We start from the raw sequence: 72,089 nt of genomic DNA, 5'->3' as shown, positions 1-72,089 counted from the left end.
GCTTGGTACTGACAATTATACGATCTGTGTGTCCTCGTCTTCATCTTAAGCAGCAAATGCTCATGTGAACGTGGCTTTTTCTGACAGGGGAAATGATGAGCAGAATTGTTTTCTTTGAAGAAAATCCTGTAAGAGCTCTACAGACCAAAATGCTGGGGAGCTTCTCCAAGGATGGGATCTGCACTGTGCGCTGTGCCCTGATCACAGCGCTCTGTCTGAGGCTGCACAACTTGTTCTTTCAGATGCTGGAAATCCCATAAGAGTATCCATCCTCTTTTCCTTTCTTCTCTTAGCTGCAAAAAAATGGTATTTTAATCAATACCTCATGGAATGCCTTTCTTATCGGAAACATAACAAACACTAGCCCTGGTGCTTTGTGCTGGTGCACCAAACCACCCCATTTAGTTCTGTGCCTTTTGGATCAGGTTCATAGGCCCTGATTCTAAAAATTAATTTCAATTAATTGAAAATGCTTAATGCATTTTTAAAACATCTTACTGCTCTTCAGGTTTAAGGATTCTAGCTTATAGCATGGTCTTCATTCAGGAAAGTATCTCTGCTGTGGAGATTAACTGAAGTTCAAAATAGGAAGGCAAAGTTAATCAGCTTCTTGAAAGTTTATCTCAACCAGAGACGTGCAATGTATCTGTAAGTTAAAAAGGAAAATCTTTGCTTCCCTATCACAGGATGGAAATGATCTCTTGATCCTGAAGAATTTTAAACAATTTAAAATTGTATCATTTTTACCTAGTGACCGTTCTGTTTTAAGTTTTGGCTCAAAGCTTTAATTAGTGAAAAATAATGTAGTAGCTGGAAACATAAGAGTAACAAATTGCTTCCTTGGACTTCTATTATAAATACATATTATAAATAGTACTTCTATTTCAATATCACCAAGAGAAGTAAGGTTTCATTATGCTTGCTGCTGTCCAAACACAAAATAAGAGCCAGCCTTGATCCTTAAGAGCCAGAAGTCTAAATAACCACCACATAGGTGAAGAGCCCTTTGTGGCAGTGAAGAGGAAGAGTTGTAGGAAGGCTGTTATGGATTATGGATTCCCCAGAATTGGGTTGCTTGAAACAAGGAATACTTAGTCTCCTTGTGCCATTTGGTAAAGGCTTATCTTTTATTAATGGAGGGAAAGAGAGTAAGAAAATGGAATGTGGGCAATGATTATTATTTAACCTGCAAAGAACAAGGCTGGGAAGCAGTTACTTCTGTCAAATAGGCAAATGTATTCCTGAGAGACAGTGCAGACAATGCTTTGCTAATACACATGGATTCTCTCTCAATTAGATCCTATGCTTAAAAAGAAACCAAAAACAAATGATAAATTTATTTTATACAGTTGAATTTACCCATGTGAAGCTTTGATGTTAAGTCATAAATAGACCTAGGGTCAAGCAATCACATCTGTGAATGCATTTAATGGCATATATTAATCTATGAATAAGATCTTGTTCTTTCATTGTGCATACAGAACAAAGAAGGTCAGAATGCATTCCTTTGCTGGTAAATGTTAATATAGCAGTGGAACAAGAAGAAGGTAAGGTTTATAACTACAAGCAAAATCTAAGGAGGAAAAAATAAGAAAAAAAAGAATGGCAGTACATATTTGTAGTTTTTTTTGGATGAGGATGGACACTTAAATTCTATTAACTGTATATGCTGCTACTGAAATATGCAGATGGTACAGATGTGTAAAGCATCTATTAGCAGAAAATGTGCACTCAGAAAGCCTTCTCTTCTTTATAAAAGTGGTGCAGTTCATCAGGGAGGCCCTCTATGAAAACTTGGCTGAAATTGCATTTAGTGATAAGTAATTTTTCTCCTGTAACTATAGAATTTATTTTATAGACAGCTAACCCCTGCCATGGCTGCTATTCTTGCTCATTTTACAGGATCATAGATGTTTAGATAAAGAAAAAAAAGAGGGGGTTCATAGTGCCCTTTCTTCAACATTTTTAGATTCATTTCCTGAAGTATATCCTCATAGGTTCTGAATTAATTGTATGTATAGTTAAAGTAATGGTTTTTGGTCTTTCTTTCACATCACCATAGTAATTTCTCATGGAATAATTTGACACTTCAATGGATGCTGAATATATTTAAATAATGTACCAAAATATCTTCTTGGTTTCCCTTAGCTTGCTGGCACTGCTTTGCTCTCCACATTGCTGACTATCAGAACTGTCTGAACTAAATGGTATTCCAGCAACAGCATTAGGTTGTCAAATGACAGCACATGAAGTTAGAAAGTGGCAGTAACAGATTTGTGCAGTGAGTAGACTTACCTACACAGCATGACTAATTTGAAGCTCAGCTAGTAGTGATGTGAGTAGCTGATGTGAACAGTGTGTCTATCCTTTCAGGCTTTTACATGCCACTTTTCCTGTTAGGAATATTCCAAATCTCTACAGCACAGCAGAAATTTTCTTATCTTCCCAGCCAAGAAAACCTGATACTAAAACAAAACAAAAAAAAAATTGCAGTTTGGGATAAGATCATAGAGGGCAAATATCTCTGCCATCATGTACATTGCCTCTTTTGCGAAGTGTAATTCAACCACAAACTTTTCTCTGCAAAAATTTTTGACCTCTTTCTTCTTATGACACTTCATAAATGACTCTTCATTTAACACTGGCTTATCAGAGCGAGACTGGAGTTCAGTGTATTGTTTTCAACTGTTCATACTTAGTATAGACTCAATGGTCTGTACTCTGTTTCTCAGGTTCTAAAAGAGGCCTGATTTTTTTCTTCTCTCTCCAAAGGTCATAATTTGGATTAATTTTTGTCTGCAAGTGGGCACTTCTGACAACAGGGCCTTCAGAGACTAAATTTGGGTATCCAAAAGTTGCCACCTATAATAGCTGGACACCTTTGAAAAGGTGAGGCCCAGGGGTGACTCGTTCTTGTTTTTTTTTCCAGTACATTTTACTTGTCATGGTAAATGGCTGAGGACCAGATGAAATTTTTGTTATATCGATCCACATAAAACACACATAAACCATGGTTTTGCTTCAGAGATCCTGCTGCTCAGAAGTTATTTCCTCATAGGCAGTTGGTATTGATGTATTGCTGATGAAGCAGCTATCAGTTTTGTCTGTAATCATGTTTCTTTATACTGCATATTGAAATGCCCTGCAAGTCATAAAAAAGGGCATTACTCACTGTCTCTGAATCCCCCAGTCAGCACTTATGCAATGTGTTTATTGATGGATTACAACTATTAGACTGGCCTTTTTGAGGTTGCCGGTGGCACATTGATCACTGAGGAGAGCTGTTCTCTCTCCAGTGGGCTTGCTTTCCAAATACACTGCAAAGCCTGTCAACTTAATCGGGCTCTGCAAGGAGGATAAGTTATGTGGAATTGGACAGTGTCTAGGATTAGAAGAGAAATACAAATTCTTCATGTTTCTTTACATCTTATCATGTCAAGTTCAAAACCAAATACGCAGATGAACATAAATTGCACAGAATGATGAGGACTGCTGCAAAATACTGTGTTGAAGAAGGAAGGAAGATAGTGCTGCTACTCAGGGAGCCTTCTATGCTCTGCCAGCTGCCTTGCCTGCTTGCAGGCCATACATGCACCTGGGTACTGAGGGCAGCTGGTGTCAGCAGTCGGCATGGGCTGCTGCCCACATTGCCTCCCACTGCGACTTCCAGCAGCTGTAGCCGGCATGTGCCATCCCTCCTGGTCTGTTCTCACCTTTTAGTGAGGAGAGCTGTCTTTGCGTGAGGCCTAGATGGGTAAAGGAGAGGTCTGTGCCTGGTTACCCACACTCTAAACCATGGACAAAACAAGATTTATATTTCTGTCGGTTTAGATATAAGTATGGTGCAGCACATAGCTGGACTTGTTGCCTGTTAATCCTCTCCATGCCTTGCTTGGTAGAGGCTCCTCTTGTGCCAGATCTTAGTTTGGAGGGGGGTGTGTGTGGGGGAAATCCATTCATATATATGAGCAACATCTTTTTGTGTGGTGGGATTTACTAGCAGTTTTTATTCTGCCAACAATTTTGCCAAATGCCTTACCTTCAAGCTGTATTTCCTACTATCTCTTGCTGTCTGTGTAGTAGATTGTCTAGGTGAGTTGCAACCACCACAAGCCAGAAGCAGATCTTGCTAGCAGATTATCTCTCTACTCAAGATGTGCGTACTTTCTGTAATTTTAGTTGGCTGTGAGGATTCTTGCCTCATTCTATGTGAACTTCTGTCTGTGACCATTTCCACTCATTTTCAGTAGTCCAGCATAAACTCCAAGGATGATATAATTATCCCTGAAAGTGTTCTTCAATGAAAATCTTCACTGAGATGATTTCTTGTCATACTCAGATCCAACTTTAATGTTTATTTAAAACAGCTGTTGGTAATTGCACAAATAACTTTCCATGATCAAAGACAAGAAGCAGGGTACCTCTTATGTTATGAGTACCTAGAAGGGGATAGCTTGGTCCCCAAAGAATTTCAACCATTAATTCTAGATACTTAAATTTATATGCTATGAGTAGTCCCATCAGAAAATGAATGAAACTACTCACTGGTCTTTTTTTCACCATCATAGTAAGACTTTAGATTAGAAACAGCAAATATCTGAAAGGAATAATAGGAGGAGGAACTGGTGTTGGAGAGAAGGAAAATAAGACACAGACATGCGGTTACAAAAGCTAATTGCTACACAGCTTAATTGTTCCAAGTGTCTGACCACTTCAGAAATAAATCACCTCTCCCAAAGAGCTGCTGGTTCTCAGCAGGAACAGAGCTTGAGAGATGGCTGTAAGGGAAAAAGGGAGCTGACTTCAGGAATTAAATTGTTGTAAACACTAGTAGTGAATTATGTCATCTAACTTCATCTGTCTTAAAATAAGAGGTGTTTAATCTAAGCTTGTGATTTAGAGTTTCTTCATGGACCTTGGAAAGAAAGCAAGACCTGCAAAGAGCAATTTCTTTTGTCCTAAACTAGGTGCCCAGAAGAAATGGGATTAATTGCCTGCTGGGGTGGCTCCTTTCCGTTCACTATCAAGGGAAGCAACATGAACAGCTTAGGGTAGAGCCTTCACTGTAAGATGTATGAAGTGCAATGACCTCTGGTAAAGGTGAAATAATTTTCAGCATCAGTCAAGATTCTGAAGTGCTCAGAAGCTGTCTGCAGTGTCAGGGCTATAAGCAGAGCTGTAATCCTGTGAAATGTTGGAGATCCTTCATCGCAGTGTTTCTGTGACATTGTCTTTGGGGCAGGGTCTAGACACGGCTAAGATGCAAAGGATTTGCAATTGCTAAGAATTATTGTGATTATAAAATAAGTAAACCATTATATATATATATATATTAATCTCACAGAGCAAGATGCATGTGTGTAATATAGACTAGGCATTTTTACAAAAAAAAAAAAAAAAAAGAAAAAAGAGATATTCTGTAGGAAGTCTTTTGCTCCAGAATTGTTCTCACAGGGATTGAGCATTAAATGTACTGCTCATTGCAATGCAAAAACTGAGGAGCTGACTGGAAGCAGCTGAAACTTCCTCTGCTCATCTCAGATAGGTTTGATATTGCCTGTGCTAGGAGAGGTCTTTATTTTGATGTGTGGTTAAACTGATTGTCTTTTCTTATGATCATATGTAAAAACATACCCCAAACTTCAACTATATCCATACAATGTAAGATATTCCCTATATTGTGCGTGTGCAATCAAATGAAATAATTGAATGATTCATTTACTATATGTATTTAGTTTGTACTAAATCACCAGTGATGGCCCCAGATCATCTTGCTGCACAGAAAAATATTTCACCAGCCTGTGTTATACCTTACAAATAGGGAACTGGGATGGCAAAGAGTTTGCAAACAACATCAGCAGAGAAGTAGACCTTGAAAGAGACTAAAAGGAAAATCTCTGCTGGTCTGCTAGAAATATCTGCAGGTCCCCCACCCCAAAAAAAGAAAAAATTGGAGAGGGCAAGGAGAAGAAATGCAGACTAAAAAAATGTAAGCTATCAGAGACATGTTGCCCAGCTACGTACTTGCCTGTTCTGAAAACTGTTTGATGGTCATCTGAGTTTTTATATGTAGGTGCATATAATGGGGCTCTTGTAACTTGGTGGCAACCTTCAAAATAGACTTCACTTAAATCAGATTGTAAATGAAATATTTAGTGGAGGATCTAAGGATGGGGCCAAGAACAATGTGATTTTTGGAATCATTACAAACATTATGCCCAGTCCACCTTTGAGGATTGGAAAAGAGAAGAAAATTATTACTAATCAGTAGAATTAAGTCTCCAAGGAAAAATCTAACTTGCCCCTTTTCTTTGCCTTTCAAAAAATATTGCTATAGAAAAAGTGATGCATAGCAGGAGAGACCTTCTGAAAGTTCCTGCTATCTAAAAGGTATCATTCTGGATGAATAAAACCTTATACCGGAAGGAAAAAGACCTATTCCTGATCTGTCACTAGCTTGCATGAACATAAGCAAACACTCTTTTGTGCCTCTTTTGCCAGTAAAGATACTGATGCTTGTTCTCTTGTACAAGCACCTTGAGAGTGACAGAGTTTACAGCTAATTCCAAGGCCCTTTTCCTTCGAGGGAGGTATGGGAGACCTTACTGGGATTTATTTTCAAAACTTACAGGAAGTAAGTTTTGTCTTGGGTATAAGTCTTAGATGGTATAAGGAGGCAAGGAGAAGTTTGAAAAGGGTCATCCTCTTGGTTCATTTGTCCTCCCTGGCCCTCATTCATTATTAATAGAACAGGGCTGTGGAGTTGAAAAACAATGTTTGCGGTGGCTGGCATTTTTGGATTTCATATTTAGAGAATGTTGAGCAAGCTTAAGGCAACGGACTATATGTGCAAGCTCCATTTATTTTCTCACTACCAACTAGATTTAACATTATCTTCCTCTCGATCAGCTACTGGCTCAATGCATCAGTTTTATCTATAGTTCAGTACTTTGAAAGCAGAAGGAACTTTATTGCAGTTGTATTGATTTAGGTCCCTATGTCCAGTGAAGTGTCCATAAAACACCCTAGCTAAGAAATAAATGCAAAACAATTAAACCAAATACTAAAATGTTATATGCTTCTTTGTATCTGGGGGAAAAGTTCTGTCATACCTACTAAGACACCAGTCTCTTATAGATCTTGAATTACATCAAAAGCAACCCTTGCTAGCAAGAGCGAATGAAGTGCTCTCAGTGAATTGCTTCCTTCTTGAGTTTCTCTTGCACAGAAGTGTGGGAGGTTTTGGGTGTACAGGACATGGTTGCAGCTGCACTGGGTAAGCTGAAGCTTCTGCAAGTAGTCTGAATTGTTCACCATCCTCCTGAGCATGGCAGCCCCGTTGCCTCCTCTTAGCCACCTGCCCAGCGGCTGCAGTATAGCTGTGTGTGCAACAGCCAGTGGGGAAGGCTCTTAGATACTATTCCTGTGCAAAAGGGCCAGCAGTTACAGCTAAAGGAAATATTCAGTCTGCTGGCTGTTAAATTAAGGAGTTAAATGCCCGTCTGGGAGGAACAGGAATGTGCTAAGAGCTGCAGCGCTTGGTTGTCTCGAAACCAACAGGAATAAAAAATACGAGGGAAGGAGGAAGAAGAAAAAAGCAAATATGCTAAAATAGCAATGAGGTCACATTATATAAAAATGTGAAATGTTTGTGCCAAAGAAGCAATTCTCTTAGGGCAATGCAGTGATGATTTTGAAGATAACATGAGGTTTTGGCCCTGTATCAGCCTAGTTTTACCTCTAATTTGAGAATAAAACATTCACAGTAGAGAGACAATGGTTTGTTCTGTTATATTGCCTTATTCAAGAGCTAAGAGACTGCAATTAAAATTCCAAATGACAGACCTGAACAAAAAAGGAGAAAGCATCCAATGTGCCACCTTCTACCACTAAATTTCTTCTGTGTGATTAGGCCTCTCACAACATACCTTAGCCTGTGACGTTTAATAAAAGACATGTACTCTTACTACCTTGGTGACTTATGTGTGGGCAATAAAACAATGGCAGTTGAGAGATCGCTCTTACTCTTACTGTTTAGGCTTCAATTCTGCTTTTAACTTTTTGTGATTCTTGTGTTTACTTTGGATTTCTATTTTAGGTTTTTGTTTTTTGTCTTGTGTTAACATAACTTTTCGGGCAAATACTTCAAAATTTTTAAACAAAAACATCCCATCATATGTAGTCACAGGGCCAGCTGTACCTTTCTGGATTCTGCAAGGGTCTCCAAGGGCTGCATGTCCTTGCTGTTGCCTGGGTGGCGTGCTGGGAGATGGACTTCTGTGGCAATGCTCCTGATAGCAAGCAGCTCACCAGGGATCGTACCCATACTCCTTCCCTCTGGGAGACTCTGAGCAATATTGACTTTTCAACTTGTAGGAGGAGTTTGTTTATACCAGTGGGATGAGCGTGTAGTAAAGGCAAAGAAAGGCTTTTGACATTGATGGAAAGTCTGCATGCAAACTATTTATGGCTGAACCTTAGTCTTTATGCCAACTTGGTTTTAATGCTATGTAATTCCTTTGAGTTCCTTCCTCTCACTTTTTTTTTTTTTTTTTTTTAAATACAGATAAGGTTCTTTGTCACCACTACCTGGGTAAATCATCCTGGTGTCTTGGCAAGGGGCAGACAGCAACATGAAGATAACTGGACCCAGAGCTAATGTTCTTCCTTCCTGGATGTGCTTTGCAATAACCCCTCCATTGAATTAATGCAATATATGCATATGGTGAATAGCATACTATTTCATCTTTAAATTAGTCACACATATCTTGGTAGTCCTTGTACTGTGATTAATGCCTTTGCACCATTGTTGGTGCATGAAAGACAACGAAAAGAGAATGGCATGAAATTAAAAGTTTGTGTATTCTCTTGTCCATCTCCCTTCCCCTGACCTTCCTTGACATCGCACAGTAATGGAACAGGAGGGAACTTCTCAACTACAGTCCTGCAATGTGTATTGTGATGGCCATTATTATGTTACCCTCAAGAATAGCAGGAGATGTCTTTCTGTAATTGGATAAAAATGTACCCAGCATACTGAGTGTGAAAAATTCAATAGCTAAATCACTCTGCACAGATAAACAAATGATGTTGCATTGAATATCTATTTAAAAAAGTTTTATGTATCAAAACATCCTGGCATTTATTAGTGGAAGGGAAATTTACTAATACAGTTTTTTTTATTAAAAGTAAATGCTTTAGAAACAATGACAATCAGTATATAAAGCCTTCAGTTTAGTGCAACTTAGTAGAAGCAGATTTTTGCTACAGAATTCACCTTCTTAAAACTTAATTTACTCATTTATGTTTTAACTTTCTTCTCTCACTTTTCTAAATAGGCATACAAAGAGAATGTAGAAATCTCTTCTCAGGTTTTTTCAGCCTTTTCTGCAGAGTAACATGGCAGATGTGACTTGAACTGATTGACAACTATAGCTGGGTACATAAATGGGGGAAAAAAAAGCCCTGTGTATAGAGCATTATAATCCCTTTATTATCATTCTTAACACCTGCAGAAAGTCTATGGCATTACATTAATTCAGGAACATTGTGGTATCAAGATGAGCTGCTCCACTGCTGCCTTCACCAGAATTAGAAGTGATACAATTAGTGTAGGAACAAATTTCAGTATCTTGCCAGTGCTTTATCAATGAAATGCGAGTTTACAAATGTCAGATATAGACTGATTTTACTGTGTCAAAACAAAGCAGCAAAAGCGCTAACCAACATTTTGCTAACTGTAAAACTGATACAGCAATTTTATAAAAGATCAGCAGACAAAAAAAACAAGGGAAGACTATATAGATGATTGACACTAACAAAAATTCAAAAAGAGTGAATATTTATTCACCTCTGGCTGTATCATGCTATTTCTATGCTCCATCATATAATGTAATTCATTTGATAAACTGATATCACACAAGAAAAGGGTATCAAGTCAATCAAACATTTAAGAAATGATTCTATATTGGTTCATAAATACAGACATTATTTGGCCTAACACGTAGAATTCCATTTCTAATATAGCGATTAGTTTGTCATTAGCATATGCCTTACAAAATAAGGGTGTTTTTTATTTGTTCATTTTTATTTTTTATTATAACTGAACTCCAACCCTAGCATTGTTCCTATTGCACTTGTCCAGGTCACTGTAATTTTAGGGAGAGTTTCCAGTATGTTTAAGGAACCCATTGCCAGAGTCATTCAACCTACTAAGGTAGATTGTGGAATATATTAACCTAATGACAGTCCAAGTTTTCAACCCATTATGCAATTTCTAGGTAAGATTCTAGGCTTTTGGGTGCCAAGAATTATTTTACATAAATAGTAAAAAGTAGGTATAACAAAAAAAAAAAAAAAAAAAATCAAAGCCCATGGTTAGAAATGAACTAAGAGCTTAGCCTAAACTATACAAGGACATACTCAAATTCATAGTCTTAATCTTAGCAAAAGGATTAATCTGATCCTTTCCTACTTGTCTAAACCAAAGACAAAATATTCAGCATATGCATAGCATGCTCAATCTTTTATGAATGAGTTACCTACCTTACAAATCATCCAATAATTTATTTTTCTTGATGTGTATGTATTTCCATCTGCATATAAAAGTCCTGTTATAATAAAGCATTTGAGTAGGTGGGCAATCTGAACTCAACATGACTACTCATGTGTTCAAATATTTTGTTAGATTACAATTTCAATAACCCCAATTTGAAAAAAAAAGTTTTTCAGATGTTTGCCTCTGCTCATTGCTCAAGATCATGTGCTTGTCCTATCAAAAATATACACACTGCAGAAGATAGAATTAAGATGTCTAGGGAGAACTTGCAATCAGAATTGCTGCTGAAAATTGGATTGTGCGAGTATGTCAGAATTTAATGCGACACTAACAGGTTATTACATTTCCTAATAAATACGTTTGTAGAAATGCTGACAGGATCCTACAGCTCAGATCCCCACGCTTGCTCCTTTTTCTGCCTTCCTTGATAATTTCAGCTCTGAGAATGTGTTGATGGTGCCAAGGCAGCTTACAGGACTGGGGCTCGAGCGGGTGTCGCTGGTGTCAATAGCAGACAGCAGTGACAGTTGCTGGTGGAAAGGTTCTATCTGAAAACACAGCAAATATCCAGGCACTTTATTTAGGAGTTATTGCATGTTTGGTCATCTCTTCCTCTTGTAAGATACCCGTGTGTCACTGGGATACTTGTGAATGGAAAAGGAAAAAAATATTCAAACTTGGCTGTGATCATTTTAAATACTCTAAATAATAAGAACTGGGCTTCCTGCTGCCGTTGTGAGATGACTTTAATGACGGCCATTTCTGATGACTTTCCTATATAGCACTAGGAGAATTTTCGCACATTAGCAATTCTAACTCTGATCCTCCTTGACTTTTACTGGTCTTTGATACTTAGGATTGTTGTATTCTTTTGAAATATTTGAAGCTTGATACAGATGCTTTGGGCACTTTTCTGAAATGTTTTCATTTGTCTGCCTCAGCAGTGCTGGTTTCTCACCATAGCATCAGAACTAAATGTCTTTTTTTTCTTTATCTTTGTCCATAGAAATTGCAGAACACCTTGTGTTTGGCACTACTGCTTATAGCTACAGATTTACTTAACTTTTTCTAATGTCAATATAATGTGGTATGTCCACTGTCTCTGGCAGGTCTTTCTCATATCTTTTCTGTAAGCTAGTTTGAATCAAGATGATGAAGGCTAAATGACTCTGAAGGGAATTATTTCACAATAAATGCCCATAAAACACATTTTTATTTACCTGTGCAATATAAACCTTTTCCCTTGTAGCTATCATGCAGGCTGTTTTATTGTTCCCAGTGCATTGCTTTAGATTCAGGCCTCTAATGTTTTGAATTGCTGGTGTTCTAATAGACTGCAATATTCTGAACCATGATAAATGTAACTTTTGTGGTGTTAGATTTCATTGTTATATAACAGTCAAGAACTATTTTACTGTTATACAGCTAATATTTATCATTTAGTTTAACAGTAATTTACATCACTGTAGTACTTACTGCCCCGTATGTGATCATGGCCTGTTATCATATGTGGATGGTTCGGTCCTAAAGGAATTTTGCTGAACCCTAAATATCTGGTAGCTCATGGTTGCTCTGTCTCCTGATCACACTAGGCACAAGAAGGTCTCTCAGGAATAACTGACTATTCCCTATGAATTACTTTGTTCCCACACAGAGCATCTTTCTCTGCTCCCTTCAGGTGGTCAGAAAAACCCAGTCAAAACACTGTAGGGAAGGGATCAGAACCAGAGCCCCAGCTACTCCTGCTTTTCCACACCCAGGCCTCAAAAGTAAATAGACCTCTAAAGGCTTTAACCTGAAATGGGTCCACCTCTGTAATACTGGCTGAGGCAGTCAGTGTGGGTATTCTGGCTGCTGAAGCATTTAACTTGGTGAAACGCTGACTTTGCCAGTGTGTTTAGGAGCGTTGCATCTACATGCTGCCAGTTCTTCAGTTGTGCCATTGTGTTCTCAGTGTTTCTGGAATCACATTGCAAACCAGATTAAAATGATCTGGATTAAAAATGATCTCAGTGATAGACTCTTACTTGTGCTATTGCAGAATGACTTGAAAAAATATTTTTCAGCATGATATAACTAAGTGATCTCAAATCAATTCTATTGGAATGGATGAATTCTAGCCACAGTAGCAACATTTCCTTTTCAAAACAAATATTCCAAGCACATTTCTTCTAATTTGCTGGAAAGGTTGCATTGCTTTTCTGTTAAACAGCATTTTGGTAAGACCACTTAGTGGTAGAAGAACACTTTGTAGTTCTGGACCTTTATGTTTTGAATGACCTTGGTATTGCTGTGTTGTGTGAAGGAGTCTGCTGACACTCACTTTTCTGGTGAGAACTACCTATCACCTCTGGTCATGGTTTTAGGACTTTCAGATGTTGTGCCTCCTGTTACAGAATTTTTTTGACAGAGTTCATAATGTCAAATCTGTTAATGCTTTCAGAGTAAGGATTTTTATTCAGTTTAGCTTTTAGCTACTTTGAATGTTTTTTCTCTCTGTGTCAGGATAGTTCAGGAAGAGGTGAGTGGCAGGTTTACTGAATTTCTCTAGAAAAAGAGGAGAACAGGAGGAGTGATGTCAAGGCCTGGTGGCCTTGGTGGCCTGGTATTGATGATACAATTAAGAATTATAAGATTTTCTAGAAAATATAGGAAACAGAACTTTGTAGTAGCTGAAGGTGTTTTAGCTCCCTAGACATCTGTTTGAAAAAATGGATGCAGGGAGTCCATCAATATTTTGAAATGTATGGATTATCAGTCCTTTCAGAAGAACATTTCTTGAAGAGTAGCTGCTTTAACATTGGGTTTTAACTAACAAGAAAAAAAAAGGAGAATTTAAAAGTGGAAGATACAAACAGTGTGGAAAGTACAAACAATGACATTAACTCTTTTAAGGAAAGAAATTGTGAGAGCTATAGAATAAGGATTAAAGACTTAAAGATCTGATGAGTAGGGTCTCTTGAAAAGTAAAAAGAAAGCATAAAGTTCTCAGGAGAGCAATCTGTTACATAAGATTATATTAATTATCCAATAGCAATTCTCAAATCTCCTCTTTAAAAATACATGGGAAACATAAAACACTTGTGCATCAGGACATCTTTATTCAACTGAAATTCAAAAAAGAACAACAGCAAGGGAAACAAGCATGCATACAGAGGAGTTTAAAGAATGGCACATGCATGTGAAAATAAAAGCAGGAAGGTAAGACATAATGACTTTTAGTTATGGAGAAACAGAAAAAGGCAATGAAAAACTGCTGCAAAAAGAGAAAAGGGAAAAGGAAGTCAGAAAGAGTTTAAGATCAAGTACCTAAAAGTGAAGAAAACCAGATTTTGGCTGATCCAAACACAAAGGAGTGCCTTTTATTTATTTATTACAAAAATGGCTAATATTAAGCAGATCTTTAAATAAAATAATATTAAAGAAAGAGAGAGCACAGGTTAGAGTAAGGGAAATTAGGCTCAAGAATACATACAAAAGGCAGAGGTGTTCCACTAGTGGCCTGTGGTGAAAATGCCTTTAGAGTACTGGAATTGGAAAGGTGTAGCTCTTCAGAAAAGTAGATTAACAAGCCTAGCTCCAATAACCAAAAACAGTCTGATACAAATTAGAAATGAACAGTTTTTAGGTGTCTAGCAAGTCATTAAAAATCCCCAGATGTGTTGTTCTGAATGGATTCCTTTAAATCAGTCTATTTTCCTTCTTTCACAGGATAGCTGGCCTAATGAACAAAAAGGAACAGTAGTTTTGAAATAAATTACGTAATGTTTTGATAAGGGCAATGATATTTGGCAATGATAAGGAAAAAGAAACGTGATCTAGAGATGTAATAACATAAAGCAGGTGAACAGTTGGTTGAAAAACTGCCCTTATGGAATGAGAGTCCTAGCTGAATTGGGGGTAGTGGATTTCAAGCAGGGACCTAAGCCTGCTTCTAATTCCACTAGCAAATCTGATGGCAGAATAAGCAATGTATTTTTATAAAACTTTAGTAGGTGATGCAATGGGGGAAGGTTGCAAAATTTGAGGCAAATGTCAAAAATCTGAAAGACTTTGACACAGAGGGATGGCTGGTCAAGCTTAAATTCAGTAGACATTATTCTCAAGAACAGGAAATCAAATGCACAAACACTAAACGAGGAAGGAGTGGAAATAATATAAAAGAATATAGGAATAGAATATAATAGAATAATATAAAAGAATCTAAGAGCAAAAATAAATGTGTCAAAAGCATGATTGTGCTGAAGAAGCAGCAAATATTATTTTGGCAATGTAGCAAGAAAAATGTTATTCAAGACACGAGAGAGTTCTGTTATGTAGAGTATTGTGTTGAGAAGGTTTCAGAGAAACTGGAGACAGTCTAGATCAGTGTAACGAGATAACAAGCTTTGAGAATTTCATGTTCAATCAAGTATCTCTTGTGTTTCTCTAAGTAAAAATAAGTTGACCTTTCTGTGTGAACAGTGTTCATTCGTATATGACTGGTGAATAGTAGTGGTAGTTTTTGATAATATAAACTTGTGTGTCCTAACCTACTTGACACTTAATCAGTGGTCAGCTCTTGTCACATGAAGTTATCACAAGTGAACACAGATCAGCTGAGTTTTAATGTATTACAAGCATTGCTACCTCTGTTTAAAATGAATGACTTCAATAGATACATTTACATTTGAAAAAAACACACCTCTCCCATTCTCCTACAACAAAACATGGTTTCAAGCTAGGTATCATATAATTACAGGTAAATAAACACGAGGCATTCAATGAGAGTGTTTACAGAATGTCTCTTTTCTATGGCCTACATACAGTCTTTTATAAGGTCAGGCTCTCTAACCTAAACCAAGTATTAGACTGTGCTGCTCGTATTCCTATCATATTTTTTTATACAGTCCACATAATTTTTCCAGGAATTTACTAATGGTATTAAAGTTATTTTTGTTAGTCATTATTGATTTTAGTGTTCTGCATCCTCCCTCTCCTCAGCCTATGGACTGTCTGTTCAGTTCTAATCTTCCATCCCACTCTTTACTAGTAAGCTTAGTTCAAATCAACTTTGTAGCCATGCTCTAGTCATGCTACTCAGTCAGCTGGGAAATTACCCCGGAGAATTATGTTTGCACAGCAAGATTTTTGCTAGAGGTTTTTGAAATTATGAAGAATTATGGCATCTCTATTTCAGTTATCACTGTTTCATCTTCTAAATAAATTGGTTTAGTACGAAGCTGCATTCAAGAAAGCCAAGAAAATCCAGTTAAATGGAACGGTTTTCACATATACTTGTTTCACTTATGTTTTTCAGGCCGTTATCCTTCCTTGCTTAGTATATCTGATGGCTTTTTCTCTATGCCTTTAGTCATATGTTTGGCTGTGTAAGCCACAGATCTAGCCTTATTTTGCACTGTTCCTGTTCACCCTGCCCTGATGAAGCCTGTTCAGTTGCTGGAGCAAATTCAGGTTTCTTTTTTTATGTGTCCAGAGACTGGCAGTCAACTTGTTTTCTCATTACTGGTCTGAAAACCACATCGACAGAGCTTTCAAGGTCAGCGATCCTGAAGGCGCTCTTAAGTCTCTCCCACTTCCCAAATATCTCTGGATCTCTGTGTACACTCCTGGGGGTCTCTACCTTGTGCAACCTCCTGGGCAATGATGAAGTTAAGTACGCCAGGCTCTTGAAGCAAATGACATTTGTGTGCTCCTTTGCATCAGGGCAGGAGAACTCTCTATGCTTCCATGCCACGGTTAAAGCACAGACTCATCTTTGTCATAAACTTTCCTATCATACCTTTCTCACTTCTGCTGTAACTGGACTTAATCTGTGACAGTTGCCCTCTGCCCTTTTAAGCTTCACGGGGTAGTAGTGTTCACCTGCCAATGAAAGATTTGACATAGGCTTATAGAGAATTGTTCAAAACCTCTCCAAAAGGATGGAAGTAGCTTATGCTAGAATACCCTCCAGACCTGGTATCTCCTCTCATAACTTCTAGAGGTAAGTAGCGGACAAATTTTTAGAATGACAAGTTAACATGGAGTAAATGATGCCTCATGGCAATTCTGTCACTTCAGTAGATCTGAGACCTACCCTGTTTCCCTCGGTCAATCTTTGTGCCTTTCGAGCTTCTTTTCAGAAAGAGATAAGCTCTACAAGTAAGTAATAAGGTACATTGACTTGTCTGTAGAAGCCAAATGTTATGTTGTACATGTTAAGAGTTTGAAAAAAAATCTTTTTTTAATTCATATACTCTAATGCTATCTCTAATGCTTGTCCATATATTCCTCATGGCTTTTCTGACTACAGCTAAGCAACGCAGCTCACTGTGAATGCCTAGTATTCAGAAACATTTTGCAGTGACTCTTCAGCGCTGAACAAAACTCCTCAAAGAGAACTCTGAAAGCGTAATGGGCAAAGTAAATTCATCTGACTAATAGCCAATCTGAGAAAACTGGATATGCCACAAACCGGAGGAAAAAACAAAATCTTCCAGAGGAGAGTTTAAAAAAGACCAAAATACCCAGAAGAACAACCAAAGAAAACCCCCAAAACTTCCATTGAGCACTTCTATAAACTGCCTAGAAAGAGGAGTGCTAGAAGGCCAGCAGGGATGACTTAAACGTGGCTGTCTCCCCTCTATCGATGATGCTAGCATGCGTGATAAATGTGCTCTCATGCACAGGCATGCACAATCCCCTCAGCAACCTAGTTACTACAGGCGCATCCCCACCTTCTTCGTTAAACCTGTGCACTGTGGCTAGTGTCAAATACAGAACCGTGAAAGACAGCCTCTGCAAGTAACAAAGTACAAAAACTCGGTCCTTTTAATCAGAATTATGTAATAGCAACTTTTGTGGTTTAGATGCATAATTTATGAGTAAACACTGAAAGTGCTGCTGCTAAACTTATAGGTAAACAACAACATGATCTCATTGTCAAAGACCATTTCTTCATCTCTGCATCCTGCATTTTTACTTGTACCTCAGGTTCTAAAAAGACTCCATTGGCATTTTGGATAATTACATTTCAAGCTATCTTCTTTATTATTTACTTTTTGGTGGGTCATTAGTGGTTCTCTGAAAAGCAACTAACTTGTTCTTTTGATCTTTTAGCATGTGGCATATAAATCAATGTTTTGCTGCTTGTTATCATATAAAATGAATGACAAAAAGGATGAAGTGGTTGAAGGGAAATGAAGTGATAAAGCAGTAAGGTTTTATCTGTTTTAGAGCCATGTATAGCCATCTTTCATGGTCCCTTTTTCAGGTTTTCATTACTAAGTTCAGTATTGTAAATAGTCTGTGTTTGCATCACAGCTATGGGAAATGGTAAAGTTTCAAGGCATTTGGAGACCCACCGACATACCACAGAAGACCATATGGAATAATTTATCCTGGTTATTTTAAAGTCAGTGATTATGAAGCCTTTCTCTTCTGTATGATCTTTAGGCGTGTACTCCAGTATATTTATATAAGGATTATATTAATTATTTGCTCACATAGTAAAGACACACACAAAATTCAAGCTCTGTGGCTGGTTATTTTAGCTGCATGCAATGTTCTTCTGTTTTCTGACTGGGAGGTGTGCGAAGAACCTTCCATAAAGATACTATAGTAAATAAATTTAACATTTCATACAAACACCTTCCACAGAGCCTTTGCAGTGACCATCTACTTCTGGTAGATGGGTCTTTGGCAAAACTTGATTATTTCAATGTTCACTGACTGCGAGGCTGAAAAGGACACAAATCAGATGAAGAAAAAAAAATTTTCTTTAAATGAATACCTGTCAAGGTACCAGAAGTTATAGGTAAAGCACTTTGTGATGAACCAGGAGTATGGAAAATGTAAGCAGGTTTTTCTGAGCTGGTGTTCTCATTAGGTGGCGATTCAGTAATAGGCTTATCAAAAATCTTTATTCATAACATTTCAAGTAGGGTGCAACATGTTATTATTTTATGTCATTAGTTAATTGTAAAGCCAGAGACTTACACTTTTTAAAATACATACTTATGAACAGTAATATATTCTGTGCTATATTAACTATTCTGTTTTATTCTTTGGAACCCTATTTGCTCTAATCATCTAGTCTGATTTCCAGAAAAATTAGTCTGGACATTATTTCTTTGGTTTTCTTTAAACTGTTCAGAAATAGAAAGCCGGGGAAAAAAATCTGCACTCCTGAAAGCCACTAACTGTAGCATTAAAGCAGAAAGATATCTGTAATCAGCATAGCATGCATGATAGAATAAAGAACCTCAGACTGATGGTTCATATTTCTGATGATGTATTTTGTCTACATCTTGCCTCAAAAATATTTAAAATATTCACACAGGTGAAAATCCAAACAGTAAAGATCTTTTACAACTGCTAAAGAGTTTCTTTAGACCATTCTGACATTGACAATATAACTTTTACTGTGGTCAGGCTTTGAAAGAGAATGAACACCTTGCATCTTAAACTGATGAGTACTTGCAGTTGTGTTAAAAACAAATACTCAATGTGCTGTCTCTTTAAGGCATATTGGATGTGTGGTTAATGCTCCCTGCATGAGCTATCCATGTTGTAAGCTGTCCAGATTTATCTCATTTTGATGCATCCAGGCAGACTGGAGATGAGGCTGCAACAAAAGAAAATGGGACATTGCAAAATGAAAACAAGTGGCAAGTAGCTCTTCTCTGCCTCTTTTGTATGTTGTGGTCCTACCAAAAACAAACAAACCTCATTTGTTGCTGGTAGGTCATATTTAATTCTTCCAGGTTCTCTTATTGACTTTTACTAATTCAAATATTAAAAGGAACAAGGAATGTTGAGGGGAAAAAAAAAAAAAGGACTGAGTTGACAGCGGTAGTCTGGGCCAAATTATCTAGTTGTATAACTTTACTGAAACCAGTGGTGTAATGCTAGGAGACAACTGATAGTATGTCTTACTGCCTCTGTTGAAATTTCCTTATTTGTATGACAATGAAGCTGAGAAGCTCTTGCAAGCTCTTGAATGCAGATAACATATTAAGTCAGAAAAAAATTATTTGTCAGCAACTGCACATGCCAAGATGGGAGTGATGTTATCACATGTACAAATGTAAAACATAAAAAAAAAAAAAATTACAGCCTCATGTTGGTAAGGAAATGCTGACTTAAAAATTAGGTTTTAATAAAAAGAAGATTGACAAAAAGGTCTAAAATTAAACCAAATTAAACAGCAGAATTACCAAGGGTTACTGTCAGAGAAGAAGCATTCTTACAAGGATGTGCCAACACAAGAATTCATCCAAGCTGAGTACTAGGGATCTGCATTTAGTTTGGGCTGTTCTTGAGATATGTCTCTGAATCATACCTTCACAGTAAGACCTACTCACAACAAAATCTTGAAAGGGATTTTGACTGGACTGAGATAAAATTAACAGTATTTAGAAATTCAAGGAATAATTGTACTTTGACATCAGTGTTTCCATTTTTATTGGATCATAATGATTTCTCAATGATTTTCTCCCTCTTCAGCCCTGGTGTCCACCTTCTCATATGACTAAAAGCCCAGCACATAGGAATTAGGATAAAGCAAGTATGTGGGATCTGAAACCATATCAGAATCAGTAAGGAGGTCCCCTCCAGTAAAAATTATTTCTCGCTCAGTTCCAGGTTATCGCAGGGCCAGATACTACCAAGGTGGGGGAAAGGGGCTAGTGTAAGGGATTAGAAAAACTTTTTATCTAGAACCAGCCTGCAGTAGCTGATGGGCATGGAAGTTTTAGCCCCAGATGGCAACCTGGCAAAATGCTAAACAGTAATAAGCAAGTTATTTAAAAGAAAATGGCCATTAATAAAGGCAAGAATAAAAGTGGTAGCAATAAACAAGCAATGTTTTAAGCCTGCCGTAAGTCAGCATACAGTTCTGTCATATTTGGAAAAATAAGATTTGATTAGCAATTACTGAAATGGCTAGGTCAGGGTGTAATAGCTCTATGAATGCATTATCCTGGGTGTTTTATAAAATTCACTGAATTCCATACACCACAAATTTAAGGAGGGGCAGAGGGTCCTTTTCCTCTACTTTATATTAATTATATTAGAGCTCAAACTGTCTTGTTTGAAGGTGCAGTGAAGTAATTGCTGACCACTGAGTTTTTTCAAATTCCAGTTGACCAATTTCTGCAAAACATTAAAACACACAGCTTTACTGCCTTGTCTCATATTTTGGAAGAACACTATAGGATTTTTTTGTGGTTGTCACTGGCTATCCCACCAGAGAAGGGCACCTTCTTGTCCTTACATACAGTAAAAGAGATCTACAGTTCTAGTAAAGTTTTGATTTTCCTCTTCATAAATATTGCTCAGATTGTTGCCTTCCCTGTGAGCAGACTCACAAACTGTTTCTTAGTAATTCAGGTAATGTCTGTAAACCGTTAAGAAAACACTTGGCTACACTTCAATAACGGTAGCAAATGAGCAAAAGAGAAGTGTATTTTGTATGAAATGTATTTTGCAAAATACTTTCTAAAATATAACTAAAGGTCATTTGCATAACTTGTTCCATCAGATTTACCACACTATGCATCACCATGAAGTTAATGCTGAATTGATTTAAACATTTTAAAGCATCAGAGAAGCTCTTATGATATTTGCTTCCTAGTTTTTTCCAGTTAATGTTTCTGTTAAAAGAGCATGAATGCCCTAGAACAAACTTTAAAAAAATTTCTAGGAGTCTATCTCTGAAAATATCTATAGCCTCCGCAGAAGCCAAGTGAAAAAATATTTTACAGAGTTACAGATATGAAATTTCTTTTTGTAGCAGCAAAATGGAATCAGAAGTTAAGCTTGGATTCAGCCAGATAGAGCTGAGCGTGTCTTTCTCTCTCTGTCTTTTTTTTTCTTGGTAATAGTTCAAGAAGTGCTGTGGAAAGAGCCCTGTTTTTGTGCATCTTATGATTGGGAGATATATTTTATCTTTGGTCCTTTGGCTTTTTCATTTACTTACTCATGTAATTTTATTATGAATAGATTTTGTAGACTGAGCATTCTAGATCTTCTGTAAATAAAGTATGATTTTTGCATAACATTTTGAAGAACTGAATTATTCAAGTATGTTTATTATTGTCTCTTGTCACACTTGCCTGGCTTTTTGGTCTGAGTCTTTCAGCCCTTTTCTCTGAGTCTGAACTTAAAGGCCAATCTGATTTAAGTAGTATCAGAAAAGGATCCTGGGCACTTGATCACCTCTCCCTGGAGCTGTTAAGACTGGCCCTGGCTGAGCCCTGGCCCCTGCCAGCTCCTGCTCTTCCTAGCAATACCCAAGCACAGTTTGGGAGTCACGCGGGCCAGGAACCGGTCGCTGAGACAGCTTGAGGGTGACCCTGTGTTATAGAGGGTAAGAGATTTTAATAATACAAATAGAGGCTCTTCCATGCCTGCAGGTCTTAGTGCTCCAAAGCAGTCCTGGGCAAGTAAATTTTAACTAATGATACTTTGCCACTGGCCAGGTATTAAGCCAGGTGTGTCCATCTCTGGCTTAAATGTCCCCATTTCTCTCTCGTGATTGCTGGCTGCTTGCTCCCTCCTGGGTACTGCTGTCTGCAGGGTCTTTCCAGGAAGTGGGCCAGGGACTGATAGGATGGGAGCATCCCTTTCCCATCTTTCCCCTTTTCTGTCCATCTTGTTCTTCAGCCATATTAATCTTAGTGGTGACAGACCATGGGGTCCTGAAAAGAGCTGTGTGGGAGAAGACAAAAGGCAGAGGAGGTAAGCCTGTTCTAAGCTAGGATTGCTACCAGTTGTGGACCATTACCCTGAGACTTGAGACCAAGGAAGTAGCCTTGGAACATGTCCAACCTTCTTAAGCTTTTACTGAATTTGTCATACAGGTACTTGACTGTGTCTAGGGATGGAGAATGTAGAGCCAGGTTTTCAAATGTCCACTAAGACTTAGGTGTTAGTCTTGAGAGAGCTGTTCCTGTTTACAGTGTTAAATATCCATGGTTTTGGTCTCAGCTAATGGCAACTGCAGAAAGTCACCGAAGGTTGAAAGCAGATGGTATTGCAAGTTTGGCAGCAAAAAAGAGGCACAGAAAATGAGTGAATAATTTTAAAAAAGAGTAATGACTCAACACTTGCTATTCTTGTGAATGATGAATAAAACAGTGCCCTTGACTTTGAGAGTTATTTTTATATTATTTTAAAACAACAGATCCTCTAGCAGCATATATTTCCCCTTTTCATAAAACAGTGATCATGCAGTGCCCAAAACATAGTCTAATGTTACTGGTATTCTGTTCTTTATTTCTTTTAAGCACTAAATATTTTTTTTTAAAGGAAAGAAGAAGACTGTGCCAAAGTTATTTCTTGAAAGAGAATAATGTGAAAATTAAACTCTACCTTGCTCCATGTTGTCTCAAGTCTGAGAGAAGATAAATACTATTTATAACATGCTCACATCATACCTTATAGAAATGTATTTCAGTTGCTTATGTTAATGATCCTTGCAGTATTAGTACTATATTAAAAAAGTGCTCAGAAGTCTACACAACTTTTATTGCTTTTGTGACAAAGTTTTGAGTACCTAATTCTTCAAAGAGAAAATTAAAACTACTTTTTAATACAGTGCTGAGGTACACAGCTATAAAAATGTTTTCTTCATCTCATGTATGCGACTACAAAATAATATCTAGTCATGTTTTTTAAATGCCTTTGAATTTTTTCAGGTTTACTGACAGGGCCTCAAATAGCTCAAATCTACTTGAAGGAGAAAGCTTTTCTTTTTTGTTTCCTAACCTAATGCTCAGAAAGCCTATTAAAGCAAACTTTAAGTGATGCCTGAGATTACCCAGGGGATTATTACAGATAAACATCAAGAGGGAGGTTTTTAAGGACTAATTCCATTGAGAGCTCTACACTGGCATTAAATTCTTTATTGAGGTTTTGGGGATCTTGGGATTCTGTTAAGTCTGAACAGCTAACACTGTTACAGTTGGTTAAGAAGGATATTGATCTGTTTTTGAATTTCCAGAAACAACTGGCTACTATGAGAGACAGATTTTGAGGCTATCAGTGAATGGATTTTTTTTTTTTTTTTTTTTTTTTTTTTTGCTTCTCCAACATCAAGCAGTGGGACAGGGTGTGGTGATGCTTTGACATCTCAAGGTTTATTCTGTTTTTGTCTCTGCTGGTACTGATTTTGCTGGGGCTCTAGAAAGACAGTAGAGACTGGTGAAAGGCAGGGTTTAAGTAGGGATATAACTTGTCTTCTCCCAGCTGATTGAAGCTACAAAGGCCCTGGATGATTTGAGTTGTAGCTTGAATTGATTTATTCTGGTTTTGGGATTTGGGGGGGAAATAAAGCAAGACCTGAGTAAAAATGTGTGCAGTGACCTGTATCTGAAATTTTTATTTTTTCTTCTCTGGTCACTGATTTTGCACGGTGGCTTTAGAAAGAGACTGGAAATTGTGCATACAGAATGTTTAAATCATTCTCTCAGTATTAATAGTATGTATGTATATAAAACCATAACTACTAATCTTGATCTCAAGTTCTTGGATGAAATTTATAAAATAAATGAAACTTTGCACCTTTATCTAAGAATATTCTCTTTTTGCAAGTCCTTGTAGGGATTAATACAACCCAGGAATCAATATAGCCTAACTCTAGAAGTTAGATTTAAAATTGAGATCTACTAGCTGGTATGATTTCTTGGTCTTCAGAGAATGCAGAAAACACACTTAATCTGGCAAAGACAAGGTTCTTACTGTAACTCATTGCTTATTATGCTAACCAATTCTTGTCCTGAAAAAACACATAATCAAACTTGTTAATAAGAAAGAAAGAAAGAAAAGCCCTGGGTTTCTTCTCATTTCTTCTGGCAAAAGTCTTATAAAACTGGGAACACACAGTAAACAGAACAGCAGTACAGCCCATACTTCCAAACCATGTATTTCTCTCCTTATAATTAAATGGGAGGTCACAAAACTGGCCAAAACAAAGATCCATTTAGCCTAGGCACCGATCTACAATAGTGGCCACAAGGAGATCCAGAAGAGCAGGTCAAGTTAAACATCCATGACATGCTCCAAACCTCCAACTATTTTCAGCTCAGGGGATTTCCTCCGCTAGATGTACGTTCTGTCTACTTAACAACCAGGAGCAGATTACTTTTCCAAGAACTTATCCAATCTCTCATAAACATTAGCATCTGTAATATTCTTTCATGATGTATAATTACACAGTTGCTGTGTGAAGCACAGTTTCCTTTTGCTTGTTTTGAACCTGAATTCCTGTTGACTTCCCTTAATGCTCACAGTTCTTCTGTGGACTGATTGTCACCATGACCCTTGAGTTAAGCAACATATTCACACACCTTTTCTGTTCAGCTATAATTAAAAAAAAGTCCAATTTAAGCAATCCTCAATCTACCTTTCTTTATTTCTTTCAATGACAAGGTAAAAAAAAAAAAAAATTGGCACAATGAAACAGCCTGGGAATCCAGCTTATGCCTCACACAAGAAGAAGACTTCAAGTGCCAAGTTTATCTAATTGGAAAAAAATACAGCACAGGAGGTAGCATGTCCTCTGACTTAAAATATTCTTCCACTGTAGTTATGGACTGAGGACATTAAAAAATTGCTTCATGATTTCAGAAGCAGCATTTTAAATTTAACCATAAAAATTTCAATTGTTGTTCTCTGATAGTGGAACCATGATTTTATCATACTACATACTTTTTATCATCATACTTGTAGTCTTATTATCTTCTTCTTTAAAAGAGTTTTTGAAGGTAATATTTTTTCAGTGTAACCAGCTGAAAATTATGTTCTGAGATGATCATAAACTTGGGTTGATAGACAATTGAAGACCTCAGCAGTTTGTTTTATAGTCTTATAAACTCACAACACTTTTTGCCATTCTAAATTGCTGGAGTAATCCAAAAGCCTGCTATCAGATTTTTTCCTACAAGTGAATCTGTAATGAGCAAAAAGCTGCACTCTGGGCACTCTTCGGAGACAATGCATGCTATCCGTAACATGCACATGCTGAGGTACTAATTTTTTTTTTTTTTTTTTTGGTTTTACTTTGAGTTTATCTTTAAATTTTTTTCAGGTTTTGGGGAAGTGAGGAGAGGTGCTTAATCCAATTTTGCAACTGTAGTACTTCAGATACTTGCTCATTTTCAAGATTACCAGAAGCATATACCTGTCTAGACTGTAATTTTGCCTCCTTTTTCCTTTTCCTGTTAAGTGCATAACTAATATGCCCTCTAAAGCTGGTTAAAATCAGAATTTCTACTCCATGGAAAATGTCATTATTTGACAGATTTGAGGGGGAGGCTTTTGGCAATTTTGGCAAGTGGCTAATGTACCTAACTTTTAACAATAAGGACTCTATCAGTCTCAGTTTGAGCCAGTTTGGCTATGTATCTCTGAGACCCCATAGAGTCTTTTGAGAGTGGTAGTTTGAATGACCTTTTTCCTTTATGGTTTGGACTCACCATCTGGAATGTGTTTCTCATGATGCACTAATGCACCAGTGATGATTATTTGGAGTGGAGAGCATAACGCCTCAGAATTAAGTAACCCAGTCAGAAAAGGAGAACGTAGGGCCAGTGATGCTAGGACACAATAAAGGTACATCTGGCCCAGTATCCTGTCTCTGAAAGTGGCAAAGTTGATGCTGATAGCAAAATACAGAGATATAGCAAATGTACAATAATATATCCCTGGAAACTCTTCAGCACTATGAACAATTTGTGACTTTCGGACTCTTGGTGCCCGAGGTGATTTCTCTGTAGTCTCTAGCAGTCCTTTATGGATCTCTTCCACAAATGTTTCTAGTTTGCCCTTGATCTCAGAAAATGAACTCTACAACTTAACTTAAATGTGTGAAGCTACGGACATCTCATGGACTTCATCCTGGGACATTAGGCAGCCTTGTTATTAGCTCACTGACCAAAGCAAAAACCTGGTACTTCATTTTTCTTGCCTGGTACTTAAAAAATGTTGGCAAAATTGCAATTTTCCTCTGGGAGATTCTGAATGATTGGAAACTATATTTTACCATAAAAAGCATACTCCAGAAACGCTTGGCCAGTTCTAGTTATGTGATTATTGACAATACAGTCATTGTTTTCCTGCTCTCCTGCGGTGAGATTTCTAATTAGATAGAAATCATACTGTTTGCACTAAAGATTTCTTATATCTTTCTCATTTTATTTTAATGATCATCCATGTTTCACATGATGCATATTATGAAGGGAATGTGAAGGGACCCTGAAAGTTCTTTGGAAAAAACATGATCATTTTAATTTTTCCAACTTCTTTTCCTCTTTCTGTAAGTTGTGTTACTTCATATTTACATGTTACCACATTTTCTGATAACTATAGATACAGTGACACTGACAGTTTTTCTCATTACTCTAGACACTAAATTATGCCTTTTTAAAAGTATTTGGTGACAGTAGAACATCTACTCTCATCAAATCCAGCAGAAGTTTTACCACTAAAGGCAGTGAAACCATCAGTATGCCATTCACACTTCTGTTGACAGTCTGGCTCTACATGCCTTATTTTGCTTAACAGAGTAGATAACTTTTTATTTCCAACAACTATACACTCCTACATGAGAAGTGAATCTTAAAAAAGTACATATGTTTCAGACCTGCCTAGGGAGAAACTTTTCTGACTCGTAAGTAGTCACAATTGTTGCACTGTCCATAACTTCCGCACTACTACTTCTTTTCAGGAAATGTAACACATCTGAATTGGCTTTTCCCAAGAGGTATCAAAGGCAATTGGAAAAAGTGGCCAAAAAAGCAGCTTGCAGTCTACATTCACACCATGTATACACAGTTGAGCAATGCAGATTGCTTTGGTGGGTTTTTGTCTGCCCATGGTAGCTCTTATGGGATTAGAGTGCTGCTGATGTGATGTAAGTTCAATGATTATCTGATATACACCTGATGTTCCCCTGGGAGCACCCTACTGTGGATAATGATTTTCTGTATTACTTGTTTGTTTTCGGAAAGTTGCCAAAGAGCATCTCAAAATGCTATTTGTATAACAGCGTGATATATAGTCTGTAAGTACCTCCATTGTAGCACATATCATTAATAATAAATAGAAATACTCAAGGAAAATCTATCTTTTATGGGTCTTTTTAGGTTAGAAATTACATACTCCATTTGTAGTTCTGCAGGAATGCATGAGTTTAGGAATAAATAAAGGGTGGCTAATCAGGCCTTTCATTTGCAGTGCAGAAGGGATGCACCTTAAATACTCACTAACAAGCTCCCTTGCTTGCTATCTCCTTTGCTGCTACCTGTTTCCATGGGTGTGCAGCAGTCTGAGTCTAGATGTGATCAGTACAACACTGGGATGTAAACCTTCTCTTCTCTCTAGAAACAGAAATCAAGCTACGAATAGTCAACTTTGGCCAAATAATAACAAATGTATATAGTATTATATCATTTTGTTGCTCCAAGATGGAAGAAATTAAAATGCTCAGCTGCCTTCATCTTTGCATTCTTTCAAAGACAGCTACAAAAACTACTGAAACTGATTTGTAACTGCAGTACTTTTCACTGATATTCTAATTTGCTATTCACAGTCCAGCACACAAGCTATACACAGCCTTCACTCAAAGTTGTCTTTTTGCCTGACATTGAATGGTATCTTTACTCAAGGCACAGTCTTGAAAAGAAACTTAATTATACTTTGACTTTTATTTTTTATTAATCACCAGCATCTGCTAGAACTGATACTTTTTTATTTACTGCCTCAGTCTTGTATTAAGAATCCTCTCAGTAAATAATTAATCATTTTAAACTGCATTAATATTTTCAGGATGGATCTAGTTTGAACTTGGTAGTGATTACCTCGATTATTATTTGTATCTTGTGGACTAAGGAAATGATATATTCACAGAAGCAGAATGTTTACCAGTGGATATGCCTAAGTTTCTTTTAGTTCAAACTGGTTCCTTAACCAATGCAGCTGTCCTAGCGCGAATACAGATAAAAGCTAGGCCTTCAGATAGTGTTCAAGCTGATCTTTTATCTGCAAATCTAAGTAGACCAAAGCAAAGTATTCTCTATCCCGGTAGAGAAACTGTTGATTTTTGAGTGCATATTTTATCTGTACTTTGGATATAGGAAACAAAGGGACATTGGGTTTACTTATTTTTGTTACTATATATGAAAGGCTGTGCTGTCTCTGTTTCCAATAGTGTTCAGTATCCAAAGTTCAGGAAAGGGATTAAAAACAATGAAAGTATGAAGTGACTTGTTTTACAAATTGTTTTTATATAAAAATGTGATTTTATGCTAGACAGTTACAGATCTTATTAAAAACATAATGATAAAAAGAAAGATGCTTCTTTTTCATCTTTATATAATGTGCAAGATACTCCTCACCAGCTCATTCTGTTGATATATTCTCAGCTCCAAGCAATGGCTTTTCGGAGTCAATGGTTACATCCAGACTGTTGTGTTTGATAACGAACAAGAAATCCATGCTCTGAGATTTAGTTTAGTCCCTTTCTGATCCATGATTTAATGCTGGCCTCCATATCAGTCTGTGCCAGAGGTTTGCAGTTCAATTTCAAATTGCAAAGCATGTCACTACAGAATAGTTGAAACTGCTAGACAGCACTCATCAAAAGTTTTGCTCTGAGCTGCTGTCAGGTAGCCTTTAGTAGAAGTGTAAATGGCATGGATTATCAGTTGTGTCCAGCAGAGAACAAAAAGAAGGAATCCCAAAGTGCTGAGTGTGATTCCTTGTCTCATGCTTGTGTTTTATGCTGGTTCCAGTCCTGCTTTGTTTAGATTACCACTGTTAAGTTAAGTATGCTCTAGAAATATATTAGCGGATAAAACTACGTCACTTATAAGAGCCCATAGATAGAGATGGAACACACATGTCAGGTATAAAACAATGGATTCTTAAACTTGGGACATTCAGTATTTCCTGGCTCCTTTAGACTGAAAACTGCAGTCAAAAGATCAGTCTCTAGTCCAGAAGAACTATATTGCAAGGTCTTAAAGATTAGATTTTAGGTATTCACCTGTCTTTGCAAACTTAACAGAAATGAGTATTCCCAGTACAATTTGACTAAACCCCCCCCCCCCCCCCGCCAAGCCCCAAACCACAATTAAAAAAAAAAGAAAATGGTTTAGAAAATGACCAGGTTCAGGAGGCAGAGATCCTCACTCGCGCATGTAGATGTTATTGAATACATCCAAATTCTGAAGACTTGGGATACAGGAAGTTCTGAACACTGGCAGATTGTGACTGTAATTAGAAAGAAGAAAAATCTTCAGAAGCTGTACATTAAAGCAACGTGTTCTGTATTGCGTCCTATTTTCAGGAGATTAAGAATTGATCCTTACAGAGATTCAGAGGCTAGATCTGCTGGAGTCATGCGTGCTTACTGTGTGAATTAATACGTAGACCTCATACTTCTAGGTTTATACCTGTATAAAATTTGGGACAGTACAAGGAAAAGTATCTGACCTTTAGGATCTATTTTATTTCCTTGACATTAACAGTTAAGATGTAGCACTGTGAATGTTTTGTCATGTGCATAGTAGTATGGTGCAAAGTATGGTGCAAATGGGAGTGAGGGAGGAAAAAATCCAAAGCTCTAAAGCTAGGAATGAAACCATAAACTGATAACAGGAAAATATAGTATTTTAGATGTATGTTATTTAAATAACCCCTATTATCAGGCTTTTATAAAAGTTTCTAATGTAATAGATTATTATGCAGACTGACAGTCATTTAGGACATGCGCTCCCTTAGAAGTCTGTCAAAGAAAGCCGAATGTGCTTTTAGAATTAGTGCTCAGAGCTGACAGGACTTAGTGAAACCCTTAATCATTTGCTTACATAACCCCGCAGGATTATCACATGGACAGACTAACTATTACATTCACTTGAGTCCTCCTCTGTCATGTAAGGGCTTAAAAGGAAATGTGGTTACCTAAATGTACAAGATTATACTGTAAACTCTGAGTTTAAGTAATCCCCTTGCTACAGTGTTGCCAGTGAAAGCTGTTGAATAGCTAGCTTGAATTATTTTATCTGATAGTCAGGACTGAAAAATATGAATTACTATATGCTTGGTTGGTGGTTGCATGATCTTGTCAATTATATAGCTCTCAAAAGAGCTGTTGGCCAGTCATCAGGGAATTTATAGTATTTTTTGATATGCTTAAAATTTATTTTTAAAATCTTAGCAACTGAAAGAGAATGATGGAAAAAGCATGGAGGAAAAGTAGTCTTGCAAATAGAGGACCACTTTGCTGTTTTTTACTGAAAAAGAAAGGAAAAATAGAACACAAAGGTCTATGAAGTCTGTGGGGGATGGCCTCTAAAGATCTCTGGCTAACTTTACCCTACTTTAAGGCCTGGAGGTTTCCAGAGGTGAGGGGAGATAAAGAACACATGGGGGGACTACTGGCACTCCCAGAGCAGATCTTGGTCATTTTATTTTGCTGCCATTGCACGTATGTGTTTTCAATAGGCCTTTTGTACTAATACTACAACTCGGAATGTCAGAAATTTAGGTACATGCAGCAGATAGACATTCTACTACAGTGAGTGTCTAAAATACAGTGCAGCATCTTTTTCATGATGCATTCATTTCCTTTCTTTCCTCTCTAAAGCTTTCCTGTCTTTTAACTAACCAAATAAATCAGGTATTTATGAAGATTTTTCTGGGCAGCCTGTCAGAGTGCAGTTTCTGTCCCTGATATGATGAGAGGATTTGGGAAGCGTTCAGGTTGTAAATTCATGAATTATATGCTCATACCTTCAAGACTCTGGGGAAGAGGAAGAAGGAAATGATAAATGAGATGTTGCAACAAGGAAAGCTTTGTTTGCAAAACAGAAACAGTGTTATGCTTAGCAATGTTTATATACAATGTCCAAGAGTGTGACTTTTCCATTTAGCCTATATTTGTGAGCAAGTTTTGTGGATTCTGAGTTAAGTTTATTCTCCCTGCACCATTTTGGAGAATAGGGTGAGAAAAACTGTTCTGTCTTCTTTCCTTACCAGGGAAAGTACGTGGGGTACATGCTTCTCATGTTTTTCACGGATAACAACTCTTCATCCTCATTAGAGTGAACGAAGCACCCGTGGGAAGCATGAGATTATTTGGCTAGCGCTACAGATAAGCAAAAAGAGAGGATATAAACTGCTAAAGCCAAACAAGATGCAGTCTCAGTACATGCATTATATCTCTCCAGCACTGGAATCCCTGTGTAGCTTTAAATAAATCCACTTTGAAAAAGGCACGCTGAAGCAAGCAAACATGGCCCAAGCACTGCTACACTTGGTTGATCCCCGGCTTTATCTTGCTTTGGTAGCTGAACGCTTCCCTGGCAGCCCAGGGGCTGGGGAGCGAGAAGCTCAGCGGTGCTTTGATGCCTCCTCTCAAGCCCTCCTCTGCCTGGCCAGGCGGGGTTCCTCGCCACAGCGAAACCAAACCTGTAGCACCTCCAGGAACAGACGATCTGTTAAGTAATCACAGTAACTAACCTCACAAAAAGGTAAAACTGAGGAGCGAGTCCCTCGGATAGGCGACTCGGGGCAATCAGGCGCTTGGCTAAACATCGACTCTGACACCGGTGCGTGTTGCGGGTCAGCACATCTGCTCGCCTTGACACTGGAAAAATACGCAAGGGTGGTTTTGCCCTGCCCTCACGGAAAAAATGTTTTCGGGTTTCAGTGTAAGGCTCCAGCTACCTTTTAACTGCTGCCTTCTCTTTTGATAACACAGGCTTTGCCCGATGCCGCATCGCGCCTTCGGAGCACCCTGTCCCACAGACAGACACGACCTCCCCGCGCGCCCCACGCCTCGGCCCCGGCAGCAGCGAAGGCAGGGGACGCTGCCCCAGCCCCTCCGGCACCCCCGGTACCTCAGCAGTTCCCTGCCCCCTCCCCGGCCCCCACCGGCGACAGCGGCCCGGGCAGGGTGGCGGGGTCCCCTCCCCTCCCCCACCACCCTGACGCCGTGGTGCGGCCGTTCCGGGGCCGCCTCAGCGCTGCCGTGGGGCCGTGAGGCCTTGGCACGGGCGCTGCGCACGAGCACGGGGGCTCCGTGCGGTTTTGAGGAGTTGAAAAGAATGAATTCCTCACTCAGTGCCTCAGGTAGTATTTACAACCTGTAGTAAGCGCATGGAACCAGGGGGAAAAAAAAAGAAATACAGCATCCATTGGGCGTATTTCCGTTTCGCAGTAAAGCGTACAGTATGTCCTCAGGGGCTTGTTCTGTGCAGTTAACGTACAGCCCTCATCGCTGTGATACCTGAGTGCCCCAGGCTAGACTGAACCAAATTAAATTTGGGGATACCCCAAGACAAAATATTTTTTCACTTGTGGAGTGAATACTGTTGAAAACTCGTTTCTGGGCTTTATCATTAGAGTTTTGTTCAGAATTAGCCCATTATTCACATTTAAAACCTTCTGACTGCCCAAAATAATTTCCCCTGTCCTTCAGCTTAGCCCTTCAGTTATTTAATCAGGTTGTGCACAGCTGTGACTTAATTAAGGCATATATTCTGTTATTGTAACTCTCCTCGTAAATCCTCGTGTCCTTCTTGGTTTTCCTCTCATGGAATTTCTGTTTTCCTCAGCACAGAAATACCAAGAGAAGCTTAAATACTGCCTTTGAGTACTTTAATACTGTATTTTAAGCAAAAGTTCTTGCTCAAACTCTTTCAGCCTCTGACTTCTTTCAGTTCAGGCCTACATTTCAGAGATAGCAGTGGGCAGGTTTAGACTGAGAAAGTTTGGATTTAGATTTAGTCCTTAAGCTGGGCTAAAACACAAGCAGATTAACCACGTACGCATGAGTTTGTCCGTGCCGGTCCGCCCAGCTCCTTTACTGTGCAGCGCGTGGTTCTTCGTGTCGCTTGCCCAGCAAGCGGTTCAGACGTGCCGTCAATTCAGCCCGTTGTCTTTTGGGAAGAATTTGCGGTTCCAGGCCACCAGGCTGTACGATGTCTGTGGAGGGCCTCCCGCATGCCGGGCACACAGCCACACTAAGCTTGTTGTTGGTTATCAGTCTCCTGGCCCTTACAAACCAACCCAGGTAACGGTCACTGTGCCCTTTGCCTGTCTGTGGTTTGCCAGCTGCCTCACTTTATAACCCGAAACTGCAACAACTACATAGGTTTTGTTTTATTTTGAGTCTGTCTTAGCTATACAGGGATGCAAAATCATACTTTATTTCAAATATATCTGTCTGCTTTCAAAGAAAGATGTTAAATAAAACTGAATCTAATACAGATACTTGATGATTCATTCACCTCCTTCTGCAAACTGCTGTTAGAAGTTAGAGAGCATCTGCAGATCAGATGTATACTTCTGAATGGATAAAAACATCTTCATGCTTGAACTTTGACAAATTAACCCAATTTTTCTTTCCTCATCTCATCTGCTGGCTTTTTGGAAACTTCACAGTCTGAAAGTCCTCTAGTTAAAGACTTATCTAAGTCTAGTCTCCAGCAGCTAGAACCACCAGAGTAGGTACCCAGATACTAGAAAACCAATATTTTTCTTTCCACCATATCCCTGATAAGTTATCTTTTGGCTGAGAGAAAAGCCAAACAGATCTCAGGTGTGGTCCCCAAGGCTCTAAATACATGGGAAAGCATGGGAGGTGTGAGGAAATAGCCATTGCAGCTCAGCTGGAGAAAATTATTGAGATTGCATGGGGAAGGGTCTAATCTACAGGTCGCTCACTAAAAACATCCTATTTCTTTCCCTCAACAGAGCAAGTTTTCCTTTTTTCTGACTGGTCTTTCCTCTGCTGATATGAAGAGAACTGCTGACTATCATCATCTTAGCTCATGTAAGTGCAATAGTAGTTATACAGCACTTCTGGATAAGGTGGTATAGTTTACTTGTGTAAATTCATCTTTGGTTTGGTTAAAGGAGATATTTCTGGCCTTACTTTCTTATGTGTTTGAAGTGCCAAATGCTAGTTTATAGAACTGGCATTTAAAACCCATCATGTAGTTGCTCACTGTGGATCCATAAAGTGAAGGAATAAAGGAATATATAGGCTCTTCTATACTTATCAACTTTCTTTTTCTACTTTTCCTCATCCAAGGTTGGGGGGGGGGGGGGGAAGATTTCAGATCATTTTTTGCTAGAGACTTTGTTCTTCCAGAGGAAGTTGTGTGGATGCAGCTTTATGTTTGTTTGGAGTGAATATCCTCTCATTTGCTGCCAGGGGAGTAAAAATATTCTCCAAGAATGAATCTCAAGGGCAGATTCTCCTGAGCAGTTTGGACCCTGCTGAGTGGTTTCAGTGTCGTATTCAATCTTGGGCACCAATATCCAGAACTGCATCAGAATATTTCTAAAATTCACTGGGTTTGAATTCTGATTTCTGGCTTGAGTCCCATTTTTATAGGTAAGTCACTTCCTGCTCTGCATTTCTTCTTCTGTTAATATGATTCTGGGTTTGTTAGCGAGTTAAACTATGAAAAGTGCTAAGCAGCAAAAGCAAACACTAAACTTAATAAATGCGGTCACTTGTCTCTCCTAAAAGACACTAAAACATTCACAATCCTGATCTAAGGCTTCACTGAAATTGCTAGAAAGACATGCATATTGAATCACTGGGTTAGGTATCAAGGCCTTGCAGGGCCTAGTTGTAAGAGGAAGAAGCATGCTGCAAAAGAAACAGATTTAAAGTTACATTCCTCTTTACTATGCAGTTTCTCTCAACCTAAAAGATGAACTGCAGTTGGGATTCAAGAGCTGAAGTGTTTGTATTAACTAAGAACTAAGAAGTTCCTGTTGGCTTTATTACATACCAATTAAAAAGCTAAATATCCTTTCAAGCAACAATGAGAGTTCATTCAAACTATAAGAATGTAATTATACATGTATTTCAGAGTTAATTTTGTTTAAATGACTTAGCAACTTTCCCTATCTCTTGTATTCCTGCTAAATTTCAATAAATGTTCTTTGAACAATCAATATTTAATTAACTGGCAATCAAGCTGCTTTTTAAAATGCAAATTAAAGACGTATTTGAGACTTAATTTGATGCTGGAAAGGGGATGGACCAAATTAAAAAGTATATATATCTTCCAACTAATTTTTGAGGCTCAGGCTGTACTGGGTTAGTAGGACTGTTTTGCTTATCAGTGTTAGCAGCTGATGTATAGACATCATTGACATTATTTTAATCATTGCAGCCTTTAGAAGGGTACTCTGCTGGCCTTTGAACTGTCAGCCCTAAGCATTTCAAACTGCCAGGTCCAAAGCAGGAAAATGACATTGGCATCTGTGTGGTATGCTTTCAAACTTTCCATAGTGTAGCAATGTTTGCAAAATATATGTATATGTGTTTTTACTTGAATTATAAATACATAAGTTTAAGTGTGAAAATTTCTTATTTCTGATAAGATACTGCAAAAGGCATTCTGCTTCTGTGTTGACCTTTAGGATTTTAATTTTAAGATGTTTCACTATAAATTAAGACTGCTGTAATTAGTATTATTAAATGCTTATCCAAGGAGGCTGACAGTTTGTTAATCCAAATTCAGAGATGTTAACACTTCTGCGTTAACTACATTACATTTGTTAATTTCTTTCAGTTTGGGATTGAGTAAGAACCCTTTTTAGGACCCACTCGATAAATGTTTGGATAATACCTAGCAGTACGATGACAAAGAAATTAATTTGAATAAATACTGTAAATGTAATTGGATGTTCACTCAGCAATTTCTAAATTTCTGAGTCTAAAAGTTTTCCAAAAAATTCAAAATGTTTCAGATCATCCTCAAACAAAATTTTCTGCGACTTCATTGCTATAGGATCATAACTTTGGATTTAGTCTTGTGGTTTAAAATCATAGCTCAAAATCATAGATGAAGTTATTTGAATGATACACATTTGATACTTCCGATAATAAACGGGAAGTGTTTTTCTCATTAACTGCTTTAGTGTATGCTTGCTTGTCTCTGTCAGCTGATATAACAATTAACGTTTTATTAAGGAAGTAAACTCTGGAGCTGAGACACTGTTTTGTTTCTTACACTTGATAAGCATGATTAGCAGATACACTGAACATTCTTTTCAGTTATCTGTATCTGCAGAAAAATCACAGAAATTCTTGTAGAGACAATTAATCACAAGATACATAGAGCGATTTGGCTGAGACTTAAAGAGAGGAAGTGCTTTAGAAGATGAAAGGAAGATGTTAAAGAGTAGCAAGTAGATGAAGTCAGTAAAAGAGCGAAGTGAGGCTCTCAGTGATTGAAACTAAGAGAGAGAATGAGACCAAAGGATCACGAAGAGTAGCAGCTGATGCCAAATAGTCATTACAGTGACAGGTTAGAAATCTGTTCTGCACCTGTAAAGTGAAACAGTTTTGCTGGTTTCTGTTTTTCTTCTACCACTAAAACACACACATACTTCTACTGGAAAAGGTAAGTTTTAATAGCCCATAGCCACCTGTTATGACTTTGTGCAGTTGAGGTTTTTTTAATCATTTGATTAAAAAAGCTTCTTTAATAAAAATTGTGAGATAGATAAAAGTTACTTGGAAGTTTAGTATAGTAAATTTCATACTGAATATACGAAGGTACTTCAAGAGTGTCTGGTTTGTTGTTGTATGTATGTGGGGGGGGTGGCATTTTTTCAAAAAAAAAAAAAAAAAGGACTCCTTAAAATATTACAAAGTACTTCCTATCTGGATGCTCGAGATATCAATGTATGAACGGAATAAGAATGACTAGATTGACAGCTTCTAGCATAGGATGTTTTGGTCAGGAATAGTATAATCTAATACAACTGTCCTATATGGGATATCTGTTTCTTAAATAATTCTGGTTATCAAACAGATGTCCTAGTTTTGTAGCATCTAGAAGTTGAGGATTAACAAATGAAATGGAAGATTTTTAAAAACTGAGACTACATGGTTAGCTATGACTTGCCCTGGCTCTGAAGAGGAAAATTATTTGGCATACCTAAACTACAAAATACCATTTATTTGCACATATACCTCTTTGCAGCTGAAGGAGATAGCATTCTCTCTTCTGTGTGTGTGATTCCTCCCTTCTCTGTCTCCCCCTGATTGCTGTTGGGGGGGTTCTCTATTTTTTTATGTTTCATTTCAAATATAGCATGGTTCTTTCTCTCTAATGGGTTTTTTGAAGCAGGCTTTATGCTATACTCCTCCTTCCGCCCTGCTTTGGGTGGAATGCACTGTTCAAAGGACCCAAATATAATTTCAATATCCTCAAGCCATCCCTAGGTTTTCTAGGATGTTTTCTAGGTTCTTCAGCCTTGGGGTAATTTCTCTGACTATCCATACTTCTGTTTCTATAATGAGTGTGTGCATACACCAAATCAGAGCCATGTGACTTTCCCATGTTGAATGGCCTTTTCATTGACAACTATTTAGCCAGTTTGGGCCAGTGCAAAAAGGAACAGATTGCAAGAGAAAAAAATCCATTATTTTCTGCTATTTTGTAGCATATTTTTGGAGTAACTTCATGAAGACTTTCCCTTCATAAACTAACACATACTTATTTGTATACCTCATTCCACAAAGAAATTTGGATATGAAAGTTTAGATTTCTAATAGGAAATCTATTCGTCTTTCTTTCTGAAAGATGTCTGTATATATGGTTCAAGTTGTAAGATGTGACTTGCTAGCATGTATTAACCCATTTGGACTCTCCTTTGTATGGCATGTCAGTTAAAATACACTCTTACTTAAATGGAAACTTTTGGTGTAAAAATAAGAAAATATTTTAATGGATTGTACTCTGCTGCTGTCTCTGTTGGGACACCAAAGAGCTGTACAAAAGAGCCAGTGAAGGGGAGAAGTTTCAAAGCAGAAAGGAGAAGGAACAGATTGTGCCCTTGGAGGAACCTCTTTATTCCCTTTTCAGCTTCTGTGGGGCTTTAACAGAATCTTCTCGAGTCCTCCATGTCCTGTTCTCCCCATTTCTACATAAATTTAGTGGCAGATATGTTTCTCCTGATGACAATCTGCAATGTGCTGACCCTTTGCTTGCTTTTAGCTATTTCTCGGTGGAAATCATCCAGCCGTCGGCTTGAGCTTAAGTAAACTTTTTAGCCATTCTCCAAGGCCTAACCCTCCTATTTTTTCAGCATGATTAGATCATAACGTTACGCTCCCTCACCTGTCAGTCAGCTGTGCTTTCTGGGTGTCATTTCTGCTCACAATCCTTTGCATGTCCTATATCCTGATACAGCTAAATCATTCCGTTTCTGTTGAAAATACCTAAAATAGTGCCCTTTCTGTCCCTTGCACAGGCACAATGCATGTCAAAATTCACAGCATCTTTTGTCTTGATCCTTTTCTCTGGGCAAGACAAGTGCAAAATTCTCCTGCACTCTTCTGTATCACATCAAATATAAGATGCTTGTAATCACTTTCAGACATTTTATAGCTGATCCTCGCCCTATTTGTCATCTTTCTCTCCGTATCAGTCTCCTTCTCCTGTGTTACATTTTCAGAGAGTCATCTTCATTTTTTCTCCCAAGTAGCCTGTCATTCTTGGGAGGAACTCCATGCAAACATCTGTAAAAGTACTTCATTATTTCTTTTCAGGCTGCTGCAGAGCTTATAAAAGACTTGATGAGCTGTAATGTGCTGAGACCACTATCTATTATGTTGACAAATGTGATTTCCCTGCTGTTTCTGCATTTAGATCAGGCTGCATCTACCTGTTGTTTCTCATCTCACACTTGAATTGTCATCTCAGTAGGAAAAAGCCTGTGAAGTTTTTTCTCTCATAGAAGAATACCTGCTATAGTGTGCTTCTGGTTCCTGAATGTTATGGTAAATATAATGATTATGTATAATAATGAACACTTTACTGAGTTAAGCAAAACACCTTAAAAGCAACGAGTTTGCCCTGCTGATTAGGTAAATATTTTAATCTGGGGTAAGAAGCTTGTGAAAGAGTCATTTAGGGAATGACAGACAGCTATGGTCACATGCAAGTGAAAGGAGTAGTGACCTAAAGGATTCTTGAGTAAAATATCTAGTTCTTGCATCAAAACACAGCAGCAACTGGCAGGAAATGTATGCCAGATCACTCAGTTAATATGTTGGCTCCTGCAGCACCCATTTCAAAGACACTGAGCCACAGGTAGGTGGGTAACTTCAGCTCTAGTATCATATACAGACATTTTTAAAGCAGTGTCTGATAGCAGTATACTAGTGAGTTGTGATATAATGTAACCAGTGGTGCACTTAGAGCCTTCTGCTAGCTCGGCATTGTGAGCTCTTATTAACTAAATCTATCACCTCGCAGCAGCTGCCTGTTGAGGCACTCATTGGAGGATTTATAACCATGCACATTCTCTTATCTTACAATTCAAAGTGGCAGAGGTAGATCTATCTTTTTGGATAGGAAAGGGGGGGGGGGGAAGTTCTTTTTCTCTCTAATTCTCAGGAACTGTCTGGTTCCCATGTCCTTATCCTCCCCCCCCACCAAAATTTATTTTGAGAGGTTTTGGTGTTGTTTTTTTTTTTTTTTTTTTCCAAATAGGGAAAGTCCATTGCTTCCACTGTCAAAGGTTGTGCGTGTTATCTCCTTTTACTCTGAGCTCTGGGTTGAAGAACAGACAATTTCTTTCTCCTTTATCCATCTTTTTTTCAGAAGCAGTGCTTCTTAATTGAGATTATTTCTCACCTCTGTTCCTTTGGCAGAGTTCCTCATATTTAACATACCATCTTTTACAGAGCTGTACAGAGTTAAATAAAAGACTCTTTTCTTTTTTTTCTGCTGTTTTTTAAAGTCAGAATTCTAAATGATTTTTTCCTTAATTTTTATCTTTTTGTCTGGTTTTCTTTTTTTTGCTCTATGTATTCCTTATCATAGTGTCCAACAATGTGAAAGTCAACATGATAACATTTCCTGAGACAATGGTTATTTCCTAAGTAGGAAGTTCAGTTTCCAGTCCAGAAAGAACAAGGGGAAGCCTTTTGATTGTAGGAGCTGATATAATGAAGTCGGGTGTAAACTTTTATTTTAAGACCAGAGAAAATGTGAGTTAGACAATATCAAGTGTTCAAACTGGACTCCAGCAGACATAAATGAATATTCAGTAAAACAAAATATAGTCATCCATTCATAACATGATACCATGGCAATGTATGTGCTACTTCTGCGTTAGTGTTTTTCTCTGGCGGGATCCCAGGTCTTTTGTCATGAAACAGTGAGTGCCCTCTGAATTTTGTTATGGACATACTTGTGCTGTACGTTAGCACCAAAGATGTCTCACAAGATGTTCAGACCTTCAGCGGTCTGGAGAACCCTTGTGCCTGTACGCTGACTGCCCTTGTGGGGCTCAGTGCGGTGAGGAACGCTCTCCTAACCGCTGAGCTCCAAGATACAGAGCACAGCAGGATTTCTGCAGCCTGTACCCGTCCCCCGCCTAGCAGCAGCTGTGAGTGGGACATGCAGGCTGCCTCAGGAGAGCCCTCTGACAGAGCAGAGGCTCAGCGCTGACGTCAGGGTTGGATATTCTTGGGCTGAATCTTGGGTTTGATCTGCCCCATGCCTGTTGCCAACATCCATTGCTTCCTAGTTGCATTTTGGAAAACATTCTACTTTTCTACATACTTTAGTGTATGGGATCCCTTAGGCTTGGGAGCAGCTCCATGTAAATATCCTGTTAATTTCTTCCTTTAAGCTCTTCTTTGCTGGAATACCTATGAAAATTTGATGTCAAATATCTCAGTGAACACACATCAGTGACTAATGTTACCTACTGTTTCCATCTTTCTACAGCACTGACATTGCAGGTGGTCTGGGGCTGAGGCTGCCTCTTTGTTTTCCATATGAAGAGGGCTTAGTCTAGGGATGGTCTTGTTTGCATGAATGTGTGCTTTGACAATACAGCTAATAAAACCGGCAACAGGCAGTCTCAATTTAACAGGAAGGAGGTATTTGTTGCTGCTTCCAGGAAATAGTAATAACATTCATATAGTCTTGTGTTTTTTTTTTTTTTAATGAGAGAAACAGCTTTTGCATAATTTCTTAGATCATTAAACTGATAAATTCCCTCCTTTAATTTTCATACAAGAAAATGTCTAGCTAAATGTACACTAAGCAATGTTAACATTAAGTATTTTGATAAAAATGATGTGTTAATAAAGAGTGTAATTAGTCTGTCTATCCTATTGGGCCACAAGGTTTCTTATAGTAGAAGGACTTAAAAACCCCATAAAAATGGGCATTATTGCAAAGAAAAAAGGGCCAATGCAGTTTGAATTTCCTTGATATGTTTGTCAGGAAAGCAGCAGGAGTCAAATGACATATTGTTTCCATTGCAACCCAGCTAATACTTGTTAGTGATGGTTGTTACAGCAAGTCAGTCTGTTTCATATTAGCAATCATAGCTGTTTTACTGTGATAAAAATCTAAAACATGAAAACACAAAAGGTTAAATCTTCCCAAAGTTCTTTAGGGATCTTTATTTCCCTTACCATAATTCACCAAAACAAAGCAAAAACCCAAATGAATTTAGTACTCTGAGGAGACTGTACCCCCTCCCCCCACCCTTTGGAATGGAGAAAAGACTTGCAGGTTTGCAGGTACCACCTAAAATATAGCTTGGGAACTATCATCTGGCAAATGCCCCCCCCCCCCCCCCCAAGGTTTCAGACCAAACTATTTAGAAAAGAATGGCTAATCTGGGGCAGCACATACTTTCATACAGAATGAGTCCCAGATGAGATGAATATGCTCAGACTGCTGTACCCAGACTGCTAGAAATGTTTCTGGCAATGGACCATTGCAGGTAATTCCTCCAGTTGCTGGTTGTTGTCCTATGTGTTGTTTTATCACAGGTATACCTGTGTCTTTGGTCCCAGTTGCATACTTTTCTTAATAGCATGCTCAAATTCAATTTCGTTTTCAATGCAGATAGGTCTGAACGGGAAATTTGTATGTCATTTTTGTTTTCCATGTAAACCTACAGAGGTCTATGACTGATAAATAATTGTAAATCAGTATTGAGCTATCCTGGCTTTCCTGTAACAAGCTATGGCCCTCTTAATTAATAACTGACTCATTACACAAATGCATCCCTTGAAGAGCTAGGGTTCTTCAAGATATGAATATAAAGATATCTCTCCCTTCCCCCCCCCCCCCCGCCCCCCAATAAAATTACCTTTAGAGGACTTTCTGCTGCTGAAGAGCTTGGTCAGGCACTGCTTGTAAACGCCTCTTTGGTGACAGGTGTTGAATTTGTCAGTATTTAGATATCTATTTTGACACATTATAGAGTTCAACTGTCCTAACTTTTCTTCTTTTTTCACAAATCAGTAAGAGAAATCTAACCTAGAACAGTTTGCACTGAGTTCAGCAATACTTGCAAGTCTTACCCTGCCTATGGATTATGGATGGGTGAACTGGAACAGATAAAATGATAAAAAATCTGCAGCTGTGCAGCTTTTCTGGCATTCAGACCTTCAGTTTGCTACTTTCCATTTTATTCTCTAGAAACTTTACTCTTTTTCAGGCCAGAACTAGAAATGGAATTATTTTGTTACTCAGGTTCAAGAAGGGACTGCTTGCCCCTTTTTGTCAGTCTGCTAAGCAAACTGTTTCCAAATATCTCCCTATAAAAAGACTGACTGCATTGCTGGAGCTTTGTAAGCCTCTGTCAGCATCCACCAAAGAGTTATCTGTTGGTCCTCCTCAACTCCCTTGTCTCCCCAACAACGAATTTTTGGAGGGTGAGCTAGCTGTCCATTAGGAATATCATGGGTTGTTGTGCCAAGCTAGCATTTAAGGGGATTCTACCAGGTGTGTGTTGCAGAGATACCTGAGGCTTGTGATCTGCCCCGTCCACCTTTTCTCTTTCCTCTGTCGCTGCCTATTTGCTGCCCTACTTCAGCCTCTTTTCCTGCCTAGATTCTTGTTCTGAACTCTGCTGTGGTATTTGACTCCTTGCATGATCTGGCCTCCTTGCAGACTACAAATTTTGCCTGCAGCTTCCTGTGGCTTGAACCCAGTGATGCCCCTACCTACCTCCTTAAACTAGTATGTTTCTTGTACTACTTCAGGTTATTGATATATCAATATATTCTGTCATACTGTATTACCCTTGGCTGGCTCTAAGTACTAGAAGTGATTGCCCACAGCCTAGGTGGGACTCTCCGCTAAGTGTTTTTCCTTCAACTTAAGCAAGAATTAGTTGTCAGCTGTTAGTGCATAAAACCTAGAGAAAACAAAATGCATGTAGGAGAACATCTGTTCCAAGAAAGCCACTTAAAACAATCATACAGCACAGTAGGATGAACATCTGTTCCTTGCGCAGTAGACTCTAGTAATACATATGAAAACAGAATAGAGAAGGAGATATCAAACAAGGCTTTGCTGTAGGTCAGGTGCCAGTCAAAGCACTTCTGGGTGACACATCTGCAGTGCTATCTCTTTGCTAGAGTGTATGGGGTGGGGGGGAAGTGCCTGTAAGATGATAGCAGAATATCCTATGAACAGTTCAGCCTTTTTTTGGAGTGAAGGACAAGAAAAAACACTTACCAGTCTTTGGGGGGAAAACAGGAAAAACTAAAAATGGCACACATGTAGCAGTGTATGCTTTTTCCAGTAAAGACTGGAATGCATGCACAGCTGCATGCATTCCTCCTCAGTGAGACTTAGTTGTATACAGTAATGCTTCAGAAATCACATCAGGGGAAGGAGTTGTCTTTCTTCCTCCATACCTCTGTCATTTAACAATTAACCTTGTGCCATGCAAATCTGAGAAATAGGTTATGTGCTAGAAAACGTTTTGTAACAGTAGCAACATTCCCTGAAAAATGTTGTTTATTTTATTTTTTGCAAAGAATTTGACCTTATCGCATGTAACTTAGCACTGAGTGTTGTTGCAAACAGCATTTAAATCTGAATGAATGCATCAGAGACAATACCCATGAACACACATTCAAATAAACAAAATGCACAGAATGCTTTTTCCCCTAGGTAGACTAGCAGTAATGATAATAGTGTGTCTATTATGTAAACATTTTGCATTTTCCTCCTTGTCCATACAGATTATGTCAGCATAAACCACATGCCTATGTTGTCATGTGGGACTTTTGCTCCACTTGGGTATAGTGATAAGAGAAAGGACTTTTTTTTTTTTTTTTTTCTAGAGATAGACCAAATCAAGTAAGGGAGAAGCCTAGTCCCTAAACCTTTGACATACCCCCCCTAATTTCCATTGTCCAAGGTATCATGCTCCCTTTGTGAACAGGGCTGGATGGTAGTTGCCCATGCAGAAGCTTGACCTTTTTTCTGCAATAAATATGTGAGTCTACACAACTGCCTCAGATTACCAAATGCACTGCTTACATTTATTCAATTTCATAAATGTTCAAGAAAAAGTCCTTATAAAACAAAACAGATCAGCATGATCGAAACTGCTCATTTGTTCATTTCTGAATCTCTATATAGATTTCCTCATCAGCTGGAAAATACCATGTAAGGTGGTGGACAGGACTCTTACTCGGAATGCTGACTCTATTCATCTTTGCCATCTGCATGCTATTAAAAAGTTCTTGAATTGGTTACTGAACCTCAAATTCAAGTCACTCCAATATATGGAGCTGATGAATCAACACTTTTAGTTTGTTACTTATGCACTAAGATGGGGCCATTACTCAATAAAATTTCAGTACTTCATTCAGTAATAATCCCTTGAGAGTGCCTCTCCTGTAAAAGGGACAAGCACATCAGTCTAAGCTTCTGATTTTGTTGCCTCATCTCAGGGATGTACCAGGGCAGGTTGTCTCCAGGTAAGTCTCTGTTGACTATATGTCCCAGACTGAGGAGACCAAACACAAAGCTGAGCAAGATCGGGCAAAGAGGGTAGAGGGTCAGCAGAACCAAAAACAGTAAAGGCTTTGGAACCACGGGAGTCAAAATTCTGAATCTTTACCCCCAAAATCTGATTTTGAATCTGAATCTGATTCTGAATCTTCACCCTAGTGATAGCCTTTTTAAATGCAGATGAAATAGACCATTGACTCTTTACTATGTCAGACCATTTAGATTAATTAAAATATACCCACCCATATCATTGACTGTGCGTTCAAATTGGCTCTCGCACAGACAAACTCTCTACTTCTCCCCCCACCATCAGATTTGTAAAACCAGGTACTTCTGGTGAAAACATATGGCTTGTTTTTTAGGCCCCAATTTGTCCAAAGGCTGTTTTACTTTACCCACCTATCAGATCAGCAATATGGGCAAGACAAGCATGGATTCTGCATGAAAATTGCACCTAGCCACACATTTTTAAAAGAAGGAATAATGAGGAAGACCGGTTAAGGAATCTCTAAGGATTATCAACAACCTCCTTTCCCCCCTTCCGCCCCCCCCAATCTAAACAATTTTAGAGACTTTATATGGTATGAAATACAAGACATGAAAAGTAATAGGAGTCAGAAGGGAAAGGTACTGCTGCTGAAAGCTGGCAAACAGTGTATCTTTCTGATATTTTAGTTAATGAGAGGTTGGAATGTGGTACCTATGGGCACTGAGGAAATCTCTTCTTTTTTAAAAATAGGTTAGACAAATATCTGCTGAGGATTATCTGGGCACACTTCATTTTGTCCCAGTGTAGTGAGATGGAATAGACAATCTTATGTAATTCTTCATCTCCTAGCTCTGTAATCTTGTGACTTACTAACTATATAGTATTTATAACCTTGATTGCTTGTTTCCTACAACATGTCAATACACCTTCCTCATAAAGAAAGCTTGTTTAGGTGTATTTTTTTCATTTTAAAATCTTTATTTTGTTGACACGTGCTATGAGAAGTATCATTTATCCTGAAGAAATGAATTCTTATTGCTTTAAACAGTGTCTCTCATCTTAGGATATTTTACTCCACATTATCCTCTGCACTGAGATGTGTCAGGCCGAGGGATAATAATAGTCTGTAGTAGGTTTGAAATGCTGTATATCCAAAAACAGAGTACTCGGACTACTTTAGGCACCAAAGGAAATCTGCTGATAAACTCGGTGAGAATGGACATAAAAGAGGACATCAGACTGACTTTTGCTTGCATATATGTCATAGCTGACTCATCCAGGTATAGATTTTTCGTTTTTATCCAAAGTGAACAACAAATAAGTAGATCCTGACAACAGTTCCAAACAACATACGCTGTTGAATGAACTTCACTGATAATGTTGGGGCACAGAAATGGCAGCTGTGATCTACCAGTAGGCTCGCATCTGAGGAGGGCTGCTGAGGTTTCCGCTTCCTGCCCTCAAAACAACTGTGCTTTTTGCACAGATGGTGAATTCCTTGTTACCCCAACTTCCAGTAGTTGCACTGGTAAATGTTAGCATTAAAGAAGGTCTGGATTTCAAATAAGCACAATGTTGTCAATTATGATGTTGTTTGATGAACCTAGGAGGTAAGCACTGGGCAGACTTCCTTTCCTGTTAGGAAGTAGCTACCTTCAGCTTTATTGATTTGTTGATGAGCAAAAAGCTATTTTATCCCATGTAAGTATCATGCTGTGAGTGTTCAACAATTTCTTTGTTACTGCTTTTTTATTTTGTAAATGGGTCGTCTTTTGTTTACTGTTGCACAAAATGTTTTAGCAGCAACTGTCTCCATACAGGCAATGAAGCTCTCTTATTTTACATTAAGTAAAGCTGCCTTTGAGAAGCCCAGAAGGTTCTTTCTTTAAATTACCATCATATTGGAGAAGCTTAAATGCAGTAGCTCCATTGTACTCAGAAGTGTGGGGTTTTTTTTTCCTTCTATGAATTAGAAGACATGAAAAATTGAAAGTAAATAAACAGCTATGACTCCTTTTTCAGTTAAATATTTTAAGGCTGGAAGTAATAAAAAGCGTAATTATGTAGTGTTTTTTTTTTCCTGAGGTACTTTGTTCTAATTCAAACTGGATGTAATTTCATATTTAAAAGACCCAAAGAACTCCAATAATAAGCAAATGAATGCTTCTGAGTAAATATCGGAGTCCAATCTGAGTTGCTATGAAGCTAAGCAAACCTACTGAATTTAATAAAAGCAAAGGCGTTTCTGAAATATCAACAAGAAGTAAAAATATGTGGTAAAGGTTTCTTGCCTCAAGGGATAGGTACTTGATATGCTTGGTTTATACAAGTACGGATTTCAGGTTTTAACTAGAGATTTGTACTAATCATACCAAATTACTCTGTAAAGCAAGAGAAGTGAAAGCATTATCTGAGCCAAATAGGGCAATCTCTCAAGAGATGATAGTATTAAGTCTCTTATTTAGTGTATGGTTTGTTTTTTACTTTTAATTTAGTCTTTTCAAAACCATCACAAAAAAGATCTAGAAACCTCAAAGAGCTGCTAAAGATGCTGTGCTATAAGAAAGCCTCTAAAATTCACATGAGAAAGTCTGCTGCTCACAAAGGTTTTGCAACATCAAAAGCAGCAGGAAAAACCTGACATACATGAAACTTGCATTTTGTCCCCTAGCTGTTATGTCTGTGCATTACTCATCACTGGTGTGATTCAGAACTCAATTAATTGTACTTCAAAGCTCATTTCTAAGATGATGTTTAGTAAACAGGACCCATAAATTGTGACATTTGGGGAATTTAAAAATTACGTGTATATAAAGTGCTTTCAGGAAAACAGTGGACTACTTTGTCACTGAGTCTATTCTAAAATGTTCAGATTGGAGTAATGTATAGTAAAAGTTACACTAGCACAAACTGTGTATGCAATAGTTTGAGCAAGTCAGATGATTTTAGGGGCGTGAAAACTGAAGCATGCCATAATTAAGAGTAAGTGCCATTCCAACAAGAGGTGATGGAGGTTCAGAAACATGGCCTGGCTCCCAGAATTCTCCTCTGATCACACCACCAGTTTACAACATTTTTTTATTAAGTTCTCTGCTCTGTTTCTTCAAACATGCTCTGTTGCTTAAAGCAGTGTGATTTGAACATCAGTATGAAAAATACAGACTTTTGAACACATCTATCTTATAACATGCCCTCAAGATATTATCATAAGTAAAACTGAGGAACTTATAACTCAGTTTTAAGCAGTAGAACATACTGAAATGTGTAACCTTGGTGCTGCTTTTTTTACTAAAATGGAAATCAAATCGGTTTAAAAACAAACGTAATTGGAATTAAGAAACACATTTCCTTTGTTCTAAATTTATGGAAGTCAATTACCTTAGTCTTAATACAATTTGGAAGGGCATCTGAATGAATCACTGGTAAGGTAAGTGCTTTGGGAGTGTTCCAGGTACCAACTGCAACCAGCAAAGGATGATATAACTTGTTTTCAGAAAAGAATGACTCGGAGGAGCTCTGGTACATCCACAACACAGTACCTAGTGCAAGGTGGCTAATACAAGGACAGCATCCATTTCTAAGGGAATAAAGAGAGCCACAAAATTCCCACTTGTGTGCTGGGATTTAGGACTACAGATAAACTTGTCAGAAATGAAGAACCAAATAGTCAGTTGTTACCTCTCATGAATTGTAGAGTAAGTCAGTGTTCCACAACATTTCTTTTAATATACCCAATTGATCTTGTCTTGGGGAAAAAGAAAACCATATTGGGATGTGATATTGATAATGCAAGGGACTAAATGGAGACTTGCAAGGCCTTTTTCAAAGCCTCTTTAAATTCAGGGTGGTAAGCTTTGTCATCATAGATGTTACAGAAACTTGTCACGCTCTTCAAGATTCTTGTTACGTAGTGCTCGGGTTCATCTAACGCAAGCCGGCAGTCAAACCCTTAATGAAGCTCTTTTATCAGCAACATTGACTCTGAGGTTTATTTCTATGTAACTTGTGCGACACTCTTCCTGCTTGCACACCATCATATTTCCTGTGCCTTACAGAATGTACAGGTGGCCAATGTGTGTTTGGGTTCCCACACAGGTGAACAGTAGCTTAATGTACCTGGTTACCAGCTGAGGAATGGAATTAGTTGATCCTCAGCTTGAGTTCCTCGGACACCTTCTGTGGTAGGAAGGAAGGAGAAGCAAGTAAGTGAAATGAAGCCTGCTGGCACAAGAGTTTATTTTCAGTAATTGGTGCTGAAGGGAGGAATAAAGGGAAGACCCTTGGATTCTGGGGGTGAAATTAGGTTCTCCTTTCTGTAAGGCATGCCAGCTCGATGGCAAAGAGATGGAGACAAGCCGCTGGGTTGGATGTTGCAGAAAACTTGTTTCATACCGTATAGGAAGTGAAGTTTTTATACAGAATCTGAGAGTCAAAGAAAAAGGAAATTGGAAGCTGGGAAAGGCTGACTGTCAGTTTGGCGGGGTAAAAGTCACTTTAGTTAGTGTATGGGATCTGTCTGTTTTGACCCTTTTGCATGAAGGCTTGAGGATCAAAGTCAAAGGTAGTGTTTGGCTAATGTTTTGATGTGTGTACAGCGAAGACTGCAATTTCCTCCTCCAGGAGTACAAAAAGTGAGAGTGCTATTGCAGAGAGTGAGGAAAAAGGGATGTGGCTTTTGCACCTCCAGCCATTCCAGGGGACGTGTCAATGACAATGACTTATGCATTTTACGTGCCTCGGGTCACATTTAGTGGCTGCTGCCCATATGAGGTGGTATATGTGCTACGGTTACTATTGAAGGGGAATTACAGTGTAAGCATACTACCAATCTCTCTTGCAATCCTCAAACAGAATTTTCAGGTACAAGAAAAACGCAGCAAACTGTTTGATAAAATGTGGTACTGAACTCTGTCTTCACTAAGCCTGGGTACTTTAGCCTTGGAATAAGAAAAATACAAATCAGTCTGAGGTTATAGCACTTTTCCTTGGAAAAGACAGAATAAAAAGCTTGCAGGCTGGGTAGTGTGCCAACTGAGCAGTGGCAGCCTCTTAAGAAGTCTGGTGTCTGTTGTCTCCTAACTTAGGCAAGTTATTTAATTAACAAAATGTGTCACTGAGGCAGATATATCAACTGTGTCCTGATTTGAGCATCACTTCGTATTGGGAAGTTTACCAGTCTCTGGGCTCAGCCACATAAAGATAGGTATCTTCTGCTATTTGAGACAGCTTGAGGAACCAGAGCTGTCTGAAGCTGGCAGATACGACTAGATCTGTGAGAACCTGCCTATGGCTGTGTGGAGCAGCAGTGGGAAGCAATGCAGGACACGCTAGGGGACCCAAAATCACCCTAGATACTTATGTTTAGGCAAGTGACTCCCACACTAAGTCTTTAAACAAACAAATAAAGTGAAAGCGTACATGAATCTGCACTGTTCAATGCCTTTCTCATTCAGCCTGGAAGCTTCGATATGTCAAGTTTAAGTGGTAGAATGACATTCAGATGATGTTTACTGGAACGAATGAATTCCGTAATACATCAGTGATACAGCAGTGGTCTTTCCTTTACAAAGTCATTTGTGTCACAGGTAAATGTGCTGAAACTAGACTTATTATGGGAGTATCTAATTGCATTACTAAATGTCACATAATTCTTTTCAGGTTAATTCGTGTTTTCCATAGAGTGTGTGTGAAGTATCCAAGCATGATGATCCCACTTGCTTCTTGTGTCCACAGCATATGACAAGGAGATTGATATTATTAACTAGCCTGGTGTGATAGCTTACCTTTCACAGCTGCTTCACTTGAGATCACTTTACTCCCTGTTATGCACAGTCTTCGGGTTTTATTCTTCCCTATTTTTATCCCATTTATTTTTTTTGGATTGTGAGGGAGTAGAATGAATTGAGCTTTGCACTGAGTTGTTTTGAAATAAGGAGTCTGACCAAGCGTGCCTCAGTGGCCACATTCCAGCTAATCTATTCTGTTTTGTTATTTTATGTAAAACAAATAACTGATGTCAGGTGGTCTTAAAAATACAGTTCCTCAAAATACTGAACCAACCACTGAATCAGTCAGTGCAAGTCAATGCTACTTAAATGGTGAATAAATACAAAGCATCCTAAGTCTTATCCAAACATCCAAATAATTTGCACTGTTTCCCACTATATCTCCTCAGTTTTTTGCATATGGATAAACCTGTGAAACACTTTGTTTCAGAGTGGCTAGTGTATATTAGCAGTGTGAGACATATATATCCAGCTTCCACCCTCTATATTGAGGGCTTATAACAGTACAGACCTAGCCAGACAATCAAGAGCTCGGAGGGTGTTTTTGTTTTGTTTTGTTTGTAATAACTATCACTTTAAAAACCCTATAGCACTTACCTAAGCAATGAAAGCACCTCCCTCACAATTATTCCTAAACTTAGTCTTCACAGTCAGATGATGAAGGTGGCCTGTACTGTTTAACTGCATAACTGTTTGTAGGAGCATAAGGTCTCTGTTCTGAAGTGAAAAAGCAAGGTTGCAGCTTAATGTGCCATTTCTGAAAAACATGGATATACGGTAGAGCAGAAAGTTATATTCTCTATGGTGAACAGGAAGCAGAAAATACTAGCTTGAGATAGGGCACAAAAGGAATGTCATGCCTGGTTATCTTTGCTGGCTCACGCAGTGAGGGCAGAAACGTAGCTGGCCTTTGCTATGTCTTTTATTTTGTTGGCTCCTGCTCAAGGAATTAGTGACTCTACTTCTCAACAAAGCTAAATGCAAAGTTTGCTCAGGGATGCCAAAGAGCAAGATTTTTGTTCTCTCTTCTTTATATGGTCTTAAATTCTAATATTATATGTAACATAATAAATTCAGCTAGCTATAAGAACTTTGGTGTGCAGAACTATTGAAAAGTCTGTCTTTGTACGCAATTATCTTCAAATGATTTGCACTGCATGTGATTAGTTATAATCAGATTCTGTGCTATGCACAAGAGAAAGGAACATAAGAAGCCTTTCTCTTTGTAGGAAGTATGGCAGCAACTGTGCTCAGAGGTCAAGGACTGTGTCCTCGAGCACAGGATGTCTTAAAGACAGTGGCTGATGGCATGAAATGTAATTTGTACTGTTTTTCTAAACTGTGGAGTTGACTGAGAGAAGAAATAAATAGGTCATTATAACATTTGACTCCCATTTTTCACTGGGAGTATAAAGAAGATTCATAAAGATGATATAAAGAAGGCCAGAAAATACTGCTGTGAACAGGTAGTATGATTTCCTGCAAAATAGAGGTAACGAGTTTTTGTCAAGTGGTCCTGTAACAATCTTTTCATGGTCTACTGTACTGAGAGATTAACTTCGAGGCAAAAATACCTCATTTTTACTTGACTTGTCATCTATGGTACACAATGCAGTTCTATGTAGGGATATTTGAGATGGCTCTGAAGGAATTCAGAGAGGAGCTGACAATTCCCAGTGTTTTTCAGTGACAGCTAAAAAGCAAAGTTCTTTGGTCCTCTCCAAAGCCCTGGTCAGTCACGGGAGAATGTGTGCACAGCTGAAAATGCTGATAACAACAGTAGCAATGTTAATAATCTCCCAAATAAGAGAGAGACTGCTGTTAATGATCAGAATTCTCAGTAGTTTCACCACTAATGTGACAAACAACAATGACATGAAGGCATGTCTTTGTTTCTTAGGAATATAAAGTTGCATAAATGGAGAACTATTCTTTTCATGTCAGTGAACGATGTACATCATTAGTGCTGCTATGTTTGAAGTAAAAGCATAATTGAAACAGATAATATAAATTGCAATTTTCTTTACTAAGGAAACTCTTCAATAAGAATGATGCTAAGATAAATGGAGAGGTCTAAGTATTTTGTGTGCCATTAAAACAGTCTTAATTATTAAGAACAGCAACATTAACAGATTAGGCACAAACTCAGGCTTTCTGAGCTTTTCAAATAAATTCTTCTAATAATTGCTTTACCTAATGGATAACAGTGAGATGGGATGTTTAAGAAAACAACTTAAAATGTGTCATTAATTGAAGTATACGTTTATATCTAGAGGAGGATCCACATTGTTTTAGGTAATGTGCAGGCATAAATTGGCTTTGGCTGTGCCCTGGAAGATTTATCTATGGAGCCTATCCTTGTTTTTGTGCTGCAAAATTAATATAAGCATTTTTTAATGCTTAGGCATTACTGAGCAAACAAACTGTAAGCTTGAGTTGATGGAATGAAGGGGAGGAAAAAGAGAAACTCACGTGTTCCAGTAGTGACGACAGTGGAAGGACAGCTCTTAATAACATAGGAAAAGCTTTCAAACAGTTGCAGGATCATAGAACGATGCAGGTCAGGTGGTCTGTAGTCCAGCCTCCTGCTCAGGCAGCATCAACCCTGAGGTCAGACCAGGAGGACATATTAGTGCCGTATGTTGTATTCTTATAGTTGGTGCATTTGCAGCAGGATGGAGTGCAGGGAACTTTGGTGTCCAGATTGTTTCTGATTTGTGTGTCTGTCAAGCAAAGGAAAGAAGAAATGTGGCCCGTCAAAACTGAAAGTTCATTAACTTCTGTATCTGTGAGAATGAGGTGCCAAATGAGGATGGAGACATGGGTGTGGGAGAGAAAGAATTGAAGGCAGGTGAAGTCTCAAAAGCACAAGGAGAGAAAATAGTGCTAAGAGCATAAATCAGGTACCAAACAATAGTCACATACCGGAACACAGTAAATAAAAATACTAAAGCAACAAACAGAGCAGAGGGTACGTACTAGTCTGTCGCTGGTTCTGTCACTGTGCCTGCGCACAAAAGCCTCAGCACTATGTTTGGCTGCTTCCACAGGGCATCACCAGCTCCGTCTGCCTTGTTAGAGTCCCACTGTTTTTGCTCGCTCCTCTTCAACATCAAACAGGTTGGCCCTGCCTGTGGGCAGTGAGTCATCTGAGCGCACGGTTCGTTGCACTGCGAAGCTCTAAAGCAGGGAAGCCACAGCCACCAGCTGGCATGCTTTATCAGGGGCCATTAGCTATAAACAAACACGTCTCCTTTCATGGTTTCTAAATTTAGTTTCTAACAATTATTATTCCTTCTGCGTGTCATTTCAGGATTGCAGACTGGTTGCAGCCAGGGAATTTGGACTGTAGATTTTCTGGATCTAGGAGTCTATTTCCGAAATATTTCACGTGCCTTTGATGTTTTGTAAATCTAGCAACAGTCTATGGGAATTGTAAATTGCAATAATAGTATGTACAGAATGGGAAATGAGAACTATCCATCTTGCAGTTTAGAAGCAAAATGTCCTGTATTGTATTGTTATGGTTTGCATTTAGTGCTGCCTCTGAAAATTGCTTTGAGGTCCTGCTGTTTGCTCGGAGCCCTTTGGAGCCATGTGAACTTGTTCCTACATACATGTATTGCCAATCAAAGCATAAATAGGCATTCTGGCTGTAGATCACTGTCGCGTGTGAAATATTCTTTGTAAGTAATTGGAAAGGTTTGTTTGCTATAACTGACAGAATTTGGTTTCTACAGACAAAGTAAAACCTGATTGCAGTAAGTCTCTTGACCAAGTGATATTACATCACATATATGCAGAACTGTTCTTACGTTCTTATTTCCAGCCTGCAGCTGGAAACACTGTGTTCATCTGTCATCTTTGCTGCAGGACGCACAGCCGATAGATGTGTGTACTAGTTGCTCTGAGATGTCATTGCTCCTTCATCCTAAATAGCCTGAAATGTCAACACTGCCAGTTTCTAATACATGTATTTTCTGTGATTCTTGAGTGCACTGGTGTAGTCAGGTAAAAATGAAAATGCATAAAAGACAAGCCAGGGATAGCCATCACCTATTCCTACGTTTATTAACTGAATTTTCTTGAGGTATGCACTTTAGCTGGTCTCTTCTGGTAAGTGGGAGCAGAATTGGTGTAATGTCCAAATCTCAGGGTGTTCTGCACTGTCTTGCTACTTCCACCTAATAATTGCATTGAGAAAAATCTCTATTTCTTGGCAATTTAAGTTCTGAGCTATTATTAGACCCTTACAGGAGTCAGCCTATTTACTAATGTATGTTGCAAATTTTCTAGTTCACCCTTGAGTAGTGGGCTTGTCCTACCTAGATCAATCCAAAGAAAAGGGTTGCCTACTGCCTGTCAGATCACTCTAAGATGGCTTTGTATTTACAGTAGGTTATCTACAAGCGTGTTTTTTTTTTTTTTTTTTTTTTTTTTTTTTTTCCCCCTCCTAAATCTAAGTTGGTCAAAAAGTAAGTATATCATTTTTGGGATATCTGCTACTTGAAAGTAAGTGCAACAACATAAACAAGAAAAGTATATAGAATTTGATAAACGAAGCTGGCTTTACTGGCACAGCATTCACTTAGTGTCCTGTGCTGGCTTTGTAGTGCATGTTGGTGCTCTAATGGATAACCGTTTAAAGCTAGCTCACAAATGTCTATATAAGCTGCAGTCAGTGCTGACCGCAGTGTAAACATACCCTGAAATGTTTTTAAAACCCTGTGAATACTTACATTACAAGCTGTCTTGCAGTAGATCTATACATTTTTCTGTATGTTGGACTCCATAAGGGCCAGTAAACCAATATGTGCATCCCATTTATGTCTAAAGGTTTAGATCTTGAGTTCAGCTGCAGTTATTATTATGGTGCCTATATGTCAGTTCCTGTATTGCATTTCATGACCTTATTACTCAATAGGTTTCTTCTGTGTTTTTTGTTTTCTTTTCTTTTTTCTCTCTCTCTCTCTCTCTTTTTTTTTTTTTTTTTTTTTTTTTTTTTTTTTTTGAATAGCACATAGCAGCAGCTGCAATAGAATTTAATGTGTGGGCTTTTATTTGTCTATTTTTTTTTCTTGAACAGTGCACAATAATGTTTCTTTTTTTAAAAAAGGATCACCAGCTCTTCAGTGGACCCATTTATCTTTCATTTCATCACTTGCATTCTCCAATAGTATCTGGCAGGATCCCTGGGAGAAAGCAAGAAATATAATTTTATTGTAGTAGCAGATGTTCTCTACCAAGAACTTTCAGTTTTACTTTGCTGGTTTCAGTGATTCTTGGCTGGAATCTTTGATGTGTTATTGCCACTCTGTACTGCTAATAGAGCACTAAGATACCTTATATAAATTAAAGGTTCCCAGTGGATAACTGCCCTTGAATAGGTGAATTTCTATATTTTGTACAGCAGGCAAGGATGACACAACATCTCAGGCCAAGTCATCTCCTCATTCTGAGGATAAGCCAAGGAGTGGCTAGGATGGGGTACTACTAGGACTGTCAGGTGAACCAGCAGCACCTAAGAAACATGTTAAATTCCAAGACCTGTTGATCTAATAAAGCTGGAGATTAGTGCTCCTGAATCAAGGAGCCTGGAGGGGCTTTCTGCTCAAAGGCTTAGGCTCTCAACCTGGATTACAGCCAGAAATGCTGCAGGTGGGTTTTAGGACTGTAAAAAGAAATAGATTAGAACCGTAATCTGCCAGCACCATGAATGATTAGGCATATCTGCATTTGCCAACTTCTGCATATTTGTATAAATATTCACATATACACTAGACGTTGTTTACGCTGTCCCCAAGCTTGATGGATGTGAGCCAGTGACAGCCCAAATGCTCTACAGTTCCATTTGCAGGTTAATAATCAGGACATACTTGCTTGAGCACAGCACTGTGCTAGTTCAGCTGCGTGGCTCCCAGATCCGAGTTGGAGCATTCAGCTCTGAGCATGTGTAGAGGAGCTTGAAACTCTTTACACCTGTTCTACAGAGATGCTGTTACAGAGGGAGAAGAGGGAAAGATAGTAGCATCACCCAAGGCACATTACTAAGGTGACAACTTGGTCACTGAATTTTCTCTATTGTCAGTGGAAAAAGAGGGAGATGGACTTCTCCAGGGCATGACCTTGATACTGTCTGTACTGCTGTGTGGGTGAATATTATGGTGTTTCCTACAAGTGTGACAAGCAAACAACTAGACTCCACTGTGCCCCCTTTCTTGCTTGTGCATCTGGCATCCTTCCCTTGAAAACCAGGGTGTGTGCAAGAAACTCCCTGCTGTCTATGCAATGGGTGCACCTAGACCTAGATGTGGGGGATAATTCCAGAGTCTGCAGTCTGAGTTTACCCAAACAAACTCGGGTTTTAAGTCTGGAGGTAGAGCAAAGTTTTTCAGCAGAGATAAGTTCAAGTCAGGTAGAGCAGGGGCATAAATTGAAGTCCTTTCCAGGTCAGTGCCTTTCTCACTGGGCTGTAGAGAGGGAAAGTGAATCTGCCTGTTCCTCTGCCTCTAGGTATGACTACATACTATTTTGTAGGTAAATGCAAGCTTAGTTTGTTCTTACTAAATGCCAGGTGTGTGATAGCTCTAACCCAGGAGCCATACATCCACGGTAAAGGCAGTGCTGAGCTTGGACTAAACAGTCTTGCTGTTAAATGGAATAGATTAATGTTGAGCTGAGATCCAAAGTGAAGAAAGTTCATTGAAGATGTCTGTCAAGTCATATGGGAACAAGGTCACGTCTACTGGGAAAATGGGGAGAGCAAGCTTTCCTCTTTCAGTAAAATACTGCTTTTATATTCTGCAATGTAAAATCTGGATGCTATGGCTCTCCCAAACCCAAGTTCAAAAGCTGCCAGAGTGGGTTGCAAACTGCTACTGTGCCTCGGTGTTATGTAGAAATGTTGAAAAGATTATTTGCTGCAGTTGCTCTTGTAGGGAATGAAAACACACTTTGAATTCTTGAATGTTCCTGCAAAGTTGAAGTGTCATCTTCCAGACACCTCCAGTAGTTATCTGAGCATCACAAGCAGCTGGAGACTAAGGACACATAAGGTTAGTTTTAAATTATTTAAGAATTAGGTCCTACAAAGGTAGCATACCTAATTGGCTTACCAAAGTCACCCTTGGTGGGAATAAGCTGAATTTGTGCTGTAGAGCAATATTGGAAATTGGTGGTGTCTGTGCTTCAGGGTAAATGTTCAGGATTTATTTGTTACACAGAATCCTGGTGGTGAGATGGTGGCAAACAAAGGATTTCCTAAGTTAAGTTTGATGTAAGGAACTAAATGATGCCCTTGATTGGTCTACAGGCATCTGATCAGTTATTCAGCTATTTCAGTTCATATGTGTTTCTTTTAGAAACTGATGCAAGTCCAAGAAGTGAGGGTTTCAATGGGACCTTTATTTTTAGTTTTTCATTTCAATATTCAAAACTACAGTGCTTATCTTACTACCATCCCTTCTCCTCACACTAGGGGATTATCAAATGCTCTGTACTTTTTGTAAGACTGTTTAAAAAAAAAGAAAAAGAAAAACAGTGAATTTTGGAATTTTCTAACTACCTGTATTGAAATACCAATTTTAAAGTCCAAATAAAATAATTATAAATAAATTTCTGAGTGTTTATCAGAAGGACTAAAACCTTGTGTTAAGAGATACAGCTAAGATCTTTGCATACAAAAGCACAAAGTCACTCTTTGGTGTAACAGTGAAAGTTTTATTTTTTCAGTATCTCAGTTAACTGGAAAAATGTACTGGAGAAATAGTGCATTGGAAGTACCAAGGATAAGTTAAGAGAAAGATAGTCCACATAAAATTTCAAATGCTGGATGTTGGAATTCTAAGCTTTGAATATATATTTCTTCTTTATATTTAACAAACAATGAAAAACAACACATGACTTAATGAAATTAAAAGATGGTAAAAAAGAGAAACTGAGGTGGTACTGCCACATAGCAGTTGGCTAGCGAAACAGCTGATTAAAGTTGCCGAAAAGTAGCTGTGATTACTTCAAGTTTATTGTCTTGTTTATCAAGCTGATCAGATAGTTCTATCTGGGGAAAAAGTACTTGAGTGACTAGATCCTCATGATGGAAAACTTTGGTATAGTGTTGGAGTAGGTAAGCAAGATGTAAGGAACCCAGATTCAAGTATTCTCTCCGTCAGAGGCAATCTGAAGCCACATCTGCTTCCTTGTGATAGCATGTTCTGGGCTATAAGAGGTCTGCTAGTAAGTTTTTCAAAAGAGCTATGTTTATATTGTATATGTTTATATTGTATACAGTGAGTTTGGAAGGATAGACAGAAGGGCGGCCCAGCTACCACCTAAAAAGCCATTCTCTCTGTTTTGATGATTAAGTGTTTTGTATGAATCAAAATGTCACCAAAATGGGGGAGCCTCTCATTCAACTACTCTAGAGTGGCAGATAAGATTTCTGTCTTGAGGTGCTGGACCTCTTGTTCAAATCTAATTAATTAATCAAATAGGCTTGCATGCTTGTCTCTCACCTTTAGAGACCTCAGGATACTTCTGACGAATTTTCTAAACTCTGCTGAGTGCTCCAAGTCCTTCAGAGGAGGACATCACCACTTCTTTCCAAAGGCTACTCATTTACTTCTTCAGCTATGGGATCAAGCATGCCCAACTGGGCTCAGCTTGTAACAGACTTGTAACAGCTTGTAACAGATGAAATTTGTGACTAGTTGCTAATAGTCATTCTGAGAAATGGATTTTTTTTGTTGTGTTCTCAACAGTAAGAACCACAACATTCAAGTGCAATTCAAACATTAAAAACTGTATGTTCATGTCTATCTTAATTAAAGCCCTACCACCTAGGACAGGGTAAACAGCTTCCTTGAACACCTGTGGGTGTATTGGCGTCAGTGAGGTTGTCATTAAGAGTGCCTCAGGAATTGCCTCCTCTCTTAAAATGGATAATTTCATTGTATTTGAATTCTTTTAGCACCTTGCTAGCCACTCCCCTTGTGAGTCCTCACAGTATTCTGACAGACTTCTGAAGCATTAATCAGGACTAAGTAAAATTATTTGGGCTCATTTTCTTCTGTTCTTCCTTATATTTCCCTTTCTTGTCAAATTTAAATTAAAAAGAATGTATTGATACAGTAAGCATCCCAGCAGCCTGGTCAGCATAAAATATTCACAGCAATTTCGCATCTGTCATAACCATTAAATATTTGCCAGTTATGGAAGTGAGAGGGAATGTCACATGTCATGCTTAAGGTAAATGGATAATAATCTGAGGGAATGGCTTATCAAATCACTCGGTGATCCAGTGATTGAATCATTTTCTGGATTTGATGAATCCATAATGTGATCTAAGACAATGAAACCTAAATCTGTGTAGTTCCTTACTCTAATTTCTGTTGCAGTCTATCTTAGAGTTTGGAACTTGACTGTAAATCTGCCATCCATGAGGTTTTAAAAATGCTTTAATGACTGTAGAGAAAGTGACTTGGACAGTGTGTGCAAGTTCTGTGAAGTGTTCATAGTCTTTGTTCCAGAACTGTGGGTTAATAACTTTAAAATGGACTCTCTATTAATAAGAACTTATGCTCTGAGCTTTAATAAAACTTTGCTTCCTATCAACTGACATCGAAAACATACGTTTTATAAAAACAAAACATACAGAAACGTATTCCACACCATCAGCAGGCCTTTCTGGGATTAACCTAGGTCAGCCATCACTTCTAAATAGTAGTTGTTGAGGACTAGGGGTAAGGTGGAGGCTGAGTAATGCTTCCTTTTCCTCACTTAATCTGTATTGAGAATGCCATACATGGCTGCAAGAATAATAAATCTTATGATTTATTTATAAGGTACTGTTTATTTGAGTGTATGGTCATGGTAGATTCATTCCTTTTCTTCCCTGCAGAGCCAGAATCAAACCAATAGCAGGGCTTCCTCCTCCGTGGTCTCTTGCCTCTCTGCTTTTACTATGTCTTTTGAATTAGACCAATTCAAATGAGAAATACTCAAATTGCTTGTAACTGTTGAAAGCCCCCAGTGACTGCCAGTCATATTTTATTCTTGCTGGTATTACTACTTATGCTTACTGAGACTTTTTTTTCTACCTTCAAGAGCTAAATTAATTTAACCTGCTGTGACTGAAAAAAGAGCTCCAAGTCACTGCATTTATTCCATACATACATATATTATCAGCAATGGGTAAGCTTTTTGGGTGTCTGCGTGCCACTAATGTATCATTCAGCTACACAGCACAAAGCTCCTGAAGTGCATGGGAGGATGGGAGCGTCTCTTCTCACATAATTTGGGATGCTGGAGTTTTGACATCAAACTAAAGATAACTATGATTCTTCATTAGATTAAAGATGATAAAAAGATAACTATAATATGCCTCTTTCTATGCAAGAAAAATTGTCGCTACATTTACCATAGAATTTTGGCTTCTTCATGCAGCATGAAGTCAGAAAGTTCATGACTTCAGTCATTAGTTAGCATCTGCTAATGAGCAAAGCTTCACTAGACTTCTGTTGGCTATCTGCAGATACAAAATCAGTTTCTTCCATTCATCTGATTTTTTCTTTGCTATCTTGCTATAACTAGATTTCACAGAGAGTTCACTGTGCGCACAGGCAGTGATACCAAGATGATTATGCTAGCTTAAGTACATGCTTCTAGGGTCTTGCCATATTTAGCTTTTTATTACTCTAGTGAGTTCTCTAACTTCTTGAATGATAAAACTCTATGTGATTAAGGTATCTATGCAGCTGTAGACTGACAAGCCTACATAAATCTCAGGGTCAGAGATCTTGCTTCTCTTCCTGTGTCACTTTCTATTTCAAATCTTTCATGTCTACTTTTTTTGAGTCCTTGAATGACTGTTTTCCTATAATATTGCTTTATTTTATAACTCATGTCCTGCCTAGCTAAAAGCAGCAGATGTACTCTGGTTTGGGCCTAGTTCAATTTAGAAATAATAAATTATAGGCGTACAGCTCTTCTGGGGGGAAAAAGGTGCAGGAGGAATTTCCTGGAGCTTTTACTCAGGAAAAGAAAGACAGGCTGTAGCTGTGTTTTCGATCTTATCTCACTTACTGACCAGGCAGTTAGATGTCCTCCTCTACAAAGGACATGAAAGTTTTTCCTGTATTACAAGTTTGTAAAGTAGAGAAATGCAAACTTCGTATGTATTGCAGCTACCTGTCAGTAACAAGGATGGTCCTTGAAATACCTGCGGAAACACAAGCAGTATCTTCTACACACCAGAACAATAAGGGTGTTAATCACAAGACACCACTATTTGTCAAATTAATTCTAAATGATGAAATCTTGAAATGTAATTCAATCTGCCACTTGTTTTATTCAAATAAGATCTCTTCTTGTTTCCTTTCTGAGCAAAAAGTTTCAGACTTAAAAAAAGATGTAATGAAAATAAATTTGTTGCCTTTTTCTGACTCTTCCTAATCTTTCAATATTCTCTTTCAGAAAGTGTCCATTGTTAAGCACCTCAGAAATACTTGGTTTTATTTACCCCATTTCTTATGAATCTAGCTGATAACCTGAGTAAAAAATGTCAAATACCTTGCAGACATATTTTAGTATTTTCCAGAGTGGAAGCTATGAGAATTACAAAATAGAAGAGCCATTTAAATTTGTGTGAGCTAAATATAGCATTAAAACTAAACAAATTTAAATAATTTATATTTGGAAAGGTGCACTACAAAAGTAATTGTTACTCCCACAACTGAAGGGTTTCAGGGGACTAAAAATAAGGAATTCAAGTGGAAATATTTTCTCTCAAAGTGAAACATAATTAGCAATATGTCAAAGTTAGGTCACTGGAAAAGATATCAAAAGCAACTTTCCCCCACCACCCTGAGGAGCTAAGCTGGGATTGAAAGACATTTTTGACAAAGCAAGGGAAGAGTTCTGAGATAAATCTAAAAGGACAGGTGACAAATATTTCTCACTGCACATGCAGTCTGAATTTCAGTTCATGTCTCCTCTCAATAAAAGTAGCAAAACTCATTTACCATGTAGAAAACTTTCACTTTCCTGTCCATGAACTTTTCACATCTTCATCTCTTCTGTAATATAGTCAGTTCTCTTATTCCTTCTTAATTAGGCTCCATTAGCTTGCACACCATGGAACAGGTAGAATTACAAAAGTTGTAAATAAAGAAAAAGAGCAGCTCTGGAGAGTGTCCAAAGTACCATTTCTCCTCACTTTCCTTCTCTGCTAACATGCCAGTCTCTTTAGAGAATTCTTAATTCCAGCACCCTCAAATTCCCCCCGCCCCCCAACAAATTTGGGGTATATAGTCCTGCTGAAATCATTGGGGCTAGTCAACAAGTAGGGACCACAGTTCTGGCACACTTTCTCATAGTGAATCGTTCTTATGTTATTCATTTCTCAAGGATGGTGTTTTCCTTTGTCATGTGCAGCACTGTGCCCCCGACAGCACTTTAATAACAACGTACTCTGAGTTAAAAGGAGTTTAATGTTGGGAATGCTGGCAGGATGTGGCTCAAATTTAAGAATGAACTAAAAGAGGGCATTGACAGCAGATGTCTATATATATTTTTAGGTACTTGGAGGAGCTTTTCCTTCACTTTTGGCATGTGACTTTCACTTACATTAATGAGAATGATGTGCTTCCATCAAAGAAAGAACACTCCCTTGAAACTGAAACATGAAAAACTATCCCCTGATTCTTTTTGTCTCTATTTATTATTTTTTCAAAGGAAAAAATCCATTAAGGTTGTAGCAGCAGTTTTATTTGACAGTAGAAGTGATAATGCTTTGCTGTTTTCAGAGTATGGATCTGTGCCTGTGTTTATTTTTTAAGTGTAATGCCATTGGCCTGATTTACAATGCAGCAACTGCTTTTGGTTGAAATAACTTTCCTAGAATATGTCATTTTAGATTACCTTTTGCCTGATGAGCATATGAACCATCTTTCTTTGGATGTGGCAGTAAAAGAAACGTCTGTCACTTATGCAATTATTCCTAAATAAAAAGTGCCACTGTTTCACATCAAAGTTGCAGCTCTTTAAAAAGTATCGGAAGTACTGTCTTATACATGTAGATAATGTTTCTTATTTTAAGACTGTACTTGATCAGATCTGTGATGCATGGAAGCTCACTTATATGTGTTCTGGGTTGAATCAAGTCTTACAAAGTCAGTGTAAATAACTTCAACTGAAGCCACTCGGACAAAAATCACTGGGTTGGGCTCCCTTCCATAGTGAGTAGACATAGTTTTACTTTTATCCACGTAAACCTGATTTTTGTTTATGCTTGCTCACAGATTAAAACTTGTGTTAAGCCCTCAATTAATACATTGATCTTCTCTCCGTATGAACGAAAAAAGCGCATTATGTTGGGCATTAAATAAGATGAAGAGTTAAACATGAAACTCGCTTTAAACTTTACTAAACTAAGTTTAAAGTCTATGTTATTGTCTGTCCTGTTATTTCAGATAGTTGTGTTCTTCTTGATTGTTTATTTTAATAATGCTCTGCACACTGTGCAGACTTAAAAAATGCTAGATGTAGCACAGTTACATTAGCATACATTTGTTGAACCACCAATCAGTCCAGAATAGTATCTTTTCACATATCTCTAAGCACAAGATTTCTGTAAGTTAAGGCAAATGATACTAGATGCTGATGGACATCACTTGTATGTATGTGTGTGTTTACATAAATGCATATATATATATATATATATGTAATTTGTATATTTTTTTCTTTTAAGGCAATCAAGGTAATGAGAAAACATATCTGTGTCTTCCATTCATTCCTTCCCTATAAGGATATAATAATATAATGCTGCTCTCTGTAGCATTTGGAGCCTGGAGTGAAACTAAAATAGCATTCTAAAGGATTATTGTACTGTGTACACAAAATAATACTCTATTTGCTGTTTTACCACTGAAAAATATCCTGTATTTGTAAATGTATAGATTGGAGTCTGCTATGCAGCTCCAGATGTCTGAGTCGGGCATATTCATAAGCAAGCATGTAATTTTAAGCACAGGGAGTCATGTCATGGAGTCGACAGATGTCTGAACTGGAGCTTGATGCAAAGCCAACAGGAGTAATAAAAAGTACTTTTGCTGTACCTTAAATGGAGCTTGGATGTGTCTGGATATGCTTTTTATTTTCATTTGATGCCAAATGAAAAAAATGAGGCCTAAGCAGTGAATGCAAGTGAAGGAGCATTAAGCAGAATGCAGTTCTAGCTACAGATAAACTTTGAATGAATAGTTCATGAGACAGGAGCAAAATGAGCTGCAAAGTGCATTTGGTTAATATACTCTTGCCATAATATGGGACTTGTATTAGATAAATGTGGTTACCATTTCTTGTTGCTAAAGGAAGTGCTGTATATTTCAGCTTATTAGCTTCAATAAAACTTTGCAAGGGAAGATTTTACAGCTCCACAAATTGCTGGCAGCAAATGAAAATCTCTATTTTGAAATATTCTGCTCTTCACTTGGGTACTCATCTGAAATCCAAGGAATCACATTTTCATGTTTTCACTTTGGTCTTATTTAGATTGTGAACTTGAAGCACAATCTCCTACTTTACCTGATAAAGCCTGAGTTTTGTCCCAGTGTAGAATTAAAAAATATATACAGAAAAGATGTGTGTGACTTTTCCTTCCCTGCCCTTGTAATAAGCTATGAAAATGACTTCTTAGTAAAGCTTGTTGTTCTGTATGAGAGGTGTGAAGCGAATGATAGATCGCTACATTTTGGCACTCGCTTCACTTCCTGGCAGTGCTACAGCTTGGACATGTGCAAGTTCTAGGACTGACAGTAACACAGCACTAACCCAAAGAATCATTTTTCAAAACAAATAGCAGCTGTAAAGGGAGATGAGATCAAATTTATTCTTTTTTAAAATGATGACAGGTTTATAAAAGTATTAAGAAAATGAAGACTGTTTAAGGTGGGTATTTGTGGGAGCGCTGCCTACTACCATCCATCAGTGAATTCTTAGCTCATTCAGGTGAATGTAAATGGCAACACAGCTTATTTCTACCCTATTTTTATATATACAAATGTAGTATTTTCTACCTTATTCTTCAGAAGTATTGCAAGTATAAGTGATAAGTACTCCTTGAAGATCATCAGCACAGGCAAACCTTAAAACTCTTTTCTTCCACACACTGGGAAGTGAACATGTAGAGGTTTGTGGCTGGGTAGCCAGTGTGGCCAGGGCTGGCTGCTCCCGCAGGGCCAGCGAGCTGCGAGCCCCAGATGATGCCGTGCAGCCGGGCTTCATCCCACCAGCCCGTTGCCAGACAGGGTCATGGCAGTGGGGCAGGGCCAAGGTGAAGCTGGGAAGGTGAATTGACAAGTCAGTGCTGGGATCAGGCCCGGGGATGGCCCCAAGCCAAACCCTCAGTGGGAGGATGTGCTTGGGGCCATTACAGGGGTATGTGAGTGTGCTGCAGTCAGATGCTGCCTCTGCTGCTGCTTGTTTTGTTACACGTGCAGAATGAAGTTGAGATTTGTAGTTGTCTTCTCCTTGAGAATGCTCTGGCCAGCAATAATGACAAACGCTGGAGTTACTCATGCGGGAGAATTCATAAAGAAAGGAAATTAATGGAAGCATGAACTGTCTTGGGGAATGTAACTGCCAACTACAGCAAATATACATTCATAAGAAAAAGGAGGAAGGAATAAGGGTCATACAAATCTTGCCCTTTTACTCCCCACAGTTACTAATTTTTCTGAGTCATCTTTCTTACTGTATTGCTTCCATATATGTCTATTTTACCTGAGCTTTTCTGATCTATTTTATATTGAATATTACATTAACTCCAGACATTAACTCTAGGCAGAATCAGTCTTAAATATCCAACTCTTAAAAATAAGTGTAGTTGCTAAGCATTGTGATATGCCATAGGTTGGTATATTTTGCTCAGAACTGGTATAAAGCAGAAGGAACTAAATTAACTTTCTGATATTTATGTCGCATCAGTTTGATCTTTCAGAAACTGTTCAGAAACTAAAATGGTTTAATTTTAATCACTGGGGAAGAAGCATGATCAGAAATTAAATCTTTTTCCTATTTGTAAATGTTGAGTTCTTGAAGTATATCACTTGTGGATTTTGTATGGGAGTGAAGGGAAGATGAAGGGACTTTCATCTCCAGACGATCACGTTCTTATATCTGGTGATCCACCTTTTCCTAACGTCAGTCCTGCATGACAAAACATTCAGTAGTAGCTGATTTCAGTACAATGTTTGCCCTACTTTAATCTTTAGCCAACTTACAGTATTGTTTTAAAAGGCTGGAGAAGAATCAGAGCTTATCCTCCATCCTGTCTTGGATCCCCAAATCCATCTCTGAAATGCTTGTTTCCCTTCTGGGAAGAGAAGGAGCAGGTACAGTGAGTTATCGTCCTCTTCAAATACCCTGTGGGTACTTGCATTGGAAGCTGTGCTGCTCTGGCTCTCTCTGAATTATGTGAGGGTTATGTTGGGCACTTGCAGCAGAGAGTAAAAGAGCCAGTAGATGGGTTGAAATCCTACGTTCAGCTGGATGTTCCTTTTTGAGATTTCTTAAGCATGAGCAATTTTAAGAGCTCAAGTCACACATCTAACATTCTGCTGTATCATACTGGTTCCCTAAATCATTTGAATTCGCCAGATTATCATATGCATCTTCCTACCTTTTGTAGTTGCACCATGTTAATAGGATATGCTGTTTCTGTGATCTGTTTACAACAGCTCAGATACTTGAATCCTGGAAAATCTATTGGCAGTCCTTAATGTTTAAAATTCTGGGATAGTAGCCATTTGGGGGATTTCTAAATGAATCTTTACAGGAAGTGAATTCTGCAGCAGACTTGTAATAAATAGAAGGTGAGGAAGAATTATTGGCATGATGTAATCTACTTAGGAGATAAGCTGTAATGTACTGTTCTTGCTGCAGCAACCACACAGTGTTTTTGGTAAAGCCTTGCTATTGCACACTTTGGAAAGTCTGAAAGTGTCAAACACATTATATTGACTAGATCAATCACTGACAGAAAAAAATACCTCCAAGCCCGGAGATCAAAAGATTGTAACACTTGAGGATACTGTTTTATACTGGAAATTACAAATGTGCCTGATAGATCTCAAGGTTGTCTAGTTCCTTTAAAATGGAGATTGGAAAGGGATCAAGTGATACTGCTGCTTTTGGTAGATCTTCAGAAAGGTTCATTATGCCCTGGCTTTTTGGTGAGTACAGGATCAGCTGATGCTTCTGCAATGTGACGTATTGTAATTCTTCTCATTAAGCTCTCCTCTGCAAGAGGGAGTCAGGTTCTTGAGGTAGTGGGTGTATAAGAGCCTCTAGGAAACAAAAATCATCACCTGTTAGTGCTCAGAATCTTTTAGGGGAGAAACGGAGTGAGCTGGACATGTTTACAAGCTGAGAACAATAAACATAAGACTCAACAATTAACTCTTGAAACACACCAGTAAATCTAATAGATTTAGTATGTATGTTTAATGGCATCCAGAAAAAGATCATCCAGATTCATTGGTAATTACAAGTCACATCAAGCCAAAGACACATAAAGCCTCTATTGCTTGTAAGTCTTCTAAAAATCAATGTTTTCTAAAATGAGTGCTTTCTGCTTCCAGAAAGACCAGGAGTAGAATAAGATATCTGCTTTTAAGTACAGTTTCTAGTTATCTTTATAAGAGGCAACTTTTTAAAAGAAGTCAACAAAAATTAAAGAGAAATTTCAGAGTTGCAAAAAATACTTGGCATGAAATGAGGCTGCTGTTTAAGTTGGCTTGCCCAGTATTCAATGCACTGTATGGACTATTAATTCTTCTGGATACCTGGGTAAAACTTTCATTCTGACAGCATTATCCTGCTCACAAATGTAGGTTGCAAGGTGCCTTCCCATTAAAAGGCACAGTCAGATGTTTCATGCTGAAATTAAGAATTTGAACAAAGTTGTGCAAATGAATAGAGAGCTTAGATCATGCTACAGCAAAGTTTAATGTCTTATTCTATTTAATGTTTAGCTAATTTAATGTCTAGCTTAAGTATTTTAGGCTTAGTCCTTAAAATAAACAAGGCAAATAGCACTATAACATTAGATTAAAATGATGAGGAATCAGGACTACAATCCAGAAGCTCCAGCATTTTCCTTAATAAACAAAAGACCATATTTTTAAATAATCATGTGTTAAAATGTTTTAATTTAGAAATTCTTTCCCTCCTGCCCACCTGTTTATCACTTTCTCCTACCACATTTATCATGGATGACATTTACTTTGCAAGTTCTGTTTGATAAGAAGTGATCCAAACAGCAAATCAGCATCAAAAAATTATTTTTCTCTAGTGAGAAAATGGAAAAAAGCATGGAGAGCATATGCTTCTCTTTCATTCAGTAAAACTTGATGCCAGGAAGAAAAACAAAAGGCAGAGAGCATGGGGAGAAGTCCCAGGAGAACAGGCGCTCTGCTGTTGTCCAAGCTACTGTGTGCTGCAGTCCTGCCTGCTTAGGCTGTTAATCCTGTTGCACGGGCATCTATTGCAAAGCATTTGACCTAGACCGTGGTGCGATGTAACTTAGTGTAGCAATAGTAGTGGTAACGGCTCATTGGATGAGCCTTGCAAAGTGCTTTGGAAAGGCACTTCTTTCATACTAGTTAGGTTATGCCTTTTTGCCTTTACATCAGTTTTAGTGATAGGTGGTCTGCACAGAATTATGATCACCTGCGTAAGAGAAGGACTTTGACTCTTCAAAAGGCAGTGGCTTAGGATGCTGTTCCATGGTGGGTCTTAAAGAGCTAATTGTTTATTTTTAATTTTTAAAGGACTTGCACATCCTGTACATGTGGAGGATGTCCTCACAGGATTTCACTGGTGGCTATAGGAAGCTAATACTTAAGATAGCAATATAACTGCTGCTATGTCTGGAAAACTTATAATTTAATATTTTGTCAGACCCAAGCATCTCCTTTACCGCTTCATAAGAAGGAGAAGAAACAATGTTGTCTACTAAAATAGAATCATGTAATTGTTTTGCAGATGCTTTGGTAGTAATTGGAGTAGATTTCTGGGGATTTAATGCAGCAGTTGGTTGGTGACAACTCTCACTCTTTTGCAAACTATTAGGTGCACTTGCTGATGAGTGATGGAAACATACCTGTCTGAGTGTGCAGGAGTTGGTAGTGAGTAAATGTGTAAATTTGTACACCACAGCTACAGACTTTTTTTCATTTAGAATAAATAAATAGAGGTTTAGGGACATAATCTGTGCCAGTCCTGTTGACACTGCTTATTGTCCTAGGAGTAGGACAATAGTAGGAGATAGTCTGTTTTACAGCTGTTTTCTTAAAAGACATAATTTAGAGCCTTTTGTGATGCAAACTGTTAAAATAATCTCTATGATTCAGCTCCTGCAAAGTTTCTGTAACCTTACCATCACCAAAATTCCTCCACTGTATTGTATAAACTTAGCACAGCATAACATCATTTTTCCTAGGCAAGCATGAATCTTTTGTAGCTTCACGTTGATTACTGTAACTCTTTCTGATTGTGTTTAACAGCTACCACTGCAAGATATTACCAAGATTCTTATTTACTTTAAAAATCTTTCTCCAGCTTTGATTTTTACTGTGTTTTCTCTCAAGGTTTAGGGCGCAGTGTTCTGTACACGGTTTTAAACTCTAGAAAGTGAGAAGAGCTTGGAATAGGCTTGAAAATATGCTAGTCTAAAAATTAAGCAGTCTTCAAGGTCAATGAGCACCAAAATAAAAAATGAATCTCCATTTCTCAAACAAGGTATGCTAAGCATGATCCTTCTTTGTCCAGCTTTAACTGTCAATGCCTAAATACACAGACTATTTTGCCTAATAATTGGGCCTTATTTTCTTTACACATTGCTAGACAGAGATACCTAGTTAAGCATTTAGGTACTACTTTGATTGTATTTTGGAGCGTTAGGTGAGTTTTCATACTGTTTCAGGGTCAAAGTGAGTATATTATAGATTCAGATGTTCAACAACAAAATCTAAATTTCTCTATAGAACTATATAGGGTATAATTTGAAAAGTAATTTTCAGTCTTTTGGCAGTACAGGCAAACTACTTCAGTTGTTTTATCTGCCTGATAAAACATAAAAGCTGTAGCCTCATTATCCACTCAGTACCTCAGCTTTACATGTGTGTATACTGTCCTGCTCTCTGTATGTAGCATTCATATCACGAAACAGAGTTGGGCTGAATGATATTTCTGAAGATGTAGAGAGCTGAAGACTATTTTAGTTGCTCTTTTCTCCTGAGAGGAAGGATCTTCCACCAAGTTAAACTGAAGTGCTAAAATCTCAAGGACTCAAACAGCCTAATGATGAAGAGGCAGTTCTGCTGCCCGCTGCTAGGGGCATTTGGCATACACCTGTCTTCTGATATTTGTTGGTTTTCCCTGCTTCATTGTATTATTGCATTATATAAATGTAACTGTTGTGGGGGTTTTTTTGTTTGCTGGTTTGGTATGGGAAGGGTTTTTTCTTTCTTTTTTTGTGACTGCTTAGAGGTATGATCAGGCTCTATAGTTAGACTTGAGCTCTTGTGATTGTTGTAGCAGTATGTTCTGCTTTATTTAGGTTACCGTTTTTTCCATGGATTAATCTAACTCCCCAAAATATACTATTTTCTCTCCACTTCTGGCCTGTTTACTCCCAGATTCTGCACTAGACATGGCTGCTACTAGGTTTGGGATGAGAAATAACTAAAACTTATCCACTCTAATGTGTCACCAACCTGTTCAGCTTTTCAACTGATATACCGATCCAAGGGTTTTTCTGTTAATGATAGTATTTTGAGAATATTTAATATTGTATTGTTTCCTAGCAGGTGTAGTTAGCATGTTAAGTAGCATGTTAGTCAGACAGGTAAGTCAGAAAACAGTTTATTGGTAATGTTCTT

The 72,089-nt window shown here is 38.2% G+C and overlaps 1 long non-coding RNA gene across 1 annotated transcript; it reads right to left on the bottom strand.

Annotated features, from left to right (window-relative positions):
• Positions 1–49,378: 49,378 nt before the first annotated feature.
• Positions 49,379–53,824, bottom strand: LOC135324610 (uncharacterized). Its single transcript, XR_010385926.1, has 3 exons — positions 53,623–53,824; positions 51,748–51,907; positions 49,379–49,540 (listed from the first exon to the last, which is right to left on the bottom strand). It is a non-coding gene; the product is annotated as an uncharacterized LOC135324610 (long non-coding RNA).
• Between the last annotated feature and the right edge of the window lie 18,265 nt (positions 53,825–72,089).

Source organism: Dromaius novaehollandiae, chromosome Z (assembly GCF_036370855.1).
Source record: "Dromaius novaehollandiae isolate bDroNov1 chromosome Z, bDroNov1.hap1, whole genome shotgun sequence".
Classification (NCBI taxonomy): Eukaryota; Metazoa; Chordata; class Aves; order Casuariiformes; family Dromaiidae; genus Dromaius; species Dromaius novaehollandiae.
This window is presented reverse-complemented; position numbering and strand designations above follow the sequence as displayed.